Source organism: Lepisosteus platostomus, assembly GCF_059453375.1.
Source record: "Lepisosteus platostomus isolate fLepPlt1 chromosome 5 unlocalized genomic scaffold, fLepPlt1.hap1 SUPER_5_unloc_2, whole genome shotgun sequence".
Classification (NCBI taxonomy): domain Eukaryota; kingdom Metazoa; phylum Chordata; class Actinopteri; order Semionotiformes; family Lepisosteidae; genus Lepisosteus; species Lepisosteus platostomus.
Window position 1 is genome coordinate 575655 of NW_028291472.1, and position 70455 is coordinate 646109.

General features: G+C 47.8%; 16 non-coding genes across 16 annotated transcripts; 10 read left to right on the forward strand and 6 right to left on the reverse strand.

Annotated features, from left to right (window-relative positions):
• Positions 1 to 20854: 20854 nt before the first annotated feature.
• On the forward strand, positions 20855 to 20927 carry trnav-cac (transfer RNA valine (anticodon CAC)). Its single transcript has one exon. It is a non-coding gene; the product is annotated as a tRNA-Val (tRNA).
• Positions 20928 to 22125: 1198 nt separating this feature from the next.
• On the forward strand, positions 22126 to 22198 carry trnaf-gaa (transfer RNA phenylalanine (anticodon GAA)). Its single transcript has one exon. It is a non-coding gene; the product is annotated as a tRNA-Phe (tRNA).
• A 109-nt stretch (positions 22199 to 22307) lies between these two features.
• On the forward strand, positions 22308 to 22380 carry trnad-auc (transfer RNA aspartic acid (anticodon AUC)). The gene has a single exon. It is a non-coding gene; the product is annotated as a tRNA-Asp (tRNA).
• A 3387-nt stretch (positions 22381 to 25767) lies between these two features.
• LOC148638333 (U7 small nuclear RNA) lies at positions 25768 to 25823 on the forward strand. Its single transcript, XR_015931092.1, has one exon. It is a non-coding gene; the product is annotated as a U7 small nuclear RNA (small nuclear RNA).
• Positions 25824 to 27167: 1344 nt separating this feature from the next.
• trnay-gua (transfer RNA tyrosine (anticodon GUA)) lies at positions 27168 to 27255 on the forward strand. The gene is given in 2 exon segments: positions 27168 to 27204; positions 27220 to 27255. It is a non-coding gene; the product is annotated as a tRNA-Tyr (tRNA).
• A 5105-nt stretch (positions 27256 to 32360) lies between these two features.
• trnal-uag (transfer RNA leucine (anticodon UAG)) lies at positions 32361 to 32442 on the forward strand. Its single transcript has one exon. It is a non-coding gene; the product is annotated as a tRNA-Leu (tRNA).
• A 6150-nt stretch (positions 32443 to 38592) lies between these two features.
• On the forward strand, positions 38593 to 38666 carry trnan-guu (transfer RNA asparagine (anticodon GUU)). The gene has a single exon. It is a non-coding gene; the product is annotated as a tRNA-Asn (tRNA).
• Positions 38667 to 40656: 1990 nt separating this feature from the next.
• On the reverse strand, positions 40657 to 40729 carry trnav-aac (transfer RNA valine (anticodon AAC)). Its single transcript has one exon. It is a non-coding gene; the product is annotated as a tRNA-Val (tRNA).
• Positions 40730 to 40838: 109 nt separating this feature from the next.
• Positions 40839 to 40911, reverse strand: trnaf-gaa (transfer RNA phenylalanine (anticodon GAA)). Its single transcript has one exon. It is a non-coding gene; the product is annotated as a tRNA-Phe (tRNA).
• Positions 40912 to 41933: 1022 nt separating this feature from the next.
• Positions 41934 to 42005, forward strand: trnad-guc (transfer RNA aspartic acid (anticodon GUC)). Its single transcript has one exon. It is a non-coding gene; the product is annotated as a tRNA-Asp (tRNA).
• Positions 42006 to 42417: 412 nt separating this feature from the next.
• Positions 42418 to 42489, forward strand: trnad-guc (transfer RNA aspartic acid (anticodon GUC)). Its single transcript has one exon. It is a non-coding gene; the product is annotated as a tRNA-Asp (tRNA).
• A 619-nt stretch (positions 42490 to 43108) lies between these two features.
• trnav-cac (transfer RNA valine (anticodon CAC)) lies at positions 43109 to 43181 on the reverse strand. The gene has a single exon. It is a non-coding gene; the product is annotated as a tRNA-Val (tRNA).
• Positions 43182 to 44521: 1340 nt separating this feature from the next.
• On the reverse strand, positions 44522 to 44594 carry trnav-aac (transfer RNA valine (anticodon AAC)). The gene has a single exon. It is a non-coding gene; the product is annotated as a tRNA-Val (tRNA).
• Positions 44595 to 44703: 109 nt separating this feature from the next.
• trnaf-gaa (transfer RNA phenylalanine (anticodon GAA)) lies at positions 44704 to 44776 on the reverse strand. The gene has a single exon. It is a non-coding gene; the product is annotated as a tRNA-Phe (tRNA).
• Positions 44777 to 45802: 1026 nt separating this feature from the next.
• Positions 45803 to 45874, forward strand: trnad-guc (transfer RNA aspartic acid (anticodon GUC)). The gene has a single exon. It is a non-coding gene; the product is annotated as a tRNA-Asp (tRNA).
• Positions 45875 to 46495: 621 nt separating this feature from the next.
• On the reverse strand, positions 46496 to 46568 carry trnav-cac (transfer RNA valine (anticodon CAC)). The gene has a single exon. It is a non-coding gene; the product is annotated as a tRNA-Val (tRNA).
• Between the last annotated feature and the right edge of the window lie 23887 nt (positions 46569 to 70455).

Here is a 70455-nt window from a genome sequence, read left to right on the forward strand (position 1 = left end):
CCTTCAGAACTCCGGGTGCAACTAAGACCCACACCAGTCCTGAACTACGTGCATTTAATGCACCACTTGCTCTAGAACCCCGGGCGCAATTAAGGCCCACACCGATTCAGAGCCTCAGAACTCCGGGTGCAATTAAGACCCAAACCAGTTCTGACCTTCAGAACTCCGGGTGCAATTAAGACCCACACCAGTCCTGACTTCACGGTAAGGGTCCAAAACCCGTTCAAAACTCCACGCGCAATTAAGGCATACACCAGCTTCGAACGCCTGTACACAATACCGCGGAACCCCTGCCAGACCAAATTCTGGGCTTACAGCAAACAACCCATTACATACACCGGTGCCTTCCCCGGGCCAGAGGAATTCAGAAACTCACGTTTACTCCGTCATCTCGGGCGATTCTCGCAGGGAGCAGAGATTTCCCAATCGGTCAGAGAGAGTCGGGACTTTTAAATAAAAGAGGAGTCCTTACCTCTTAGTTATGTGCGCGCTGACCGTCTCTCCTGCCGATGGGAAGTTCTGCGCCTTCTGGAGCATCCTGCCGACTACGCCAAATTTGTTGTAACAGAAGAAATAAGGTTCTTGATCCCGAGATGAAGTGAAACAGATGAGTTTATTGCATGCAAGGAACAATAAAGCCGAAGTCTTGTTTCCCGCAAGAAACAACAAAACCGAAGTATTGTTCCACATACTGTTACAAACTTTTGGGTTATATAGTGTTTTCTTCTCCGTTTCTGACGTCACTCGGTCTGATGGTAAAGAGGGGGGTTCATGGTATTTGGCCAGTTTACGATGTTCTGGGCAAATGGTCAGTTTAACATTACACCCAGGGGGGTTCCTAGTTTAACATTACACCCAGGGGGGTTCCTAGCTTGCATCTGCAATCCTTATCAGTTAACCCCCTTTCCTGCCATAAACCCCAGCTTGTGACTTAGAAGTCTAAACCCCCTACAGAAAGGATTAAATTCAAACCCCCGTCTTCACATCTTTCTTCACCTCAGACTGATCATCTGTATGTAATCTGTCTGTAAGTGAAAGAAATGGGTTGTGAGCCATTGTGCTGGTGCAGGAGCATGGAGATAGGCATCGTCTGGTGGGTTATTATTATTCAGGACCCCTTGATGCGGTGGCCAAGGGGCCGTGTTTATGTGTTGTGCAGGCTACCTGCCTGGCTGTATAAACTGTGAATAATCTGGTGTAGAACTAGCAGACCGAATGAAAATATTTAATTGAAACTTGTAAATATGCTAAATGGAAAATTGTAGCAATTTATATAGACTGTATATATACATTTGGTGTATGCCACAATTTTGGATGGCAGTGAAGGAATAGGGATTTCCCCAACATGGAAGGGACTCCAGTCAAGAATGCTGGGTTTGTCTCTGAACTGTTAGAAGCTTTGCAGCTACTGACTGAAGTAGCTGTGGTAAAGTATAAATCACATAATAAAGAAATGTTTCCAGTAACTCGAGGGAACAACTTTGCAGATGTAGCTGTCAGGTGCACAGTCCTGGTAGAACAGGAGTCTGAGACCCCTGTGAGACCTCTGTTGGTGAAAAGGGGACAGCTACAGGATATTCAGGCTGAGGCCTCTAAAGCAGAGAAAAGGACATGGTTAGAAAAGAGTGTGGTGCTGCCAGCACACTGGACGCTCTGCATGCCCTCACAGCCTAATGCCCTTTGTAGCTCGACTAATGCACTCTGTCGGACACCTGGGTGTGAGTCAAATGGTGTGCCGGTTACCCAAACCTGGGTGGGGACCGTGTTTGAAGCAGTAGCCACTTATGTGGTATCTCAATGTGATGCTTATCAAAGGAACTCAACTACAGTTCAGGTGCAGGTGCTACAGCTCAAAAGGCCTGCTCCTGAGAAACCTTTCATGCAGTAGCAAATGTTTACAACATTGGCTCTTATAATCTGTTTTCCCAGTGGGTTGCTGTCACTGCCTCAGTGTCTACCAAACACTTGATGATGGAGATAAGCCCTTGGTGGGCACTGCCCTACCGCATGTATTATGATCAAGGGACAGGCTGTGGCTGGATTATTCGGGGTGAGATGGACTGAGATCACCCTCAGTCTGCTGGAACAGTGGAATGAAGGAACAGAAAAGATTGACTAGACATCAGACTGAAGGAACACCATGGGATGCGGGCTGGATCAAACAGAACTGTGTAATAGAGCCTGTTTGATATCATCACAGGCCAATCAACGAAACTTCCTGGAGGAATGAATTTGGCTAATGGATTGTTGAATTTGCTAATTCTTTATTGTAGTATTGTAGGTTGTTAATTGAAGTGGTGCACGGGGCTGGTGAACAGGTGCTGGACGCTTGGAGACCTCCAGTAGAGGGAAGACACGACCTGATACCTGGCGAGTGGGTTTGGGTGAGGAAGATATACCCTGCCAGATGTTGCAACCCTGCTGGGAAGGACCATATCAAGTGCAACTGACTACCGACTCTGCCATCTGAGTGACAGGATGAGATCGCTGGATCTACGCATTGCGCTGACACCGAACCACTGCACCAGAGACTGAGTGAACATTATTATATTGTTACTGTTTCTGTGTTTGTTGAGCTTCCTGAGGGGGGGTGACAGTGTACCTGTTAAGTGTAAGGAGTTTTACTTTTATAAATGCGGATATGGAATCAATACTTTATCAGTCAGCCACAAATAATAATCAGAGCTCCTGTTGGGATTGTATTGCTATAAAAGATGCTCATGGGAGTAATCCCCCTTGATAGAGGTGATTATTTAGGTTTATTGGCATGGGTAAATAGCCCTGCTTTTAGTCTGAGTGTAACTCAGATGTATTAGAATGGAAATAACTGTATGCTCCTCGCTATAATCACAGTTTTAGGCCATTCTCTATTAGGGTGATAGACAGCTGTTTAGGTGAGCAAAGACTAAACAGTACTTGTATTCTAGACAATTATTAGTAAATTAATGACTTAGCAAAGCACATCTATGATGAAGAAAAATATATATCATAATTAGAATCCAGATGATTGGGGCATTGGTGCGTGGCTACAGTCTGTGCTAGGAACCTGGAGAGGGTCTCTGGTTCAATACATATTTGTGTGTCTGGTATTATTCGTTATAATCATACTGTTAATATCCTGCTTGAAAAACATGTGGACTAAAGCTGCTGCTTCTGTGCTAATTGTACGCCCTGAAGGGATCATGAAGGTCAAAAAATGATTTCATGGGAAAGGTTCTCTTATCTAGTGGCAGAACCTGATGGGTAGAACAATATAGTTTTAAGGGGGGGTTACCCTTGGGACTGATTCCCCTAGATGCACATTATTATTATGATTTGTTTGTTCATAATAAGATGTTTTGCAGGAACGGACCAAAGAGAAATTTTACAACTTCAGCTAGAATTGTTCTGCAAAACGGCACAGCTGAGGCAGTGGAATAATGTGTAGATTTTTCTAATTACTCTTCTGGTGAAAGACTTCAGGAAAAAGAAGTGGTGTTCACTCAGGTGGAGGGGGCCGTACCAAGGCTGCTGACCACTGCGACTGCTGTGAAAGTCACGGAAAGGGTGCCCTGAATTCATGCTTCCCACTGTAAAAAGGTCATAAACGAACTGAGCAAAGCGCAGGAGTGATGTCTCCACAGGGATAGATGGGGATCACATGCTTGGGACTGATGTGCCCAGCCTTTTTCCTTTTTATGTGGAAGCCTGTCACCACCCAGAAAGAGGAAGAATCTAAATGCGAAGCCTCTTTGTATACAAACTGGCTGAATGAAACTGATAATGAGGGGGATATGAGTAATTTGTGGTATAAACTTATAAATCATACTGTAAAGTTAAAGAAATGTAATGCATCTTGTTATGTATGTGCTTTAATGCCTCATTCTACAGCCTCACCCATTTCTCTCCTGGTTAGAATCACTGTTTGGGCCAGGGGGAATGTTTTTCTTTAAGTTACTAACACCGATTATAGTAGCTGTGATACTTGTCTTCCTGTTTTTGTGTTGCTGTACGACATATATTATTCCAATGCTTTGAAATATGGTAATGAATATGTTTGCACATCAGTATGTTCTGATAACGCAAGAATCCGAAGTATGGGAGCCTCCTGGGAGTCCATATTGTAACACCCTCGCCTGGTGGTGAGGAGGAAGCGCCCCTAGGCGCTCGTAGTACCGCTGGGCATGCTGGGAGTGGTAGCCGGGGAGAGTCTGAGGGTCAGCAGGATGACCAGCGGCTGACCCTACCTGTGTAAATAATGTCCTAGTAATTCTTGTGCTCTGTGTAGTCCTGTAAAAGTATAGTGTGTTGTTAGGTAATTACCACCCTAAATATGTGTACGTGTTCCGTCAGTCTCCTCATGTGTGTGTAAATCTTGTGTTTGGTTTTGTGTGGTTGTAAACGAATAAAGCTAATGCTTGTTTGTTAATCGCGTCTCCACTTGTCCTTGTTCTGAAAAGAACCTGCAAACGCTACATTGGTGTCAGAAGTGGGCAGAATGGACAACTCGTGGCAGACACTACCTGATTCTGTTAAGTGCCGGCTGACGCTGGAAGAAACAGGACCCATCGGCAGCGCACATAGGGAGCCTGAGCAACTCCTGGGTGCGACAGGTGGCCACAGCCCTTACCAGGGCTATTCAATAGTGGTTCTGCCGGTAGAATTGGGGCGACTGGCCGCTACTCCTGGTCAGCGGGCACCCCAGATAGAGTCCTGGCACGCAGTGCGCCCTGCCGGCTGACCGAGACGGCGACAGAGGAATCCAGCGAAGGGGAAGAGGAGCCAGCCCGGGCAGCGACCCCCGCGGAACAGCCCCGCACGCTGATTTGCAACCGCTGCGGGAAGAGGGGACACCGAGCCCGGTTCTGCCGGGCACCCGAACCTCGCACTCCCCGATCGGCGTCGGGAAACGGGAATGGGGCGGCTCAGCGTGGGGAAGGCCGCCCCTCGAACACCTCAACCCCCGCTCCGAAGAGCGCTGTTAAGACGTCACTCGGTCTGATGGTAAAGAGGGGGGTTCATGGTATTTGGCCAGTTTACGATGTTCTGGGCAAATGGTCAGTTTAACATTACACCCAGGGGGGTTCCTAGTTTAACATTACACCCAGGGGGGTTCCTAGCTTGCATCTGCAATCCTTATCAGTTAACCCCCTTTCCTGCCATAAACCCCAGCTTGTGACTTAGAAGTCTAAACCCCCTACAGAAAGGATTAAATTCAAACCCCCGTCTTCACATCTTTCTTCACCTCAGACTGATCATCTGTATGTAATCTGTCTGTAAGTGAAAGAAATGGGTTGTGAGCCATTGTGCTGGTGCAGGAGCATGGAGATAGGCATCGTCTGGTGGGTTATTATTATTCAGGACCCCTTGATGCGGTGGCCAAGGGGCCGTGTTTATGTGTTGTGCAGGCTACCTGCCTGGCTGTATAAACTGTGAATAATCTGGTGTAGAACTAGCAGACCGAATGAAAATATTTAATTGAAACTTGTAAATATGCTAAATGGAAAATTGTAGCAATTTATATAGACTGTATATATACATTTGGTGTATGCCACAATTTTGGATGGCAGTGAAGGAATAGGGATTTCCCCAACATGGAAGGGACTCCAGTCAAGAATGCTGGGTTTGTCTCTGAACTGTTAGAAGCTTTGCAGCTACTGACTGAAGTAGCTGTGGTAAAGTATAAATCACATAATAAAGAAATGTTTCCAGTAACTCGAGGGAACAACTTTGCAGATGTAGCTGTCAGGTGCACAGTCCTGGTAGAACAGGAGTCTGAGACCCCTGTGAGACCTCTGTTGGTGAAAAGGGGACAGCTACAGGATATTCAGGCTGAGGCCTCTAAAGCAGAGAAAAGGACATGGTTAGAAAAGAGTGTGGTGCTGCCAGCACACTGGACGCTCTGCATGCCCTCACAGCCTAATGCCCTTTGTAGCTCGACTAATGCACTCTGTCGGACACCTGGGTGTGAGTCAAATGGTGTGCCGGTTACCCAAACCTGGGTGGGGACCGTGTTTGAAGCAGTAGCCACTTATGTGGTATCTCAATGTGATGCTTATCAAAGGAACTCAACTACAGTTCAGGTGCAGGTGCTACAGCTCAAAAGGCCTGCTCCTGAGAAACCTTTCATGCAGTAGCAAATGTTTACAACATTGGCTCTTATAATCTGTTTTCCCAGTGGGTTGCTGTCACTGCCTCAGTGTCTACCAAACACTTGATGATGGAGATAAGCCCTTGGTGGGCACTGCCCTACCGCATGTATTATGATCAAGGGACAGGCTGTGGCTGGATTATTCGGGGTGAGATGGACTGAGATCACCCTCAGTCTGCTGGAACAGTGGAATGAAGGAACAGAAAAGATTGACTAGACATCAGACTGAAGGAACACCATGGGATGCGGGCTGGATCAAACAGAACTGTGTAATAGAGCCTGTTTGATATCATCACAGGCCAATCAACGAAACTTCCTGGAGGAATGAATTTGGCTAATGGATTGTTGAATTTGCTAATTCTTTATTGTAGTATTGTAGGTTGTTAATTGAAGTGGTGCACGGGGCTGGTGAACAGGTGCTGGACGCTTGGAGACCTCCAGTAGAGGGAAGACACGACCTGATACCTGGCGAGTGGGTTTGGGTGAGGAAGATATACCCTGCCAGATGTTGCAACCCTGCTGGGAAGGACCATATCAAGTGCAACTGACTACCGACTCTGCCATCTGAGTGACAGGATGAGATCGCTGGATCTACGCATTGCGCTGACACCGAACCACTGCACCAGAGACTGAGTGAACATTATTATATTGTTACTGTTTCTGTGTTTGTTGAGCTTCCTGAGGGGGGGTGACAGTGTACCTGTTAAGTGTAAGGAGTTTTACTTTTATAAATGCGGATATGGAATCAATACTTTATCAGTCAGCCACAAATAATAATCAGAGCTCCTGTTGGGATTGTATTGCTATAAAAGATGCTCATGGGAGTAATCCCCCTTGATAGAGGTGATTATTTAGGTTTATTGGCATGGGTAAATAGCCCTGCTTTTAGTCTGAGTGTAACTCAGATGTATTAGAATGGAAATAACTGTATGCTCCTCGCTATAATCACAGTTTTAGGCCATTCTCTATTAGGGTGATAGACAGCTGTTTAGGTGAGCAAAGACTAAACAGTACTTGTATTCTAGACAATTATTAGTAAATTAATGACTTAGCAAAGCACATCTATGATGAAGAAAAATATATATCATAATTAGAATCCAGATGATTGGGGCATTGGTGCGTGGCTACAGTCTGTGCTAGGAACCTGGAGAGGGTCTCTGGTTCAATACATATTTGTGTGTCTGGTATTATTCGTTATAATCATACTGTTAATATCCTGCTTGAAAAACATGTGGACTAAAGCTGCTGCTTCTGTGCTAATTGTACGCCCTGAAGGGATCATGAAGGTCAAAAAATGATTTCATGGGAAAGGTTCTCTTATCTAGTGGCAGAACCTGATGGGTAGAACAATATAGTTTTAAGGGGGGGTTACCCTTGGGACTGATTCCCCTAGATGCACATTATTATTATGATTTGTTTGTTCATAATAAGATGTTTTGCAGGAACGGACCAAAGAGAAATTTTACAACTTCAGCTAGAATTGTTCTGCAAAACGGCACAGCTGAGGCAGTGGAATAATGTGTAGATTTTTCTAATTACTCTTCTGGTGAAAGACTTCAGGAAAAAGAAGTGGTGTTCACTCAGGTGGAGGGGGCCGTACCAAGGCTGCTGACCACTGCGACTGCTGTGAAAGTCACGGAAAGGGTGCCCTGAATTCATGCTTCCCACTGTAAAAAGGTCATAAACGAACTGAGCAAAGCGCAGGAGTGATGTCTCCACAGGGATAGATGGGGATCACATGCTTGGGACTGATGTGCCCAGCCTTTTTCCTTTTTATGTGGAAGCCTGTCACCACCCAGAAAGAGGAAGAATCTAAATGCGAAGCCTCTTTGTATACAAACTGGCTGAATGAAACTGATAATGAGGGGGATATGAGTAATTTGTGGTATAAACTTATAAATCATACTGTAAAGTTAAAGAAATGTAATGCATCTTGTTATGTATGTGCTTTAATGCCTCATTCTACAGCCTCACCCATTTCTCTCCTGGTTAGAATCACTGTTTGGGCCAGGGGGAATGTTTTTCTTTAAGTTACTAACACCGATTATAGTAGCTGTGATACTTGTCTTCCTGTTTTTGTGTTGCTGTACGACATATATTATTCCAATGCTTTGAAATATGGTAATGAATATGTTTGCACATCAGTATGTTCTGATAACGCAAGAATCCGAAGTATGGGAGCCTCCTGGGAGTCCATATTGTAACACCCTCGCCTGGTGGTGAGGAGGAAGCGCCCCTAGGCGCTCGTAGTACCGCTGGGCATGCTGGGAGTGGTAGCCGGGGAGAGTCTGAGGGTCAGCAGGATGACCAGCGGCTGACCCTACCTGTGTAAATAATGTCCTAGTAATTCTTGTGCTCTGTGTAGTCCTGTAAAAGTATAGTGTGTTGTTAGGTAATTACCACCCTAAATATGTGTACGTGTTCCGTCAGTCTCCTCATGTGTGTGTAAATCTTGTGTTTGGTTTTGTGTGGTTGTAAACGAATAAAGCTAATGCTTGTTTGTTAATCGCGTCTCCACTTGTCCTTGTTCTGAAAAGAACCTGCAAACGCTACATTGGTGTCAGAAGTGGGCAGAATGGACAACTCGTGGCAGACACTACCTGATTCTGTTAAGTGCCGGCTGACGCTGGAAGAAACAGGACCCATCGGCAGCGCACATAGGGAGCCTGAGCAACTCCTGGGTGCGACAGGTGGCCACAGCCCTTACCAGGGCTATTCAATAGTGGTTCTGCCGGTAGAATTGGGGCGACTGGCCGCTACTCCTGGTCAGCGGGCACCCCAGATAGAGTCCTGGCACGCAGTGCGCCCTGCCGGCTGACCGAGACGGCGACAGAGGAATCCAGCGAAGGGGAAGAGGAGCCAGCCCGGGCAGCGACCCCCGCGGAACAGCCCCGCACGCTGATTTGCAACCGCTGCGGGAAGAGGGGACACCGAGCCCGGTTCTGCCGGGCACCCGAACCTCGCACTCCCCGATCGGCGTCGGGAAACGGGAATGGGGCGGCTCAGCGTGGGGAAGGCCGCCCCTCGAACACCTCAACCCCCGCTCCGAAGAGCGCTGTTAAGACTGGCGCCCCTCACGCCACCGTGGGGCGAGTCGGCTGTAGCCGGGGCCTGTACCTCCACAGCAAAATCGAGGACCAACCCTGCCTGGCCCTACTCGACACCGGTTCATCGGTAACCCTACTCCGGCCGGGCGTCCTCCCCGACACTGAGGGCACCAACCCCTCAGGATGGGAGGCCTCCAGCCTGCGGCTAAGGACCGTAACGGGACAGCTCGCTGCAGTCAGGGGGAAACAGGTGCTTGCCTTCCGTCTAGGTGCAGCAATGGTGCGCCACCCCTGCTACCTCGCACCCATCCAGGAGGACTGCATTCTGGGGCTGGACCTGGAGTGGGGGCCAGTTTGGACTTGGGCCGGCAGGAGTTGGTGTGGCAGGGAGAGTGACTTCACCTGGTGGAGGGCAGGGCCGTCGAAGGCCGAGGGACGCAGGCTTGCCAGAGTCGGGGGAAAAAGAGGCAGTGGCAGCGGCGGAGGCAGTGTCCCGACCCAGCGTGCTGGAAGCCGACGCGTGCTGTGATTCCTTTACGGAGCAGAAATTACAACCGAGGAGCCGAGAGATCATTTACGCATTTTGCGTCTGAATGGAAAACACAAACGACCATGACTTGGTCGGAATGACTTGCCTTTGACGCTTTTCAAATCGTTCTTTGTGCATGACGGCTGTGCCGCCTAGCAGATACAAATGGGTTGTACAACTTTGAACTAGCAAATGGAAGAGGGCTAAGCCCCCTCTCTTTTAGCCCAGGTTCGATCTGTCTCCCAGAATCACCAGGGCGCGCGCACGCACGCACACACACACACACACACACACACACACACACACACACACACACACACACCCACCAGTACCGTTGAAGTGCTCTGCTTCATTTCTAAGGGCAACTCAACATTCACTCCTACCCCGAGAAAAGAAAAGACCCTGTCCGCACAGCTGAAATAGCTCAGTTGGGAGAATGTTAGACTGAAGATCTAAAGGTCCCTGGTTTAATCCTGGGTTTTGGCATTTTGTTTCATCGCACCCTTTGCTCCTCTCTCCAGCGCCCCCTGCCTAAAGTGACGCTTCCCTTTCTCAGCCCGAAACGCAAGCGAGACACCAGCAGCAGACCCTGGAGGTTTCCATAGTGTAGCGGTTCCGTTACACCCTGCTACACTACGATGCCTGGATGTTTGCGAATTTGCTCCCTTGTGTTGGCTTGTCCCGCACTGGACAAACATGTATCAGCTTGTTCCCTTCTCCCACCCCTCTCTGTGTACAGTACAGCCTCCTGTCCTAACTGGAGAACCTCATCCAGCAGTGTTTGTAGACTCCTGTCCTGAGTGGAGGAGCTCACCCAGCTGTGTCTGGAGAGACGCCAGGGTATCAACTTGTTCCCCTCCCCCACCCCCTTCTGTGTAAAGTAGCGCCTCCTGTCCTGACTGGAGGATCTCACCCAGCTGTGTTTGGAGAGACGCCAGGGTATCAACTTGTTCCCCTCCCCCACCACCCTCTGTGTACAGTAGAGCCTCCTGTCCTGACTGGAGGAGCTCATCCAGCTGTGTCTGGAGAGGAGCCAGAGTATCAGCTTGTTCCACACCCCCACCGCTCTCTGTGTATAATAGTGCCTCCTGCCCTGACTGGAGGAGCTCATCCAGCTGTGCCTGGAGAGAAGCCAGGGTATCAACTTGTTCTCCCCTCCCACCCCTCTCTGTGTACAGAAGAGCCTCCTGTCCTTACTGGAGGAGCTCACCCAGCTGTGTCTGGAGAGAAGCCAGGGTATTGGCTTAATCCACACCCCCACCTCCACCCTTCTCTGTGTACAGTAGAGCCACCTGTCCTAATTGGAGGAGCTTGTAGGCAGGGTATCGACTTTAACAACAAGGCTGGGCAGTTTGTTCCCTTGTCCCAACCCTCTCTGTGTACAGTAGTGCCTTCTGTCCTGACTGGAGGAGCTCATCCAACTGTGTCTGGAGAGAAGCCAGGGTATCGGCTTAATCCACACCCCCACCCCTCTCTGTGTACAGTAGAGCCTACTGTCCTTACTGGAGGAGCTTGTAGGCATCCTCTCACGAGGCACCAATAAATGTAGGTGTCTTGTGCATTTACCGGGACAATTATTAATTGTAGCAGTATGTCACAAAATGATTCTTTGATGGTTATTAGAAGACCGACCCAGCGGGATAACTCAGCAACGCACACACACATGGATACTAATACACAGAAATACATTTATTATTACATAAAATGTGCATATCAACATAACAGATCTTATAGTGAGGGTTAGCAGAATACAAAAGGTATATATTCAATCACGAAGACTTACAAACCAAGAGGGACATACTTTCTGTATATCATTCATTTAGATCATTTTGTAAATGAACTTTGTTACAACTTGTATAATAGATACTCAAAAGCAAGTACATGATTCATAGGAATTCAATTGATATCAACTCAGAGTGAGGTAACAATTGAATTCTTGAGCTGTAATGCAGAATGTTGAATACTAGTCCGCTCTGTGGGGATTCAGATGTCCTGCGGAGGCAAAGAAGCAGAGGCAGGCTGTTGCTGCGTCCAATCGGCGCTCTTTGGCCCAGTGCCAGGCAGTGCTGGTTCGACGTGAGAGAAGGAGAAGGAGGAGAGAGATTTCTGTTGCGGTGCGCTGCTGATGCTCTCTGAAGACTGGTTAGTTAGTGTTGGCTTAAACTAACGAGAGTTTGCACACAGAAAAGTGACTGCAGATCCGAGAAAGTCACAATCTTTAGACAGGAAGAAGACTGGTTCGTTCCCGATGTAGCGCGAGTCCTGAATATATTCAGCTGTCCACAGCTCTGACTGTAGTTCACTCGTTGATCAGGTGAGCGTTCGCGGTGGGTTCACGAGGCTTGCTGCTGGGCTAACCTCGGGTGGATCCTTTGGTTACGTGCGGGCAACATCCGTTCTCGACTCTTAGAACAAGGAAAAGTCCTGGCACTCAGACACATTGGCCGTTATGTGACTGTCTGAGCTGAGTCTGAGGATGTCCAGGAGGAGCTGGAGTTTTACCTGGAGGAACTACGGTCGCTCATTGGTTGAAAGTTCCATGGGCATTCGAGAATCATTTTGTGACTTACTGCTACAATTAACAATTGGCCCAGTAAATGCACAAACCCCTACATTTATTGGTGCCTCGTGAGAGGATGCCTACATTTATTGGTGCCCAGTGTGAGTACCCATGCACTCTGACCTTGGGGTTGTAAACCACTTGGGATGAGACTCTCCCTTGGAATCTCCCAGACAGTGAGATAACCGTGGTTCAACAACGACATTCGCAATAAAATAAAAGATAGATCCATCGCATTCAAATCGGGGGACAAAGAGCTGTACAAGAAATCACGGTATGCATTACAGGAAGCCATAAAACGCGCCAAACGGAGCTACAGAGTGCGGCTTGAAACGCAGTGCGCTGACACCCGGAGGCTGTGGCAGGGATTACAGTCAATCACAGGCTACAAGGGCTGCAGCCAGGAGATTGACACGAACAACGCATCCCTGCCTGACGAGCTGAACCACTTCTATGCCCGCTTTGACGCTCTGAACACGGGCAATGCTGAGAAGACCCCAAGTGTGCAGGGCGAGTTTGTTCTGAAACTCTCAGAGCAGGACATGCAGAAGACTCTGAGCAGGGTGAAAATCCGTAAGGCTGCAGGGCCTGATGGGATACCACCTCGAGTCCTAAGGACATGTGCAGCCCAGCTGACCACAGTGTTTACGGACATCTTTAACTCCTCCCTGTCACAGTCCATGGTCCCCACCTGCTTTAAAAAAAACACTATTGTTCCAACCCCCAAAAAGACAAAAGTGACATGCCTGAATGATTACCGCCCAGTAGCATTAACATCTGTGGTGATGAAATGCCTGGAGAAGCTGGTGTTGTCACACATCAACTCCTCCATCACAGAGTCCCTGGACCCCTTGCAGTTCGCCTACCAGAACAACAGATCAGTGGATGATGCTGTCTTCCTGGCTCTGCATACAGCCTTGGAACACCTGGACACTAAGAACTCATATGTGAGAATGCTCTTTGTGGACTACAGTTCAGCATTCAATTCCATCATACCCAGTCAACTGGTGACAAAGCTCAGGGGATTAGGTCTGTGCAACTCTGTCTGCAACTGGCTGCTGGACTTTCTTATCGAGAAACCACAGGTGGTGCGGATAGGCAATAAAACATCAACTCCACTCACCCTGAGCACTGGAACCCCACAAGGCTGCTGTCTGAGTCCAAGGTTGTACTCCCTATTTACTCATGACTGCGCAGCAAGACACAGCAACAACCGCATCATTAAGTTTGCCGATGACACCACTATAATAGGACTGATCAGTGATGATGACAAGTCCACTTACAGGGATGAAGTTGTACAGCTGCTTAGGTGGTGTCATAGCAATAACCTGGACTTGAACATAAAGAAAACGAAAGAGCTAATAGTGGACTTTCGGAGACACAGGCCATACACTCACAGCCCACTCAGTATTGATGGAACGGAAGTGGAAACAGTCACCAGCTTTAGGTTTTTGGGAATTCACATCTCTAAAGATCTAACCTGGACTGTGAACACTGACTCTATCATGAAGAAGGCTCAGCAGCGCCTTTATTTCTTGAGGTGCCTCAAGCGATGCGGGATGCCAATACATGTGTTGGTGAACTTCTACCGCTGCACCATCGAGAGCGTCCTCACCAACGGGATCACTGTGTGGTATGGTAACACCTCTTCGCAAGAAAGAAAGGCACTGCAGAGAATGGTCAATATGGCCCAGAAGATCATCGGCTGTGGTCTCACCGATATTAAACAGCTCTATGAGGACCGCTGCCGTGGTAGAATTCTGGCCATCACAGAGGACAGTCACCACCCCGGGCATGAGCTCTTCACCCCACTGCCCTCAGGCAAGAGATATAAGAGCATACGGACACTTACCACTAGATTCTTCAATAGCTTCTATCCACAAGCAGTGAGACTGGCGAACACATTTAGCCATCCCCCTCGGACCACACCTACACCATCACCATCTACCTCTTTATGATTTCTTATCTATTGCACATCTCCAGTCATTGTTTACATGTCTGTATTGTTTACATTCAAACTGTCTACATGTTTACTTGTACATTGTCTATTGTTTGTTTGTACATTGTCTTGATGCACTGTTTGCACTTTGTCTTGTTTTTTACACTTGTTTTACAATCAAGAGACTTTCTGTAAGTAAGAATTCCATTGTACCAGTACCGGTTACATATGGCAATAAAGTTCAAGTTCAAGTTCAAAACACACCAGCAAGTCCACCTCTGAATGGCTTAAGAAAAACAAAATGAAGACTTTGGAGTGGCCTAGTCAAAGTCCTGACCTGAATCCGATTGAGATGTTGTGGCATGACCTTAAAAAAGCGGTTAAGGCTCGAAAACCCTCCAATGTGGCTGAATTACAACAATTCTGCAAAGATGAGTGGGCCAAAATTCCTCCACAGCTTTGTAAAAGACTCATTGCCAGTTATCGCAAACGCTTGATTGCAGTTGTTGCTTCTAAGGGTGGCCCAACCAGTTATTAGGTTTAACTAAATGTTATCCACAACTTCAAACACCTGTGAGAAACGGGCAACTGCAGTGTTACGCCTGCTGGCTCCACAGATAATCCTTTTTTGAAGTTTAAGGAGAGGATTTCTTCAATTCAATTAAACGTTTCAGAAATGCTGAACTATTGATGTGTTTCACACGCAGCACTGGCTCTCCTTTGCTTACAAATATTTTTTTTACACCAATTTACTCAACTACGATTTTTGCTGAGCATTTTGTTTGCTTGCTTCCTATTGTATACTGTGCTGATTTCTGTATTGTTCAATTTCCCTGTTGATTTTAGTTTCTTGTTTTCTAAGACAATCAGACCAGCTGTTCTGACCTTACCCTGCACTGGAGCCACTCTTTTCTTTCCAAAGGCGTGGAGAGAGATACTACTGCAGGTAACACCCCATGAGAAACATCATGAGTTTCTGGAAAAGCTCTCTACCTGCCCGCTCCCCACACCGACGTGTGTGATCAGGGATTTAAAGGGACATTCTGAAGTGTAGAAACATTTTCTCGTTACATACTTTTTCTGTGCAGTTAGTTCTCCTTCAACTCCACCCGACAACAGAGGTCATTTTTAATACAGGAGTAAAGGCACACTGCACATCTGCAAAACATCACGTTAAGGTTTAGGGAGAGCGACATCAGTGATTGGAAGGTACAGATGCAGCCATTCAAAGTGCGCGGTACAGACACGTACCGGAGGTAATTGGCTAAGGCGTCGGACATTGTGACGCGCAATGACGCAAAATACCGTGGTACGTGATTGGTTGACCGACAGGGGCACTCGTGGTCCTTTGGTCGATCGTAGAAAGATTTACAGTAAATGTCTTTACTGTGCCCGTTTTAGCATTGTATATTCATATGGAATTTTACCACTGAAGGGAAATCTTAGTTCCTGAGCATAAGAAGAATAGGAGCATACTGGAACGCGTGTGAAGGCCATAAACGATATTAATTTTGGAACATAAACATACAGTAGATGGCTGGTCTCTGTACTTTAAATAAAAAATACACACCAGTATTCCATTTCTCCCTAAACATTTTAAGCTTCGAAGTCTTTAACTAATGTGATACTGGAGTCAACAAGCATACTTTTAGAATTTGATTAAAAGGGAATATAATATGGAATCGCGTATCTAAAGAAATTAATAACGATATAATTATATTCATGTACCGCAACACAAGAATAGTACACGCTGTACATTGTCTGTTGATAATGTTTCTGTAGTACTTTTTCAGCACTCCGCTGGTGGCACTGTGGGTTAGGCTCCTGACTCCTACCTCACATGCCGTGTGTTTGAATCCTGCTGGAGTCATTATTTTTTTTTCAACAAACATTTCTTTGAAAAAATAAAACATTTCCCTGGGTCAGAGATTAAATAAAACCTCACTCGCACCAAACAAATTTATATTTCTAAATATCACAACATGATCGAATTTAAGTCATTTTAATAACAATGAATAGTCACCTATGCGTTACAATATAAACATTTATATTGATTTAAATCGCGTTTTGATTTAAATCGCAAACGTGGGTTTAAATATATGTGTTTTTTGATTCACAATCAGACAAATGCAACATAAATTGATATATTTGTCGTCTAAGTATCTTAATAAACTTTCAGCATAGCTTTCTCCCCGTTTAGATGTATTTTTCTTGGGATCTTGGGATCAAACATGGAAAGATTAGATTGTAATCATTTTTATTTTTTAAATACATTTTAGAAAAGTGTAATCTATACTAAAAAGTTGTACACCACCTGCTATAAAGATATATATTGTAATACTTTCGGGTTCGGATAGGACAGACACAAGAACTCAGACTTGCGGAGTTAAAGCAAGTTAAAGCCTTGATTTTATATATCACCTTTAAAAGTGGCATCTCAAAGCAAAGTAAATACCCAACACTGATTGTACCGATCTGTCATGCTAATAAAGCACCTTGAATTGAATTGAGAGAGAGAGAGAAGGGGAGGGTGAGCAAGCGAGAGAGCACAGCCAGGACAGACAGGCAAATAAGATACACTCCACAGACATTCACAACAGCGACATATCATAAAACATTTGCACATATAGTTAAATTATTATTTGTTTTTCAGGAAGTTAAAAAAAAACACTTGAATTACTTATCCAGTCTCTCGAAATAAAATTATTTTTCAAGCAATGCAACTAACGTCGGGCAATGTGTTTTTTTTAATCCAACATTGACAGCCACATCTTAAATCTTGTCAGTCAGCTCTTTTTTCTCTATTTGAAAAGTGGCAATTCAAACAACCTGGGATAACAAGTGGTCTCAAAGTCACAGAGCTCACAGAGCTTTCACAACAGATGACAATTCCCTTAGTCCTTCCTTAGTCTTCCTGAAATTGTCAGATTATGAGTGAACAAAAGCATTTTATTAAAAATTTTATAAAAATTATTTTTGTAATCGCGTATCTAAGGAAATAGCAGTATAACCTTGTTCATGCAGTGGCATGTTACATTATTAATTTGGGTGTCTCCTCTTGCCAGAAAGCTCTAAATTGCATTTTGAGTGCGGTTTTTGACTTTTTTTAAATTGCAACCCATAAATAAAGCTGATACTGTTTAGACTTTTAATTATTTTAAACTGTATTACAGCAGCACAGTGCAACGTAAATTGCAAAAATGCACTTGGAATCTGTCCAAGCCCTGCTTTGTCAGGCATTTTCTTTTACTGTAACGGACATAAAAACTCCCTTGCTTTTAACAGAGCGTTTCATAATTTCTAACTACGAAAATTATTTAAACTGCTACACTTATCATTCAACCAGAGCTCGAAATATCACAAGGATCCTCAAGAGCACAGCAAAGACTGTATTAAAAGTATACTAGTGACAAACTAGTATACTTTAGATCTTTTTTTCTGATACGGGGAAAATCTGATCATGTTTCTCTATAACAATAAAAAAACATTATTTTACATATCACCTTTATGTGATATCACCTTAAGGACAGCACATACAAGTGTTAATTGCACAATGGACCGCGCAAATAAATTTAAAATAGTCTTCTTTAGGTGTGAGGGCAGGAGTGGATCGCAGAAGGCATAATCAGCAAATTAGGAAAAAAAAGAACAGGACAGGTGAGACGTGTATCCAGAGAGCGGGTGATCAGAAAAAGGAACAGCTGTTATGCCCAGGTTTTACGCTCTCTCTGCTGAATGAATAAAAGCATTTTATTAAAAACGCGTTTGCTTTTGTCTGGGTATTTACTTTGTAATCTGTGGTTTCCATCTACTGTATTGCTTTGAGATGCCACTTTTAAAGGTGATATGTAAAATAAAGTTTTTTATTATTGTTATAGATAAACATGATCAGATTTTCCCTGGTTCAGAAAAAAGACGATTAAAATCTGTAATCTTTCCACTTGTATGTCATCGTAAATTACAAGAAGTTTCTGCTTTGTGTAAGGATGGTATCAAAAAGTAATCTAACTGGTGAGAAAGCTGTGCTGCTCAAAGCGCTTTACAGGATAAAAACAATAACAACAATAGTGTTAGGCTGGGCAAACGATTTTTTTATAGAAATACAAAATGAGATATAATGATGTGTTCCGGCTAAGACATTAACAAGTACAACCCCCCTCTCTGAGGGAGTGCTGGCTGTGACAAATTAAACCGGTTTCACAGGTATTTTCAAAGTAGAAGGGGGCAAGTTTTCCAGCGAAAGACACCTCCCCCCTCCAAAAGTACATTACTTACTAGTTAAGAAAGCTAGGCTCCTCAATGAAATCGCTTTAACATGCTAATGCGTTGGTGTAACAGTCCGGGTGTGGCAAGCTTCTAATGTCAACCCGACTATGGCAAAAGGAACCCTTCTTTCATTGGAAGACAATGAACATATTCTAGCCCTAAATGAATTAATAGCAAACATGGTTTACATAAAATACATTTTTCCAAGAAAGTTTAGCCTTTGTCACTAATGAAACCACTAAATAAAGACATAAATATAGAAATCTTAAGATTTAAAAAATACATGACTTTGCTAAACTTTATTTAAAAATAAAAACGATTACAAACGCCAGCGGAGAGAGAGAACAGGGGAGGGATGTTGGTTATGCATAAGGGGTGGGGCTATGGAAATGAGGTCTATTTAGGAATGTGGAGTTACATGTTCTGGTTGTTTGTGAATTATCGTTGTTGAGTATAGAGTGTTGAGGTATTGATTTTGTTGAAAATTGAGGTGGATTTTGTTTATGATAAACAGGATAAACTGGGATGGGAGAAAGGTTTGGTTTTGCATAAGGGGCGGGATAATGATAATTGGAGGACTTTGCGAGAGTAAAATGGTTTGATTATTTGATTTTGTATTGTGGTTGTTATCTATGTTTTTGGTTGGTATTATGTTTATATGGTTGTTTTTGTTGGTTGGTTGTTATTATGGTTATTAATAATACGATCTATAGTTGAAATCAGAGCCTAAATAAAAAGAAAAAGCAAGTGATTAGGTTTATGAGCAATCTAATTACTTATTCGTTTAAAACGCTATATAAAATAAAGTTTATTATTAATTTGCTGGACAGAGCGGTGAACATTATTATGCATAAGACAAAGATAACGATCCTGATCAGTTTAGAAATCTGTGTACGCTGTAAGGTTTTTACTTCTTAAACTTTTAAAATACACGTTTTGAATAGAAAGAAATCCTCTTCCTGGTACAGTATGTATAGCAAACCAGCACGTCTTTTTTCTCCAATCAGAGGGGTGTCAGATGGTGTCAGCCAATCACCGTTCTGCGTTGGGTAGCAACGGGTGACTGTTCTCAGGCGGAAGATGTAAACAGCTTAATGTTCGTGTTTTAAATATTTTTTTTAAATTCAATTAAACGGGCACAGTTAAGACATTAAATATACATATACATACTGTATACAGTACAGTTTGCATACGGTAATATGTTTATGTTACGCGATTAAAAAATAAATAAATAAAAATGAAAAGTCCAGCACCAGCTGGATTTGAACACACAACCTGCTAGTTGGTAGTCACGCACCTAGACCAGTAGGCTACAAGACAGCTCGCATGAACAGGCAGGGGAAACAGCCCTACACAACCCTGCCGCAGAACACGGATATAATCATACCGTTATTAAATTTTTGAGATACGCGATTCCATATTATATTCCCTTTTAATCAAATTCTAAAAGTATGCTTGTTGACTCCGGTATCACGTTAGTTAAAGACTTCGAAGCTTACAATGTTTAGGGAGAAATGGAATACTGGTGTGTATTTTTTTTAAAGTACCGAGACCAGCTATATACTGTATGTTTACGTTCCAAAATTAATATCGTTTATGGCCTTCACACGCGTTACAATATGCTCCTATTCTTTTTATGCTCAGCTACTAAGATTTCCCTTCAGTGGTAAAATTCAATATCTACAATGGGCACAGTAAAGACGTTTACAGTAAGTCTTTCTACGACAGACCAACGGATCACGAGTGCCCCTGTCGGTCAACCAATCACGCACCGCGGTACCCCGTGTCATCTTACCTGCGGTATGTGTCTGTACCGCACACTTTGAATGGCTGCATCTGTATGTAGCTTGCTTGCATGATGCCGGGAACAGCATAGCTGCTCGTTGCCATATGGTCTAGCAGTTAGGGTTCCTGGTTTTCACCCAGGCGGCCCGGGTTTGACTCGGTTTTGCCTCCTGCTTTCCAAAAGATCAGCACCGTGTACGAAAGAGCCGCATTAAAACTACTCGAACGTGCAAAATGTGCGAGAAGAGGGGGCGCTTGTTTCCAACCGAAACTTCTCGCGTGTGAGACGAGCTGATCATCGCTGTGGGAGGGTTACTCTGGTAGACAGGGCTGACCTTCGGCAATAGGATTTATAGTCTCCAAGATGATATTTGCACTTTCTGGAGAGGCGATTTTCTCCACTTCAGTAGCCCGATTTCGTCGATTGCGTGGAGAGGGCTGTAGAATGTGGCGCCGCCTTTCCTGCTCCGTCCATGACAGGCGTGCTGGTCTCTGGAGAGAGAGCACGGTCCATCAGCGCACTCCAATAAAGGCACTGGAAGCAGCTGAATCGCATTGGCAAAGCTCAACGCTGGGCCGCTGGGTACATCTTACCACCGTTTCCGTAGTGTAGTGGTTATCACGTTCGCCTCACACGCGAAAGGTCCCCGGTTCGAAACCGGGCGGAAACAGACACCTTTTGTCGCCAGGCACAAAAGGGGATTGGGGATTCGCCTAGCGCTGTGTGGCGGGATCTGCACAGTGCATGTCACAGCGCATCCTGCTTTCACTTCAATGCGCGTCCTGATGTACCCCAGTCTTCCCCGTGACAGGTGGGGACAGGTGACAGGTCCTATACTAACGAGGAAGACATCGCTCTCTCCGACCTCCGGCATCGTGTCCCGACCCAGCGTGCTGGAAGCCGACGCGTGCTGTGATCCCTTTACAGAGCAGAAATGACAACCGAGGAGCCGAGAGATCATTTCAGCATTTCGCGTCTGAACGGAAAACACAAACGACCAACTCGGAATGACTTGCCTTTGACGCTTTTCAAAGCGTTCTTTGTGCACGACGACTGCGCCGCCTAGCAGATACAAATGGGTTGTACAACTTTGAACTAGCAAATGGAAGAGGGCTAAGCCCCCTCTCTTTTAGCCCAGGTTCGATCTGTCTCCCAGAATCACCAGGGCGCACACACACACACCCGTGCCGTTGAAGTGCTCTGCTTCATTTCTAAGGGCAACTCAACATTCACTCCTACCCCGAGTGCAGAAAAGACAGCATCCACAGCAACAACAGCTCAGGTCTCTGCACAGGAGCTAAGCTGCCCTCATCTCCTCTGCTCTGCAGCTCCTGCGGAGTGGAGTCCTGCCTGGAGCCGTGTTTGCAGGCGGCGGCTCCCCGCGCCCTGTCTGTGCGTCGTGTCCAAGAGCTCCTGGGAGGAAGAGAGAGCCCTCCCACTCGGGGGCTTTTCCACGGTCTGTGTGAGGAGGGGCGGGTGTGTCCAGTAGCTTATCGAGCAGAAGCCTGGGGCGGCGGAGAGCTGTGATCGTGCAGACCTTGAGGTGTCACCTCTTTGTCTGCTTTCCCGCCCCCCCTCCGCCCAAGCTCTGCTCCAAAGTAGCCCGGCAACCCCTCACACCTGCACGTGTCACAACCTAAGGTGCGGTCATGAGACACCCATGGGGTGTCGTTCTGTTCTTGCTAATTGTTTCCTGCCCGTCGCAGGCAGGAGTCCATGCGAGGAAGATGCGCTGGACAGAGCTCTGAGGGCGCAGCTGGGTGGCTTTCCTTCTGAGTGACGTTCCTGCAACACTCTCCCGCTACTCTTGGTGCGCTCATGCCACAACACAGGAAGGCTGGAGCAGGTGGCTGTGGGTTTTGCGCACAGCCGAAATAGCTCAGTTGGGAGAGCGTTAGACTGAAGATCTAAAGGTCCCTGGTTCAATCCCGGGTTTCGGCATTTTGTTTCATCGCGCCCTTTGTTCCTCTCTCCAGCGCCCCCTGCCTAAAGTGACGCGTCCCTTTCTCAGCCCGAAACGCAAGCGAGACACCAGCAGCGATCCCTGCAGGTTTCCGTAGTGAAGCGGCTATCACGTTCGCTTATCATGCGAAAGGTCCCCGGTTCGAGACCGGGCGGAAACAGCCTCGTTTTGCACACTCCTGTACTTCACAGAGGTCTTGAGCGACCGGTCATTTGTTCCCAATGTATTTCCGGTGCCTTCGTGCACTCTTGTACCAAACGCACGTTCCTTCTGTACGCGGAGCCGATCATTTGCAATTGGGCTGTGCCGACAGACCAGGACGAGCTCTGTCGGCTCAAAAGCAGCGCAGGACCTGCAAGAACAACAGAAAGATTAGCATCCAGCGGGGGCCTCTTAGTGAGCCCAAGATCTCATCAAGAATCGGCTCCAGCAACAGGGCTGGGCGCATTGTTCCATTCTCCGACCACTCTTGGTGTAAACAAGTCCCTCTTGGTCTCTGCTTGAATTGCACTTTCCTGCGTTTGCTTTGGTGTAAATGGCTTCCCCTGCATGGGCGAATGTGAAGAAGATGCTTAGTAAGTAATTGAAGAAAACCGAGAAGAGGTCGGAGTGGCCTCTGTCGTTCATCAACGATCCAGTCAGGCAGTACTCTTCTGTAAAGCGCCGTTCGTTCACATCGATTGACTTTTTTTTGCCTTCATTCGTGCAAGTAGTAAAAGCAGACGCCCCTTTAGGGAGCCTGTCAGCACCCGTTGTTTTCCCCTTCTGTAAGCTCTCCATAGCCTCTCAGCTCTTCTACTGTCAAATCCCCCTCAAGTACTTCCCTATCTTCTACACTCAAAACGTTTTCTAGCTTTGAGGTAAAAAAATGAATTTCTTCATCCTTTACCTCTGTAGAGCTTCTCTGTCCTGTCCCTAGTTTCTGGTCTGCTGTCCTTCCTGTCCCTCTCTTTCCCTCGGGCTATATATTTCCGGGTCTTGCACTCTGTCCTCGCTCAGCATTGACGTTCGGATGTCCTGAGACCCGCCTAGCACCAGGGCGCCCCACGTCCGCTCCCTGAGGGCATAGGTTTCTATACGGCATTCCTGAACTCTTTGCACTAATGAGCCCGGGCCTTTTTCCCGTCTCGCCGCTACGCATATGGGTCTTTTTCCGCACTCCTGCTCCCCACGGTTAGTCCCTTTGGACGTCCGTGACAAGAAGGCCTCGATGCAGGAGAGGATAGCACTCAGCTCTGTATTCTCTCTTCCCTCCTCATCAACTACACTTTCCATGACAGACTTGGAGCCTACCACTTTCCTGAAAAAGAAGCGAGTACACTTCTCATTTTCTTCCAAGAACTGACCTCTGCTTCTTAACAGCACTCCTCGACTGCTTTCTTCGACTATGCTCCGGATGTCCTTTTTTAAAAGGGTGATATCCTCAAGCACATTGAAGCCACTGTGCAGCATCGTGTAGAGACGCTGCAGCTGCCTCTGTTTCCTGGCTAGCACTCCTCTCCGTCTGGCAGCAGCCTTCCTTCCCTCAGCCATGAAAAAGGCCTTTGTCCTCACCTTCACCTCCTCCCACCACTCCCCTACTGACCCGTACAGACACTGCAAGGACAGCCACTGTGATAGTTTCTCCTTGTAGCGGGATACTAGAGCTCTCTCCTCTCCCCTCCCCCTTTCTCTTGCTCCACCTCCTTGGCCTCTTGGCTGGGAGTAGGTACTCTTGGCCTGCCCGCGGTGCTTGCTTTCTTCCTCGAGACTCGGAAGCGCTATCCGCTCCCTCTCTCTCTCTTTCTGCCTCCTTGGCCTCTTGGCTGGGAGTAGGTACTTGTGGCCTGCCCGCGGTGCTTACTTTCTTCCTCGAGACTCGGAAGCACTCTCTCTCTCTCCTCCTGCGCCTGCACCTAGCTGGGCTTTGCCCACAAGGACAAAGTCCAGGGCTCCCTCGCTGCTCCTTTAGCAGCTAAACCCTCCTCTCCACAGGACCTTGCTCTCTCTCTTTCTCTCCTTTTTTCTTTTTTCTCCTTTCCAGATGGCAGACAAGAAGACACTGATCCGGTTCCACTGGACCAAGAAAACAGAGACGATGCCAACTGCGAAATCCTTTTTCATTACCTTCCTGAGAGGGATCCTGCAGTTGGTGGCCGGAGATCTCTACTGCCTGCAAGACAACAAGGCAGAGAGATACATGGAGGCCTACATGGCCACGGTCACCTCATATAGGGGTGTAACCCCGGTGTCCTGGCCGAATTTCCAATTGGCCCTTACCAATCATGGCCTCCTAATAATCCCCTTCTATGAATTGGCTACATTACTCTGCTCTCCTCCCCACTGATAGCTGATGTGTGGTGAGCGTTCTGGCGCACTATGGCTGCCGTCGCATCATCCAGGTGGATGCTGCACATTGGTGGTGGTGGAGGGGAGTCCCCATTACCTGTAAAGCGCTTTGAGGGGAGTGTCCAGAAAAGCGCTATATAAGTGTAAGCAATTATTATTATTATTATTATATGAAAAGGCAACGAAAATGATCAGAGAAAAAGGTAAGCACCCCGGTTTCTCTGATTTCAGGCCGGAGCCTATGAGGAAGACAAACCAGAGGACCATCACAGTCCTCACATACAACCCCTACGTACCAATGGAACTGGTAACAGCGTTCCTAGGGAGGTATGTAACTGTGGTGGGCAAACCGATGGAGATCAGGGACAGTTGCGGCGTCTGGTACGGCAAACGCCAGTACCGAGTCCTCCTGAAAGAGGACCTAGAGGGCGTCGACGGTTTCCAGCACCCCCCGGCCCGCTTCAACATCGGAGCCGACAGGGGGTACCTTTACTACCCCAGGATGCCGGATTTCTGCAAGAAGTGCAGACAGTCCGGCCACAAGGAGAACACGTGTGACATCGTCAGATGTCACAACTGTAACAAAGAGGGGCACCTGGCAAAAACCTGCCGGGCAGCCAAAAAGTGCGACGGATGCGGTGCCGAGGGAAACCTCCTTCACCAATGCAATCAATCTCCGTTCCGCCGTTGTTATTTATTACATGGAGTGTTAATATGTGTGAGATGTTCCTTTTGAGATGTTTTTTTTGCAGAATAAAGTATATTTTGTAGAACAAAAAACATCTTATGACAAGGTTTACAATTTATCTGTTGAACTACATTCTCATAGGTGTGGTCACATTCCAGGTCATTTGTTTACGTTTTTGTTTCTGGAGCAACTGTTAGATGAAATGTGCTAATATGTAACCTAACTCCAGTGTGAATAACTAGAAGAGGGGAGCAGCTCCATTCCAGACCAAGGGAGCTTTGAGATTGGCTGGACCAGATCTCTCATTTGCATATCTGATTTGGAAATATAACACTAAACCCCCTTCTTGCATGGATTTAACTTGCACCCAAGAGTCCCCTACTGTGTATTGCTACTTATTTTTTATGATAAGTGGTGATTACCAGTTGACAGGTTTTATTTGTTGAATTATAAATGGTTTTGTATTATCATCCTGAATGGCCTGTCCTGCCTGTTTGGTAGGGTATTTGTTTTCATTTCATTTACCAAATTGAATTTTTGCTCTTTTAGTATTTGTCTAGAAGGCTTTCTGAAGTCAGGAAGCCCATTTATTTGGTGAAAAAAGATTCTGTATTAATATTAATATTTCTCATACAACATAAATAGGGTCTTTTATGAATAAAAAGATCTTGCACTTGGAAATCTTGAGCAGTTTTGATTCCTAATATTTGACCTTAGGTGTGGGAACGGGTCTTTTTTGCAATTTGATTTCCAATTGATCAGCACAGTATAGAAAATAGACCCATAAAGCAACCTCAGCAGTGACAAATGTCACTGGGTCACTTGGGTTTATACGTCGGGGTCCGGTAGCGAAGCTCCGCTCCTGTTTAGCCTCCGAAGCCGTACAGGGTGCGGCCCTGGCGCTTCAGCGCGTACACCACGTCCATGGCGGTGACGGTCTTCCTCTTGGCATGCTCGGTGTAGGTGACGGCGTCGCGGATGACGTTCTCCAGGAACACCTTCAGCACCCCGCGGGTCTCCTCGTAGATCAGCCCGGAGATCCGCTTCACTCCCCCACGGCGAGCCAGGCGGCGGATGGCGGGCTTGGTGATTCCCTGGATGTTGTCACAGAGAACCTTATGGTGACGCTTAGCGCCTCCTTTCCCGAGTCCCTTTCCGCCTTTGCCTCTTCCAGACATCTTCTAGTTATCAGCTGTGAACACGACACACACTGCTCATCTTTGATGTATAATAGACATCTTTCTTTGACGTCTATTAGACATCAAAGAAAGATTTTTATAGGTGTAGAAACTAGTAAATAAAGCCAATGATTTGTTTTAGAAATGTATTCTTAAAATATACAATTATTCACACCTTAACAATATGTAGTTCAAATTATACATTATATACAATATTGTATTCAAATGTCTAATCATATAAAAAACACAACTAGTAAACTTCAGTTAAAAATTCTAGTAACATGGCAATATATATATATATTAATGACAAACACAAACTAATTACATGAACACGCTAATATTTAACTCAAAACCACATTTCGATTCAGATATAAATTTTTAAAATTTACAACTTCTTTATTTTCACGAAAATATTATTAATGTAGCACAAACGCTACTTTCTAATAAAGACAGAAAGAAACTGTTTGTTTTGTGTCTCATGGTGATCCTCCTCTCGAGACTAATGAAATGTTTAATATGATCCCTCGAGAAAAAAAAGGAATCAATTTCCGCCTGTAATGATTGATGCCCCATCAAACATTTTGTAATATCCCTGGAAGTTTATACAGTAGAATTCTGGTTCGTGGCTTAAATTCAAGGTAAATGAGACTAAGGAAACGAGTTGGAAACTTGATGTCGAAGTGGGATTTAAATCACCCATTTCACATTTTACTTCATTGGGCAGTATGTGCCTGAAAGCAATGCCACAGCATCCCTTCGATAGCTCAGTTGGTAGAGCGGAGGACTGTAGTGGAGTCAACAAGGAATCCTTAGGTCGCTGGTTCGATTCCGGCTCGAAGGAAGGTGCTTTTTGTGTAATTTAATCAAAGAGTTAAAAACGTTTTATTCAGACATTGATCAAAAGCTCAATAATCGACTAAGCAAAGGCTCCTGTTCCGAATTCAGCCCACGTCTGATTGTCTTGTTTTGGCCAAGATCTGATCTTTGAATTAAGGGACTAGACTGTCTGCTTTGTAATTCAAAAATACATACAAATGTCAAGTTTTTTGTAGATATAAAGGTGTTCTCTGTTTTCAAAGGATAGTTACTTCATTGGCATAATGATTTGGTATTGATTTTGTATCGTTGTATTATAAAGTTTGTGCTTTCTGTGTTTTTATCGTATTGTGAACTTATTTTTTAAACAAATGCTTACAAAGGCAAACACGGCACACATCTGTTTATACCAGCGGTGAATTGTACATTTTTATTAAGTACAAGCTACTGTGCACTTCTGGGAGTATAACAGGTTCGATATAAAGTGGCAAAAATATAAAAGGGGAAGATACCCCAGACTGCATGTAAAGCCCTTGTTGTGACTGTTTTAGATAAGATGGCGTACTATGCACGAAATGTTGCAGAAACACAATCTGATATTTTGATACAGGTAGGCCAGCGCTTCCAAAGCATGCAGGTGTAGAACAGGACTTAATGCATTTTTAGAATGCAGATTGCAGATTAGAATGGCATATGTTTAGCAATAATATTATTTATGGTACCTGAAAGTTTCAGGTTGTTGCACAAAGCTAAGGTATGCGTATACGTGATCTGACAACTGGAATCAATTTCCTGTCGTTAAACTCTGTTTATTTTTAAGTTGATAATAATAATAATAATAATAAACTTTATTTTATATAGCGCCTTTAAAGGTGGCTTCTCAAAGCGCTTTACAGGATGACAATAACAATAAATAAGAAGACTACAACAATAAATAAGAAAATTTCACAAGACAGGACACAATTATAATTACAACAATACAACAATAAAAATAGAGGAGACCGTGGAAGATGGTATTAAGAAGAGCAGAGGGGTGAAGAATGGAACCAGTTAAGTAAAGGCTTTTCTGAAGAAGAAGGTTTTGAGTCTGGATTTGAAGGAGTTTAGAGAAGGTGTCTCTCTAATATCCTTGGGCAAAGAGTTCCAGAGCTTGGGGGCATAGCAGGAGAAGGCCCTGTCGCCCATACAATGTAGACGGGCTTGGGGGACAGTAAGGAGGGCAGAATTTGAAGAGCGGAGGTTGCGAGGTGGGGAGTAGGGCGATAAAAGTTCAGACAGGTATTGAGGTGCCAAGCCATGTAAAGCCTTGTAGGTGAGCATGAGGATTTTAAAGTCTACGCGGAATTTGACCGGAAGCCAGTGCAAGGACTCCAGGATAGGAGTAATGTGAACACTTGTACTAGACCTGGTCAGGATTCTGGCTGCTGAATTTTGGACATACTGCAGCTTGTTCAGAGTAGATTTAGATACACCAGGGAGCAGAGCATTGCAGTAGTCAATTCGGGAGAATACAAATATGTTGATCAGCTTTTCAGCCACAGTTAATGATAGCATAGGGCGTAGTCTTGCGATATTTCTAAGGTGAAAAAAAGATGTTTTGACAGTATGCTGTACATGTGGGTCGAATGTTAAGCCAGAATCGAATATAACCCCAAGGTTTTTCAATTTTGATTGAAGCTCTAGTACAGAGCCATCTACAGACAGGGTTACAGGACTGGCTTTACGAAGTTGATGGGGGGTACCAATAAGCATGACTTCAGTCTTGTCACAGTTAAGATGAAGGAAGTTTTGAGTCATCCAAATTTTTATGTCAGAGATGAATTTAGATAGAATAGAGACAGCCACGTCAGTGTCGGGTTTGGTATGGATGTATATTTGAGTATCGTCAGCGTAAAAATGAAAGCTGAGGCCATGTGATCTTAAAAGCTGACCAAGTGGGAACATGTAAATGCTGAAGAGCAAGGGGCCCAGTATTGAGCCCTGGGGGACACCAGACTTGACAAGACCGATTTCAGACCTGTACCCATTGAGAGAGACAAAGTGACAGCGATCAGTGAGGTAAGACTTAAACCATTTGAGGGCAGTGTCAGAGACTCCAAACACAGTCTCAAGACGAGAAAGCAAGGTGTTATGGTCAACAGTGTCAAAGGCAGCACTGAGATCAAGAAGGATGAGTATGGAAAGAGAACCAGAATCAGAAGCTATTAGGAGATCGTTGGTGACTTTGACTAGGGCGGTTTCTGTGCTGTGAAGTTGACGGAAGCCAGATTGGAGGGGTTCGAAGTTGAGGCCCAGGATCCAAATCTTCAGTTCTGATTTTTTAAAGTGATATCTTTCCTTCCTGTCGTGGAAGTCACACGATGTGAGCAATTGTTTTTTTTACGTTGCGATCCAAAGAGCCTCAGACGCACAGTCTAACAGTAACCAAACCAGAATGCATTCTGCTGGGAGCCGGGCTGAGCTCATTCTCACTCCATGTGCTGAAAACAGAATTATTTCTTCCCCGAACATCGTCTACAGATCACTTGTGCGCTTTTAACCTTCTCGCAGCTACGGGCGAGACTGACGCTCATGATATGAAGGCACCCACTGGAACACATTCTCTAACTCTCACAATCGCGACAGACTTCGCTTTTTAAAAAAAAAGTAGATATAGCCCTGAAAAAAGCATTAGCTTTATCAGTTTTTACATTAATCTATTTTGAATCAAAGTTTGATTTTTTTATTGCATTTTACATTATAATAATAATAATTATCATCATCATCATTATTGCTTACACTTATATAGCGCTGTTCTGGATACTCCACTCAATGCGCTTTACAGGTAATGGGGACTCCCCTCCACCACCACCATTCTCCTGAATGAGCACAGAGATTCAGGACCTCGGTTTTACGTCTCAGCTGAAGGACGGCACCTGATTACAGTTTAGTGTCCCCGTCATTGTACTGGGGTATCAGGACCCGCATGGACTGCAGGGTGAGCACCCAGCGACAGAAACCAGACGTGTGTCGGGCTCGGCTGTGAGCAGGACAGTGACGTCACGGGGACAAAGTAGAGGAAATCAAAACGGTTCTATAAAAGACCTGTGTCAGCTGTTGGTTTGCAGTCTGGACTCTAAATCCTCCGATCCGATTTTAAATCTCTCTAATACCTGAGCAGCTTCTTCCGAGTATTTATTCGTATACTTATCAGTAGTATGAAGGATGTGACAAATTTATGATTTCTTGGAACAAAATGGTTTTTATTTGCATTCGAAATGAAGCGGAATTTTAGCGCGACACACAAACCCTTTGTCTTTTTTAGATAGTAATTTTTAAACAGACATAAATGTAGAAAACGTGTTTTATTTTAGCACTACAATAGCAGGGTCAGTGGCGTAATGAATAACGTGTCAGGACTTCCATCAGAAAATTATACTGTAGGTTGGACTGCCGTCTGGCTTGTTTCGTTTATACCACTTACATTCTTTTATATAAATGAACTCCACCTGAAAGCTATAGAACACACTTTAGGTAAGTTGTCTGCAGCCTCATGCGAATTTCGACAACTTACCCAAAACACTGTACTGTCTGGAGTTCAGCTCCAGCTCTGAACTCAATTGCAATGAAAAACCATGCGTAACAAAACTGGAGAACAGCTGAACTTGTGCTCAGTTCGGTGATGAGGGTTCAGAACTGTCCTTGTTGTAATTAGCACGAAATGCACAGGCTCTGAATCAGACCATGTCAATTAGTCTGATCAGTGTAGGACACGTTAATGTAGAATTATTAATAGGTTTATTAGTTAGTTAGTTCAGGTTTACCCACCTGAACTAATGTAGAATTATTACTTGGTCTGTCTCTTGTTTGTATATAAATGAATGTCTCTGACAACTTAATGTTAGTTTTACGATGTAGGTCAGGTGTTGACATATGCACGAGTATACGAAATGTCTCACTCCTGATTCAACTTATGTTCTATAGGAGATTGGCGATTCCTCCTGTTTCTCGTACAACCATATCAGAACAGAAGACCGTGTCACCCAGCTGTGATTCAAGATCGACTCGCATCTTTATCCCTTTTTTGTTCGTGATCATTATTTTCTTTAGTTATGATCAATATTGAACTTTTTCGAAATGAAATGACAATAATCAAACATGCAGGCAGATTTTTTAAAAGTATTCAGAATTGACAGGGTGCCCCTTTGGAACAGTCGTCAGAAAATGTGAGAAAATGAGTTATGTAAGCTCTGACACAAAGCATTGAAGATTGGAATCTGAGTGTAAAAAAGCTACCCGTCTCCCAATGATAGGCAGGGATACACACCATGACTCGAATAGACTCAGCGAACTTTAACACCTATGATATTACAAGTGCTTTGCACGTGTCGAATTTCAAGAAGGAACTACTACAACAGTTGTGGACATAATTCATTACCACCGGCAAAGTCCAATACCGGCAGCTTCTGAGAAAATAATGTTCACTCATGGAATTTGGTCTTTGAACGGCTGGCGGGAAAATTCATTTATACTCCTGTTGCACCCTCAGCTGAAACATGTTAAAATAACAACGCAGATTTGTTGGAGAACCTGACAAGAATTATTGGGTTAGCACTGTATGTATTCTGGTATATTTACTTTAATTTTAATATAAATGTAAACATGCATGCTGTATAATCTATTGTAATTTTAAAATATGTTAGCTGAGGATGCGAGGGGGGCTATTATACCTTGTGAAACACGCAAGGAACTGTAAAAAAGGCTGGTATTTGAAAAAAATTGGCGATCACAAGAAAACCACAATTTATGTGGTATTATCAGCAATATCCTTCAAAATCTATGTTCAAATGAAGGATTTAAAGAAACTATGAAAAAAGCAACAGTAATAGCAGAGGATTTTGATTTTTGCTCTTCAAGTCAGTAGATCGATGTAGAGTTGCACCCCTACAAACAGCACAAAGGATGAAACCCACCTCTTTCGTTATTGCTATGTTTGTGCCGGTGAAAGTAGCATTTGTGCTATTGAAAGCATCTCGGAAGATGAAGGTGCAGTCACTTCCACATGTCATGATATCATTAGATCCAACGACAAGAGCTGAAGCCCCCGGCATTTTCCAAGCCAGGAATGTGAGGAAGATAGGCATGGAGGAAGGTAGCGTGGCCGAGCAGTCTAAGGCGCTGGATTTAGGCTCCAGTCTCTCTGGGGGCGTGGGTTCGAATCCCACCGCTGCCAAATGTTAGTGTTTTAAGACCTGCAATACGATCAGTAAAACCACTTTTTGTTAGGCTGCGGGAGGTGTTTAGAGATAGACTTTCTAAAAGACAGGCTTAACATCAAGGCAGAAAAAATATTTTGTTTTCTCAACAAAAATTATTTTTGGCACGTTCAGCTTTATGTAGGGAACAACATCTGCCGAGATCACTTTTGAGGCAGTGCACATGATAGTGTACCAGCAAGTAAATTTAATATTGGCTGTGGTGGTGAGCTGCTTTTGTCTGTGAAACTTTTAATTCTTCACGCCGAATCGTTGGCAGGGGTAATAGCTTATCTTTGAACAGAGCGCTCCATCAGAAATACTTTGTTCGTGCTCAAAAGAGATCAGAGGATTAACTTCATGAATTCACATAGCATACCTTACAGGAAAGATTTAAAAGGGGAATTGATTGTGCTACCTGATGTTGTTCCTGTGGTTTCTTTGGATACAAAGGTGAATGTTCTTTGACGTTCTGCTAGAGTATCCACTGGGTGGGTTTTATCGATAAGCTCGGATAGGTCATCAGTGCTCCGTCTCCGGAAAATAATCAGCACTGTTTTTTCCTGTGCTGTCTTTTAAAACATATAAGATCACGAGTTTACAGATTTCTCCAAATAACAACTATACATTTCAACCCAGCGGTTAGCATTCCTTCAATCCAATAGTTTTACTCTAGGTTAAAAGCAGCGCAATATACAGAGAGATGATATTCAAATATTTCAATGTTCTGTTGGATTACCTGTATGGAGATATCACTCAGAATTCCTAATATGATTTTGAGTTCAGTTTTGCTTTACTACTTTCAGAGTCTTATATTGACCTTGCTGAAGCAGAGAAGTGACATAATCACAAATAGTCTTATTAATATTTCAGTTAAATCTTTTTTTCTGTAGTAACATCAGTTGATATTAATATTAGTCCTGATTTATAATTTTTGTCATGGTTGATCTTAAATAATTTTGTAATTAGTTTCAGTTTTGAAAAATCATGCAGAGAAGCTACCAAAACGGGTATAGTTCATATAATGATTAATGCAATAGCAGCATTTTGGGTTGAAAACAAAAAGTATATCTTGGTATGAATCCTAACACTTCATAGACAGCGTTCTAGGACTTCTCGCTTCAGATAAAGTTGTCAATACATCATAGATTTCTACTCAATCAATATCAGCAGTGTTATCACTACCGAACGCTAAATATAGATCCTGGCAATACTTCGTGAGATCTTCGTAAGAAAATCCAAAATACTACGGAAGGAATCAAATTTATATGTTTCTTTGGATCGAGAAGATGATCATTATGAGACTCAAAACATGCCTGTCTTTTCTTTTTTCGAGGACAAATGGATTATTGAGGTGTAAAGATGGGTTCAAAACCAAAATCACCTGCTATCGCTGCTGTTTCTTCAAATCCTTCAACTGATCATTGATATCGAGGAATAATATATAGTTTCTTCAAATCCTTCAACTGATCATCGACATAGAGAAATAATATTATACAATTGTGGTTTTCTGTTAATTGCCAATTTGACTAATTACATCTTCGTTTACAGATGTCTTGCATGTATCACAAGGTATAATAGTCGTCGTGCGTCCTCAGTTAAAATGTACGACAAAAGTACAACATTTATGGTTACATCCATATTAAAATGAAGGTTAATATACCAAGATATTAAAATACAATTGTACAGTCCTAACTTAATAATGCCTGTGAAGTTTTCCAACAAACTGTAATTTTGAAATATTTATTATATGTAATTTTCCAAACAACTGTAATTTTGAAATATTATAGCTGAGAATGAAAAGAGAGTACAAAGATCAAATTCAATGAGTGAAAATGCACCAGTAGTTCTCTAAGCTGAGTTTCTTCCCTGAACATGACTTGCTTGCGAAGCACCAAGCAGCCTTGAACGGATCGCGGAAATCAAATATAGAGTACAGATGGATTCAGAGTGTCCTTTCCAACTTTTGTGCAACATTTTCCTTTGATAGGGTGGAGTTGTCTTCACAATCTGGGTTAAATAAAAAGGAGTGACGTCAGTGTTAAACAGCTTTCCTTCTTGGAGAACAATGGTTGTGTTCCATATTTCTAATTATTTTGGTTTCAAGATCGCAATTTAGTGTGAAACATAAAAGCCAGCTGGATAAGCTTTATTAATTTCCCTCATGGGATCAATAAAGTATCTACAGCAGTGGTTCTCAAACTTTTTGGACCAAGTACCATCCCTAATCCAACCAAAGCATCCAAGTACCACCTACAAGTCATCATCTCATAGGAACCCCAGAAATTCTCAATGACCAACATGAGTGTACGTGCACATACTCACACATACATATAATAAATATTATAATAATGAACTTTATTTGATATAGCGCCTTTAAAGGTGGCTTCTCAAAGTATTTTACAGAAAAAAAAACATTAACAACAACTAATAAAAAAGCACCATTTCAGTGAGAGGAGTGAGCCTATTTAGTTGAGCAAAGGAGATGTGAATTAATTTTTCGAGCCTTGATACAATTCACAACAGAGTCTAACAGATATTAAATCGTCAGGCATTTTCTTGACGGCAAAGGTCTCGCGGTGGATGTTGTAATGCGTACATTAATTTCTGGAGCAACCTCTCTAATTCGTGCAACTGCACCGTTATGTCGGCTTGTCATTGCTCTAGCACCGTCTGTACAAACTCAGACGCATTTTATCAAGTCGAGGTCATTCTCTTCGATAAATTCATTCAGAAGCTGAAATATGTGCTCTCCTGTAGTTCCTGTTGGTAGCGGTTTACAGAACAGAAAGTCTTCATGGGACATACCCTCAAACTCGTATCTAACGTAAACGAGCAAATTGGCCAAATCAACTACAGACTCATCTAATTGCAGTGAAAAACATCTGCTCATCTTAACGCGCTCTATCAGTGTACGTTTGATATAATCCTTCATTTCAATAATTCTATGAATGACTGTGTCTTTCAGGGGGAGGGGGGCAGCAGGTCGAGCTGTTTAGCAGCTTTTTTTCCACACATAATACGTGTCAGCTCTTTTGCCAATGGTAAATAAGGTTCTTCAAAAATAGTGTAGCTTACCTGCTTTAGCAATCCGCAAGCTTTTTCCGCGTTTCCGTTTTTATTTCCGTATTTATTTAAAGTTTTTATTTCATGCGCATGGGAGCGAAACACAGAGACGCTCGGTGTATTTTTCTCAAATTCGAACAGTTCTTAAATATTTTTCTATCACGCTTTCGTGTGCTCACAAGATTGCCTGCGTTCGTAGCACGTATTTCTATGCATTCCTGTGTTTACAATGTTGGCATTGTTCCAAAATCACGCACATTCTCCTTTCTCCCTATTTGCTGGAGATACAATAGCTTTTTTTAAATACAATTGGTCACTTGCATCCGTAGCACGCATTCCTATAGAGTGGTATAGAATTACAGAGTATCTCTTGTGTCCACTGAAGTATTAGCATGCACTGTATCGTAGTATGTAGGCTGCGTATTCGACACGTATTAAAATACAAAATATGAAAACCCATCCCGATTTTTCAGTGCACACTACACAGTTCCAGGGTCATTTGGCGTACCACCTGGTGGCACTCCACGTACCACTGCCGGTACGCATACCACAGTTTGAGAACCACTGATCTACAGTATCTATAAATCTCTTACACGTCATTTACAATGGCTTTTCAACTAATAGCCCGTGCAGGGATCAAACCCTAGCTGTTGGTACAGTACGAGTTGCGTAAGGCTCTGTAACGCGCAGATGAGAAACTAACCTCTGCTTCTTCATTATATACACAGTGAGCTATATATGCGAGCTTACTGCCTCCTACGGGCTCTGTATTTGATTGCGGTACAAGACCGGCCGTGGAGATAAAGTGAGACGGGTGTGTACATTAAAAGGCTCATAGTGTCCCTGGGAGGGCTCAAACCACCACCCTTTTGGTTAACAACCGAACCACAAAGACTCATGTACAGCTTAACACTTCTCGGTCTCAGTGAAAGTGATACACTCCGTAAAATTCCCAGAGATTCATTTATTTTTAAAGGAAAATCACCAACAGCGGCCGAGATCTACTGGAGTTTTTTCATTCTATACTGCGATTTCTGAAGGGTACTCTGTGAAAATACGAGTTTTGACGAGAAGGGATGGACATATAAGGTCAAAAGGCTTGAGGAATTGAACCTTAAGGTGAAGACTGGGGGTTCAGTAGCAGCAGAACCTGATCAATATCAGTTGACTCCGATATACTTTGAAAATGAACTTGGGGATTTAGAGTCAGACGTGCTACCGTTGCACCATGGGGTACTTAATTAAAAAAAAATAGAAAAAAAATCAGTGTTCCTGGAACTGTAATTGAGAACAACACCTGCACAAGAGCTGCGCAGGAAGAATAAAATGTGGTCTGGGAAGAAGAGACTCTCTTCGCAGAGCTGCGCTCTTCACAGATTTTTTTTTTGTGAAGCTGATTTGTCTCCTTTGGGAAATTCAACAGCACTGACAACCGTGACTTCATGGCGCAACGGTAGCGCGCCTGACTCCAGGTCAGAAGGCTGCGTGTTCAAATCATGTCGAGGTCAGCTGTTACTTTTTCAGGTTCTGCTGGTCCTGAACACGGAATTCACCCCATGCAGTTGAGTTCTATCTGTACACCACATAGATAATCAAAACAAAATAGAGCAGTACAGGACACGCAGTGTGGAGCTCACACAGGCTTACAGTCTCCAGCATTGGAGTGGAGGGGAAAAAAGAACTTTTTTTTTAAGAGAAAAGGCACAGTTCACATCTGCTTAACATCACGTCCAACTTTAGAGACAGCTACATCAGATAATGGAATCCCGGAAGTTTCAGATAACTTTTTTTAATACAGGTTCAAGCAAACCTGAAAGTTAATGAGTTTCCGGACACTTTTGTTTTATTAAAAAGTGTCTGAAGCCTGAAAATGTAATTTGAAAACAAAACCCGCTATTGGACATTAGCAGGTGCTTTTTGTAACGATTTGCTATTTCATGCTGGAAAACAAAGGAAACAGACCCAACGTTTGCTTTCAGGTGCGGTTCATTACATAATATACATCTATTACTGAGGAGCTTGAATAAAATTTACACGAGCCAGGTAGAAGTCGAACCTAGAATCTTATGATCCGAAATCAGACGCGTTGTTTATTAAACCGCTGGCATTTCACATGACCTGAATTCCCCCATAGTGTGCTCAGCGCCGCTACTAGTAATGCACCGCTCCGTCTAAAATTTCAAAGTGAGAAACATGTGTTTTCTGATTTTTTATGAGTTTTAAAATATAATCTCTTTAAATACAGACAAGGGGTTTATGTTTCGCACTGAAATTCCGATTGACTGAGAATTCAAAGAAAGACTGTTTTCTTCCACAACACCGTATAATTATCACATCCACCAGACTCTCCAACCTCTCCAGATCTTGCTGGTCGAGCAATTGCTCCGATAAATTAGGTCACGTATCATGTTAAATCATTTCTTCTCAACACAACATTTCCTGGTGCACGTTTTCTCTATGAAAAAAAGACATTTTTCCGTTGCACGATTTCTCCTTTTTTATCAAAGCGTACAGAAATAAAAAAGAAGAAGAAATAGTGTCGCAAAAGAACTCTGTCGCCCTTGGGAGATGTCAAACGCATTGGACATGAAAATGGCAGATAAAAGCCAGTTCTCTTCGTTTCTCAGTGTCGGGGCTGCTATGTAAAAGAGGCAATTTGCTCTGAGCGCAGGTTCAGCGCTTACTGAACGCAGATGTCTCAGAGCGGTGTGTCCAAGCGGCTGTAAAAGGTGAAGGCTGTCCTGTCACCGTAGCCTAGTTGGTTAAAGCGCTTCTCTATTAAACAAAAGAACCGAGATTCAAATCCCAGCCGTGTCTTTCTTCCTATCTTGTAGTACAGAACGTATCATTTCGGGCAATCACAAAGGGCTTGATTTCGTTAAATGCATGTGTTCATTTCCTTTCTGGAAAACTTGTTTTTGATGAAATTCACACAGCTTGCGAAAAATGAAATTCAATTCTTGGTTATCAGTGCAGAAGAAATATTACAGGAGGCAAAATAAACGGGAAGAGATTTTTTTTTAACCGAAAACTTGTGATTCGAGAAATGACCTTACCAGTCAGTCTCTGTGGCGCAATCGGTTAGCGCGTTCGGCTGTTAATCGAAAGGTTGGTGGTTCGAGTCCACCCAGGGACGGGGTTCTTTTGCGATATAAACATTGTCTTCAGTCGATTGGATTTCTCAGCGAAACCTTAACCATTTTAATATTTGCAGGAAATGCGAGTGTTTAACACGTGTCAGGGTCACCGGGAAATGTCCAATAATGCCCAACATTGCAACTCCCCAGAAAACCATATTCACTCAAAAAAAATTATCGTCGAATCTTCATTTATACTCCAGTTGAATCCTCTGCTGAAATATTTTAAAAATACAATGCAGGTTTGTTTGAGAACTTGACAAGCATTCTTACAATAGCACTGTGCAGTTGGATTTTGATATTTTGACATATTTACCTTAATTTTAAACATAAATACTATACAGTCTATTGTAATTTTAAAATATGTTAGCTGAGGATGCAAAGGGGTGAAAGGGAAAGGTCAGAGGGTATAGTAAAAACAAGGTTAGGATTGGTGGAGGTGGTAGGGGTGTTGTTGGTTTTTCTCTTGTCATGGAAATATAACTATTAATTTTAAAGGATCACTTACTGACGTCAGACAGCTGCCAATTCTCCAGACGCGTCTCTGGAAGGATAAACAGTTTATCCTCCGAGGTTCGTCCAATTTGCTAAAATTGTCCGGGTCCGGATGGAGTTTCAGCAGCCGTTCGTGCTCAGGTTTGTGATCCCGGACGAGCCCTCAAATTGTCATGGAAATATAACTATCAAGGAAGCCACAAGAGAGAGTTCTCACCTGAGTAAGGTCTTTATTTCAATATTGCAATATTGGGAGCCCTGCAAAGTGCAACCAGAGACTCAATTTGTTACAAGCAGTACAGGGTTTTTATAAGACGTTGCGCTGTAAAAAAGTTCAGCACTTGGTCCCTTCTAAAACTTCCCCTTTCTCTAAGAGAAAACAGATTACATCATAGAGCGAAAGAAGAAAAACTAGATTTGTTATTCAAAGCTTATCAGTTACTTTCAGCTAATTCTAATGACCCAGACAGCATATATTGTTTTGGTACATTGTCTTCTAAACTAACCTAAACAGTGTACTTTGTTGACGAACTGTTTTCTAAAATTCTGCACGCACTGTAGCACAGCAGTTACATCCTTGAAATATATTATCTAAAAGCACCAATATATTTTTTCAAAGCTCTCTACATTTTTAAGAATCAATTTACTTATTAGATTTCCACTTCACCGGCATCATGCAAGCAAACTACATAAATATGAGAAAACACGCAAGAGAGTTGTCACTCAGAGTGTCGAAGGGTCGATGTATACTGGGGCTCAGTTGAAATGCAACGTCAGGACTTTTCCGAATTATGTCACACGAAGAGAGCACAGCCCTTTCCGCCCTGCCGCATGTGTCTCGGTAACTCGCTGTGATCGTATAGTGGTCAGTACTTTGCGTTGTGGCCGCAACAACCCTGGTTCGAATCCGGGTCACGGCAGAATAGGGGCGTCTGCTTTTACCACTCGAACGAATGAAGGCAAAAAAAAGCCAATCGACGTGAACGAACGGCGCTTTACAGAGGAGTACTGCCTGACTGGATCGTTGATGAACGACAGAGGCCACTCCGACCTCTTCTCGGTTTTCTTCAATGACTTACTAAGGATCTTCTTCACATTCGCCCATGCAGGGGAAGCCAGTTACACCAAAGCAAACGCAGGAAAGTGCATTTCAAGCAGAGACCAGGAGGGACTTGTTTACACCGAGAGTGGGCGGGGAATGGAACAATGCGCCCAGCCCTGTTGCTGGAGCCGATTCTTGATGAGCTCTTGGGCTCACTAAGAGGCCCCCGCTGGATGCTAATCTTTCTGTTGTTCTTGCAGGTCCTGCGCTGCTTTTGAGCCGACAGAGCTCGTCCTGGTCTGTCGGCACAGCCCAATTGCAAATGATCGGCTCCGCGTACAGAAGGAACGTGCGTTTGGTACAAGAGTGCACGAAGGCACCGGAAATACATTGGGAACAAATGACCGGTCGCTCAAGACCTCTGTGAAGTACAGGAGCGTGCAAAACGAGGCTGTTTCCGCCCGGTCTCGAACCGGGGACCTTTCGCGTGTTAGGCGAACGTGATAGCCGCTACACTACGGAAACCTGTAGGGACTGCTGCTGGTGTCTCGCTTGCGTTTCGGGCTGAGAAAGGGACGCGTCACTTTAGGCAGGTGGCGCTGGAGAGAGGAACAAAGGTCGCGATGAAACGAAATGCCGAAACCCGGGATCGAACCAGGGACCTTTAGATCTTCAGTCTAACGCTCTCCCAACTGAGCTATTTCGGCAGTGCGCAAAGCCCACAGCCACCTGCTCCAGCCTTCCTGTGTTGTGGCATGAGCGCACCAAGAGTAGCGGGAGAGTGTTGCAGGAACGTCACTCAGAAGGAAAGCCACCCAGCTGCGCCCTCTGAGCTCTGTCCAGCGCATCTTCCTCGCATGGACTCCTGCCTGCGACGGGCAGGAAACAATTAGCAAGAACAGAACGACACCCCATGGGTGTCTCATGACCGCACCTTAGGTTGTGACACGTGCAGGTGTGAGGGGTTGCCGGGCTACTTTGGAGCAGAGCTTGGGCGGAGGGGGGGCGGGAAAGCAGACAAAGAGGTGACACCTCAAGGTCTGCACGATCACAGCTCTCCGCCGCCCCAGGCTTCCGCTCGATAAGCTACTGGACACACCCGCCCCTCCTCACACAGACCGTGGAAAAGCCCCCGAGTGGGAGGGCTCTCTCTTCCTCCCAGGAGCTCTTGGACACGACGCCCAGACAGGGCGCGGGGAGCCGCCGCCTGCAAACACGGCTCCAGGCAGGACTCCACTCCGCAGGAGCCGCAGAGCAGAGGAGATGAGGGCAGCTTAGCTCCTGTGCAGAGACCTGAGCTGTTGTTGCTGTGGATGCTGTCTTTTCTGCACTCGGGGTAGGAGTGAATGTTGAGTTGCCCTTAGAAATGAAGCAGAGCACTTCAACGGCACGGGTGTGTGTGTGTGCGCCCTGGTGATTCTGGGAGACAGATCGAACCTGGGCTAAAAGAGAGGGGGCTTAGCCCTCTTCCATTTGCTAGTTCAAAGTTGTACAACCCCTTTGTATCTGCTAGGCGGCGCAGTCGTCGTGCACAAAGAACACTTTGAAAAGCGTCAAAGGCAAGTCATTCCGAGTTGGTCGTTTGTGTTTTCCGTTCAGACGCGAAATGCTGACATGATCTCTCGGCTCCTCGGTTGTCATTTCTGCTCCGTAAAGGGATCACAGCACGCGTCGGCTTCCAGCATGCTGGGTCGGGACACGATGCCGGGGGTTGGAGAGAGCGATGTCTTCCTCGTTAGTATAGTGGCAAGTATCCCCGCCTGTCACGCGGGAGACCGGGGTTCGATTCCCCGACGGGGAGTAGCTTTTCTTTCACCTCCTTAGAGAAATGACTGCCTTTCACTTCTCTGTTTTCTTTCACAGCGTCGTGCACCTTTTCATTGCTCTCGCTTTCAGAGCCTCCGCACGGCAGTCGACTCGACATCAGGAAGCACATTGAAGTGAAAGCAGGAAGCGCTGCGACATGCACTGTGCAGATCCCGCCACACTAAGAGGTGAGTGGGTCTGTTCGATGCACAAAGAACGCTTTGAGAAGCGTCAAAGGCAAGTCATTCCGAGTTGGTCGTTTGTGTTTTCCGTTCAGACGCGAAATGCTGACATGATCTCTCGGCTCCTCGGTTGTCATTTCTGCTCCGTAAAGGGATCACAGCACGCGTCGGCTTCCAGCATGCTGGGTCGGGACACGATGCCGGGGGTTGGAGAGAGCGATGTCTTCCTCGTTAGTATAGTGGCAAGTATCCCCGCCTGTCACGCGGGAGACCGGGGTTCGATTCCCCGACGGGGAGTAGCTTTTCTTTCACCTCCTTAGAGAAATGACTGCCTTTCACTTCTCTGTTTTCTTTCACAGCGTCGTGCACCTTTTCATTGCTCTCGCTTTCAGAGCCTCCGCACGGCAGTCGACTCGACATCAGGAAGCACATTGAAGTGAAAGCAGGAAGCGCTGCGACATGCACTGTGCAGATCCCGCCACACTAAGAGGTGAGTGGGTCTGTTCGATGCACAAAGAACGCTTTGAGAAGCGTCAAAGGCAAGTCATTCCGAGTTGGTCGTTTGTGTTTTCCGTTCAGACGCGAAATGCTGAAATGATCTCTCGGCTCCTCGGTTGTCATTTCTGCTCCGTAAAGGAATCACAGCACGCGTCGGCTTCCAGCACGGTGGGTCGGGACACGATGCCGGGGGTCGGAGAGAGCGATGTCTTCCTCGTTAGTATAGGACCTGTCACCTGTCCCCACCTGTCACGCGGGAGACTGGGGTGCATCAGGACGCGCCTTGAAGTGAAAGCAGGATGCGGTGACATGCACTGTGCAGATCCCGCCACACTAAGAGGTGGGTCCAGTGGGTCTGTTCGATCACAGCGCTAGGCGAATCCCCAATCCCCTTTTGTGTCTGGCGACAAAAGATGTCTGTTTCCGCCCGGTTTCGAACCGGGGACCTTTCGCGTGTGAGGCGAACGTGATAACCACTACACTACGGAAACGGTGGTAAGACGTGCCCAGCGGCCCAGTGCTGAGCTTCGCCAATGCGATTTAGCTGCTTCCAGTGCCTTTATTGGAGTGCGCTGATGGACCGTGCTCTCTCTCCAGAGACCTGCACGCCTGTCATGGACGGAGCAGGAAAGGCGGCGCCACATTCTACAGCCCTCTCCACGCAATCGACGAAATCGGGTTACTGAAGTGGAGAAAATCGCCTCTCCAGAAAGTGCAAATATCATCTTGGAGACTATAAATCCTATTGCCGAAGGTCAGCCCTGCCAACCAGAGTAACCCTCCCACAGCGATGATCAGCTCGTCTCACACGCGAGAAGTTTCGGTTGGAAACAAGCGCCCCCTCTTCTCGCACGTTTTGCACGTTCGAGTAGTTTTAATGCGGCTCTTTCGTACACGGTGCTGATCTTTTGGAAAGCAGGAGGCAAAACCGAGTCGAACCGCCTGGGTGAAAACCAGGAACCCTAACCGCTAGACTATATGGCAGCGAACAACCATGCTGTTCCCGGCATCATGCAAGCAAACTACATAAATATGAGAAAACACGCAAGAGAGTTGTCACTCAGAGTGTCGAAGGGTCGATGTATACTGGGGCTCAGTTGAAATGCAACGTCAGGACTTTTCCGAATTATGTCACACGAAGAGAGCACAGCCCTTTCCGCCCTGCCGCGTGTGTCTCGGTAACTCGCTGTGATCGTATAGTGGTCAGTACTTTGAGTTGTGGCCGCAACAACCCCGGTTCGAATCCGGGTCACGGCAGAATAGGGGCGTCTGCTTTTACTACTCGCACGAATGAAGGCAAAAAAAAGCCAATCGACGTGAACGAACGGCGCTTTACAGAGGAGTACTGCCTGACTGGATCGTTGATGAACGACAGAGGCCACTCCGACCTCTTCTCGGTTTTCTTCAATGACTTACTAAGGATCTTCTTCACATTCGCCCATGCAGGGGAAGCCAGTTACACCAAAGCAAACGCAGGAAAGTGCATTTCAAGCAGAGACCAGGAGGGACTTGTTTACACCGAGAGTGGGCGGAGAATGGAACAATGCGCCCAGCCCTGTTGCTGGAGCCGATTCTTGATGAGCTCTTGGGCTCACTAAGAGGCCCCCGCTGGATGCTAATCTTTCTGTTGTTCTTGCAGGTCCTGCGCTGCTTTTGAGCCGACAGAGCTCGACCTGGTCTGTCGGCACAGCCCAATTGCAAATGATCGGCTCCGCGTACAGAAGGAACGTGCGTTTGGTACAAGAGTGCACGAAGGCACCGGAAATACATTGGGAACAAATGACCGGTCGCTCAAGACCTCTGTGAAGTACAGGAGCGTGCAAAACGAGGCTGTTTCCGCCCGGTCTCGAACCGGGGACCTTTCGCGTGTTAGGCGAACGTGATAGCCGCTACACTACGGAAACCTGTAGGCACTGCTGCTGGTGTCTCGCTTGCGTTTCGGGCTGAGAAAGGGACGCGTCACTTTAGGCAAGTGGCGCTGGAGAGAGGAACAAAGGTCGCGATGAAACGAAATGCCGAAACCCGGGATCGAACCAGGGACCTTTAGATCTTCAGTCTAACGCTCTCCCAACTGAGCTATTTCGGCAGTGCGCAAAGCCCGCAGCCACCTGCTCCAGCCTTCCTGTGTTGTGGCATGAGCGCACCAAGAGTAGCGGGAGAGTGTTGCAGGAACGTCACTCAGAAGGAAAGCCACCCAGCTGCGCCCTCTGAGCTCTGTCCAGCGCATCTTCCTCGCATGGACTCCTGCCTGCGACGGGCAGGAAACAATTAGCAAGAACAGAACGACACCCCATGGGTGTCTCATGACCGCACCTTAGGTTGTGACACGTGCAGGTGTGAGGGGTTGCCGGGCTACTTTGGAGCAGAGCTTGGGCGGAGGGGGGGCGGGAAAGCAGACAAAGAGGTGACACCTCAAGGTCTGCACGATCACAGCTCTCCGCCGGCCCAGGCTTCCGCTCGATAAGCTACTGGACACACCCGCCCCTCCTCACACAGACCGTGGAAAAGCCCCCGAGTGGGAGGGCTCTCTCTTCCTCCCAGGAGCTCTTGGACACGACGCCCAGACAGGGTGCGGGGAGCCGCCGCCTGCAAACACGGCTCCAGGCAGGACTCCACTCCGCAGGAGCCGCAGAGCAGAGGAGATGAGGGCAGCTTAGCTCCTGTGCAGAGACCTGAGCTGTTGTTGCTGTGGATGCTGTCTTTTCTGCACTCGGGGTAGGAGTGAATGTTGAGTTGCCCTTAGAAATGAAGCAGAGCACTTCAACGGCACGGGTGTGTGTGTGTGTGTGCGCCCTGGTGATTCTGGGAGACAGATCGAACCTGGGCTAAAAGAGAGGGGGCTTAGCCCTCTTCCATTTGCTAGTTCAAAGTTGTACAACCCCTTTGTATCTGCTAGGCGGCGCAGTCGTCGTGCACAAAGAACACTTTGAAAAGCGTCAAAGGCAAGTCATTCCGAGTTGGTCGTTTGTGTTTTCCGTTCAGACGCGAAATGCTGACATGATCTCTCGGCTCCTCGGTTGTCATTTCTGCTCCGTAAAGGGATCACAGCACGCGTCGGCTTCCAGCATGCTGGGTCGGGACACGATGCCGGGGGTTGGAGAGAGCGATGTCTTCCTCGTTAGTATAGTGGCAAGTATCCCCGCCTGTCACGCGGGAGACCGGGGTTCGATTCCCCGACGGGGAGTAGCTTTTCTTTCACCTCCTTAGAGAAATGACTGCCTTTCACTTCTCTGTTTTCTTTCACAGCGTCGTGCACCTTTTCATTGCTCTCGCTTTCAGAGCCTCCGCACGGCAGTCGACTCGACATCAGGAAGCACATTGAAGTGAAAGCAGGAAGCGCTGCGACATGCACTGTGCAGATCCCGCCACACTAAGAGGTGAGTGGGTCTGTTCGATGCACAAAGAACGCTTTGAGAAGCGTCAAAGGCAAGTCATTCCGAGTTGGTCGTTTGTGTTTTCCGTTCAGACGCGAAATGCTGAAATGATCTCTCGGCTCCTCGGTTGTCATTTCTGCTCCGTAAAGGAATCACAGCACGCGTCGGCTTCCAGCACGGTGGGTCGGGACACGATGCCGGGGGTCGGAGAGAGCGATGTCTTCCTCGTTAGTATAGGACCTGTCACCTGTCCCCACCTGTCACGCGGGAGACTGGGGTGCATCAGGACGCGCCTTGAAGTGAAAGCAGGATGCGCTGTGACATGCACTGTGCAGATCCCGCCACACTAAGAGGTGGGTCCAGTGGGTCTGTTCGATCACAGCGCTAGGCGAATCCCCAATCCCCTTTTGTGCCTGGCGACAAAAGATGTCTGTTTCCGCCCGGTTTCGAACCGGGGACCTTTCGCGTGTGAGGCGAACGTGATAACCACTACACTACGGAAACGATGGTAAAACGTGCCCAGCGGCCCAGCGCTGAGCTTCGCCAATGCGATTTAGCTGCTTCCAGTGCCTTTATTGGAGTGCGCTGATGGACCGTGCTCTCTCTCCAGAGACCAGCACGCCTGTCATGGACGGAGCAGGAAAGGCGGCGCCACATTCTACAGCCCTCTCCACGCAATCGACGAAATCGGGCTACTGAAGTGGAGAAAATCGCCTCTCCAGAAAGTGCAAATATCATCTTGGAGACTATAAATCCTATTGCCGAAGGTCAGCCCTGTCTACCAGAGTAACCCTCCCACAGCGATGATCAGCTCGTCTCACACGCGAGAAGTTTCGGTTGGAAACAAGCGCCCCCTCTTCTCGCACGTTTTGCACGTTCGAGTAGTTTTAATGCGGCTCTTTCGTACACGGTGCTGATCTTTTGGAAAGCAGGAGGCAAAACCGAGTCGAACCGCCTGGGTGAAAACCAGGAACCCTAACCGCTAGACTATATGGCAGCGAACAACCATGCTGTTCACGGCATCAAGCAAGCAAACTACATAAATATGAGAAAACACGCAAGAGAGTTGTCACTCAGAGTGTCGAAGGGTCGATGTATACTGGGGCTCAGTTGAAATGCAACGTCAGGACTTTTCCGAATTATGTCACACGAAGAGAGCACAGCCCTTTCCGCCCTGCCGCGTGTGTCTCGGTAACTCGCTGTGATCGTATAGTGGTCAGTACTTTGCGTTGTGGCCGCAACAACCCCGGTTCGAATCCGGTTCACGGCAGAATAGGGGCGTCTGCTTTTACTACTCGCACGAATGAAGGCAAAAAAAAGCCAATCGACGTGAACGAACGGCGCTTTACAGAGGAGTACTGCCTGACTGGATCGTTGATGAACGACAGAGGCCACTCCGACCTCTTCTCGGTTTTCTTCAATGACTTACTAAGGATCTTCTTCACATTCGCCCATGCAGGGGAAGCCAGTTACACCAAAGCAAACGCAGGAAAGTGCATTTCAAGCAGAGACCAGGAGGGACTTGTTTACACCGAGAGTGGGCGGAGAATGGAACAATGCGCCCAGCCCTGTTGCTGGAGCCGATTCTTGATGAGCTCTTGGGCTCACTAAGAGGCCCCCGCTGGATGCTAATCTTTCTGTTGTTCTTGCAGGTCCTGCGCTGCTTTTGAGCCGACAGAGCTCGACCTGGTCTGTCGGCACAGCCCAATTGCAAATGATCGGCTCCGCGTACAGAAGGAACGTGCGTTTGGTACAAGAGTGCACGAAGGCACCGGAAATACATTGGGAACAAATGACCGGTCGCTCAAGACCTCTGTGAAGTACAGGAGCGTACAAAAAGAGGCTGTTCCCGTCCGGTTTCAAACCGGGGATTTTTCGTGTGTGAGGCAAACGTGATAACCGCTGCACTACGGAAACGGTGAGAAAAGGGACCCACTGGCAGTGAGTATTCAACCTTATTACATTACTGCTCCCAACCAGTTGATATCAATTTAATTCCTAAGGGTTATGTACTTGTTTTGAGTATTTCATGTAGAAGTTGTAAACAAGTTCAATTACGAAACAGTCTAAATGAATGATATACCGAACTTACGTCCTCTTGATATGTGTAACTCTTTGTAACTGAATGAATTTATATCTTTTGTATTCTGATAACCCTTACAATAAGATCTGTTAGGTTTGCATGCATATTCTATATATTAACAAATGTATCCTCGTGTATTAGAACCTGTGTGTGCGTTGTTTGAGTTATGTCGCATGGTTGGATTCTAAGACCATTAAAAGAATCATTTTTGTGATTTACTGCCACAAAAATAATTGTCCCAGTAAATGCCCAAACCCCTACAGAACTGGTGCCTCGTGAGAGAACACTACAACAGTGAGTGATATCCTGTCCCAGCCTGAGGAGCAGACAGTGAGCCCGTCTCTCAATAATAATAATACAGTGTGTGATCTCCTTTCCCAAACTGAGGAAGAGACAGGAGAGAGCCAGTCTCTCAATAATAATAAAGCAGATTATGATCTGCTGTCCCAGCCTAAGGAGCAGTCAGGAAAGAGCAGGTCTCTCAATAATAATAATACAGTGTGTCATTTCCTGTCCCAGCCTGAGGAACAGTGAGCTTGTCTCTCAATAATAATAATAATACAGTTTGAACTCCTGTCCCAGCCTGAGGAACAGTGAGCCTGTCTCTCAATAATAAAAATACAATGTGTGATCTCCTCTCCCGGCCTGGGGAACACTGAGCCTTTCTCTCAATACTAATAATCCAGTGTGTGATCTCCTGTTCAAGCCCAAGCGAAGACACAGTGAGCCTATCTGTCAATAATAGTAATACAGTGTGTGATCTCCTGTCCCATTCTGAGGAACAGACAGTGAGCCTGTCTCTCAATAATAAAAATACAGTGTGTTATCTCCTGTCCCAGCCTGAGGAACAGTGAGCCTGTCAATCAATAATAATACAGTATGTGATGTCCTGTCTCAGCTTGAGGAACAGAGAGTAAGCCTGTCTCTCAATAATAATAATACAGTGTGGGATCTCCTGTCCCAGCCTGGGGAATATACAGTGAGCCTGACTCTCAATAATATTAATAATAATAATACAGTGTGATCTACTGTCCCAGCCTGAGGTACAGACAGTGAGCCTGTCTCTCAATAATAATATAGTGTGTGACCACCTTCTGTGGTCTGTTCCAAATCCGCCCGCGATGAGACACCGAGGAGAAATGAAGAGCCCCAGTCGCGCTAGAAAATCACCCAGGAAAGAGACTTTCAATGTAGGAAAAAAAGTCGTTAGTAACAGACATAATATGTTTGTTTTGTTATTTTAATCGCTGCGATGTGTGACTAAGCTCATACGACTAAGAGTTGCCCCCTTTGTCTAGATCTGGTAACCTGCTCGTCGCTGGTGGGCCAGATCGTGTCCCCCGTCACTACACTGGGGCATTAAGACCCACACAGAGCGCAGGGTGAGTGCCCCCTGCTGGCCCCACTGAGAGGTCGTATCCCACCTCCTCCGCTCTCTGCGAAAAGCAGTATCTTCAGGCCCTGACATCCCACCCCCGCCACTCCCTGCGTAAAGAAGTGTCGTTTGGCCCTGACATCACACCCCCACCACTCTCTGCGGAAAGCACTGTCGTATAGCCCTGACACCCAACCCTCCACTCTCTGCATTAAGCACTGTCGTATAGCCCTGACACCCACCCCTCCACTCTTTGAATAAAGCAGTGTCATCCCACCCCCGCCACTGTCTACGTAAAGTAGTATCATCAGGGCCTGACATCCCACTCCCGCCACTCTCTGTGTAAAGTAGTGTCATATGGCCCTGACACCAATCCCTCCACTCTCTGCATAAAACAGTGTCTTATGGCCCTGAAACCCTCCCCTCCACTCTCTACATAAAGCAGTTTTGTCAAGCCCTGACATCCCTCCCCCGCCACTCTCTGTGTAAAGCAGTGTCATGCCGCGGGCCTCACCTGGAGGCAACACACCGGCTTCTTTTAACAGATCACCTCGGGAATCGGGAACAACGGAGCTGTGTGCGGCCGTCTGTACGGAGGGGTTCAGCGCGGGGGGGGGGACTGTCTGTGTGGAGTCTGCATGGTCTCCCTGTGTTCTCCGGGTCCAAAGACAGGCTTTTGGGCTAATTGGCTTCTGGGAAAACTGACCCTGGTGTGTGTGTCCTGTGATGGACTGCTGTCCTGTCCAGGGTGTGTGAGTAAGTGTGTGTGTGTCATGTGATGGACTGGTGTCCTGTCCAGGGTGCGTGAGTGTGTGTGTCTGTGTGTCCTGTGAGGGACTGGTGTCCTATCCAGGTTGTGTGTGTGTGTCCTGTGAGGGACTGGTGTCCTGTCCAGGGTGTGTGTGTGTGTGTCCTGTGAGTGACTGGTGTCCTGTCCAGGGTGTGTGAGTGTGTGTGTCTGTGTGTCCTGTGATGGACAGATGGTACCCAGCCTCGACACCCATGAGACACTGGTTTCCTCAGAAGACTCTGTCCCTAACCCGGGTCCAGAAGAAACTACAGTGATCTATAATTCCTGCGCCTCGGAAGGGGTTATGACGTCTATGTCCGGCGCCCGCGGACCGCCGGTTCGGCGTCGCGCTCCGCAGCTCGAGCTTCGGTGCGAGGCAGGGCGGGAGGGAGTCGATGTGGCCTCGGCGCCATCTTTGCTGGTGAGTCAATTGTGACCGTTGCGGTACAATAAACCATCAATAAACCTTTTCCTACTCCGACCAGTATTTCTGTCGCGGCCCACGTCCCCTACAATCGACAAACTATAAAAAAACAGTAGCCCTTCGCAACATTACACGCCATTTTATTTTAAACGTCCGTTAGATACGCAGGTGGCTCGATACCTGTCTTAACCTCGCCGGCGTCTTTATACCGGCAAGTGAATTTTATTTGGGGTCCCTCAGAATTGTGACAGAAATGTCAGTGAAACACAATAAAAAACGAAACTTTTTTTTAAAGGCGATGAATGGATTTTAAGAGTAACCGTGTAGCGACTGACGTAAGGAAAAAAAAAATTGTCTTTCCCTACGAAGACCTTTTGGTACAGGACTTTCTTTAAATATCAGTTGTGCATAGCGTTTTACAAAAAGTTGATGATGATCTTGGAGAGAATTGCAAAGGAAAATTGAGATAACTACCAAAACATTCCGTGTAAAACGACAGGACAGAACTTTGAACCCACAAAGAAACAAAGGTATGAAATATTGCCTCGTCATGGGGGGTTGATAATTGTAATAAGTGTTCCTAATTTTCGTAAAGAAATGTATTTTATGGGAGTCACACGTGAGATTTAGTGTATATACGTTTCATATTGTGCATATATACGGGGTTAAAAAGTGGAATGAGTATGATTATAAACTTGTGTGTCCTATAATCAGATAATTTTTGAACAAGCTTTGATTAGACAGGTGAAAAACAACATCAGATCCTTGTTTTTAATATATTCTCACGTCTGAATATCAGCTTCTGCCCTCTGGCCAACATTTCAGGGCTCCCAGATGTAGATCCCAAATTGAAACAAATATTCATTTGTTACCCTTATTAAAACAGTTAATAGAAGTGAGTGACCAGGGTAAATAAAGGTGGGTCAGTGTAAACTGTTTTTTCTGGACCAGACTTCGTCATGTGTGATATGTCATGACTTCTTATATTAAGTTTTATCTTTATATTTAGTTATACATGTGTAATAGATGCGATATGTGTCCATAAAAAGGTTTCCCCAGGGGAAAATCAAGTTGGTTTTAAAACCGTGTTTCCTTTTTAGGGTACGTTTGCATTCCAAGTGTGGGGTTTTTGCCTTTTTATCATATTTCGGATGTGAATCCGTGGTATTTTTGCCGAGACAAGTTGCCTTTCTTATACGCGGAGGGATCTGCTCGTGAGATGTCCGTTCGGTCCATTTCTGAGCTCAGTATAAGGTGTAGAAAGCATGACTGTCATCATAACCCGCCTCTCACCCTGGCCTGAGCCTGAAGCACGCCCCCTAGTGCAGGGTTAGAGGTGTGGAATAATGTTGTGACTATTGCTTCATCAATAACATGCTGATTGCATGTTTCTAGATGGATATAACAGAGATCTCAACTACTGAGGGGCTGTATTAATAATTGCTTACACTTATATAGCGCTTTTCTGGACACTCCACTCAAAGCGCTGCACAGGGAATGGGGAATCCCACTACCGCCACCAATGTACAGCCCCCACCTGGATGATGCGACGGCAGCCATAGTGCGCCAGAACGCTCCCCACACAGCAGCTCTCAGTGGGGAGAAGAGCAGAGGGATGAAGCCAGTTCAGAGAGGGGGGTTATTAGGAGGCCATGATTGGTAAGGGCCAATGGGAAATTTGTCCAGGACGCCTGGGTTACACCCCTACTCTTTTCGAGAGACGCCCTGGGATTTTTAATGACCACAGAGAGTCAGGACCTCGGTTTTACGTCTCATCCGAAGGATGGCGCCTGTTTACAGTATGGTGTCCCCCGTCACTATACTGGGGTATCAGACCGCAGGGTGAGCGCCCCCCTGCTGTCCCACTAACACCTCTTCCACCTCTTATTAGCCAATGAAAAATGGTAGCTTCCTCAGAGACACCGCAGGAAGACAGGAGTTTGTGATGAAAGTTCGAGAGGGATGGCCACACCCTAGTTCGGTCAGACTCGGCTGTCGATATTTTAGCAATCACTCCTGACTCCTCTCCTGAAACACTGTCAATACTGCACGTGATCCCCCTCTCTCCCACGCGTCCCTCTCCCACCCCGTCTCCACCTGTGTAGCTGCCCCCCCGGGTCACTCCTCCTCGCTGTGCAGGGGGGGTCCCAGCCTCCTCGTCCTCTGGCCAGGAGCCCTCAGCCAAGCGGGTTCAGCCAGATCATCACTCCATGATCCTTTCAGTATGCTAAATTCCTGGTGTTGTTTTTTTTCTCCCCAGAAAACTGACTGTCCGCCCCACCTCTGCGCTAAGTGGACGATGAAGTCAGGTTCCAGTGTGCCTGGTGTTTACAGGTAATACTTCAGACTGGTCGGCCTCACCTCGGGGTGTCTGGGCGTTTGATATTATACAGTTGCAATGCTGAGGCCTGTGACTGTGATGCTGTAAGGCTACAGGAGTCTCTCTGGAGATCCTGAGTGATTTCCGGCGTTCGTGTGGAAACACAGCCCCACCCTCCCGCAGTGTCCAGTCCGCAGAATTTCCTGGAGACGTGGTCTCGCCGATGGGCGACCCCGCCAGCGAGAGACTAGCTGAGGCACGATGTTCTGTACGGTTCAGTTAATTAGACGCGCACAGATGTTGAGCTCATCGTCCTTTTAATTGTGCCATCTATGCTAACTGTAGCAGAGATCGAACTATCAAGGTGACAGATCAATAATTTTAAATTAAATAGATGCATGATATTGCTAGCGCTGATGCAAGAGGCAAGTCAGAGGAACTGAACACAGAATGGATAGGAGTCGCAGTGAGTGAGAGAGGAATGAGCTAAATTATTTAAGAGGATTAAAACACTGAAGAACAGGAGACACAGTGAGAGAGAGGAGATCACAGGAAATACCTCAGTAACAAACATACTTACACACAGGACAGGAGACACAGCGAGAGAGAGGAGATCACAGAGAATCCCTCAGTAACAAACACACAGGACAGGAGACACAGCGAGAGAGAGGAGATCACAGGAAATACCTCAGTTTTAAGTGCAGACAACCGGACAGGAGACAGAGTGAGGAAGAGTAAATGAAACACAGTAGGATTGATAGGAGAGGGGTTATGAAGAGATGGGACACACAGAGATGGAGAGAAGGGAGGCAACAGTTGAACTCGCTGGCTGAGTTAATTGACGCTGCTGTTTCTTTGGCAGATGAAGTCGGGGTCCAGAGTTTCGCTGACGTGGCAGAACCGTCCCAGCTCGGTCTCCTCCCATTCCTGCAGGTCAGTGCCCCTTCAGTCAGACCCTGTGTTCGGGGAGACACACAGGGAAGTCGCACACTGTGACAAGAGGCTCCAGAGACATCGCTGAACCACAGAATAGCTCCGGAGCATTTGTGCACCTTTTGGAATTCTTCACGTATAGTGAAAGGTGAAAATAAAACCAAGAATGGGTGACGCGTCTTTACACAGAGGCGGGTGGGGAACAAGCTGCCCAGCCTTGTTGTTGATGCCGATACCCTGGCTTCCCTCCAGATACAGGTGGATTAAATCATGGGTCCAATTAATCACTAACTACCAGACAGGCTTGAAAAACCGAATGGCGTTCTCTCGTTTTTAACCTCTCTTCAGTTCTTAGAAAACCTGCATGCAGAAAAAAAAAAATTGCATTTTTTTACAACTTCCAACGGTCAGGTCTGTGGGTATTTAAATCTGACTAGAATGTGTATTGTTCAAAATCTCTTGTTCACTATCAGTGTTGTTGTTTTTAGTGTCCTTCTCATTACTCCTGTGGGTTTTATACTGTGGTAAAGAGTTAAAAAAGTCCTCACTTTGTGCTGCTCTCAGTTTGTTGACGGTGGCGTACTCCACATCCCTGTTGGGTAGTGTGATGTCTGTAGAGAACAGGATACAGGTCAATACTTATGTTTACTTATACTATACAGGATAAGACTTACATTAACACCATACTAAACAACAGGGCTCACTGTTCACACTCGTATTGACACTGTACAGACAACAGGACTCACTGTTCACACGCGTATTGACACTGTACTGAACAACAGGACTCACTGTTCACACACGTATTGACACTGTACAGACGACAGGACTCACTGTTCACGCTTGTATTCACGCTGTACACAACAGCAGGACTCACTATTATTACAAATGTTCACACTTGTGTTAAAACTGGACAGAGCAGCAAGAAGTTATCATGATGTTTTATTTCTGCTAGTTTAATAGATAGAAGTAAAAGATCCTCACTTTGTGCGGCTCGGGGTTTGTTGACTGTGGAGTATTCAACAGCAGTATCTGTCTGTGTTAATTCTGCAAAGAATAAAACACGTGTTCTCACCCGTTAACACTGTGCAGAGCAAGAAGGAATTCAATGAGTTAACACTGTACAGAACCGGACTCACTGTTCACACTCGCATTGACACTGTACTGACCAACAGGACTCGTGTCGACACCGTTCACACTCGAATCGACGCTGCTCACACTCGTGTTGACACTTGACACTCGTATCCAGTAATGATTGCCCAACCCACCACTTAGCAGAGCTCCCGGTGGTGGGGCTGTGGTCCAGGGGCTCTGCCCCGACTTCACCTCGCACTGACCTAGCAAGCCCACGCACCACAGGCGTCTCGCCCCCCCCCGCCGCTGCCGTTTGAGCCCTGCGAGCCCTTACACGCGAGAAGGCAAAACCTACTTCCGCCCGCGGGCCCGGGATCCTGGATCACGGAGTAGTGGAATTCCTGCGTTGCCGCGGTTCCTGAAAGAGAGATAACGGTCAGGGAAGCGTCGCTGAAGACGCGCGGCAGGTAGGGATAACGGTCAGGGAGGGGGCCGTGTCGGCCACCCGCAGGCCGCAGAGGCAGCAGGTTCGGGATCGTTCCACGCGGCCGAGAGAGAGGGGAAAGAGACGCGACATTTCGACTGTGGTCTTTTCCGGCTTCACGCGCCCGAAGGAGGCTCCGCGGCCGAAACGCCGCGTCTCTTTTCCTGTCCTTTCAGCGCAGGGATAAACCTTGACCTGCTCCACTGCGGGTGAAGACAAAGTCGGTGTCGCTGGGTTTTTAAAAAAAACCCGCAGAGCCACTTCATACTTCTGACGACGATGGAAGGGGAATATTTACAAGTCCTGTTCTAAAAGGTCTTCGGATCTCACCGTTACCAGCTGGGAGTGGGGTTTGCGCCAGGCAGTAGTCGGAGTCCGTTTTCTCCAGGCGTTCTGAAACAACCCAAAACACAGGATGAGAGACCGCAGTTGTGAAATGAGTTGAAAGCCGATCGTGGGCCGCCCGTTTGCTAACTGAACCAGGCTTGCTCAGGCCGGATCCATTAAAACCCACAAACTTCATGAATTGATACTTGAGCTTGCGTTGTCCTGTTCTGGGAGCGACCAGCTTTGACTTTGCTGGACCTTTTATTGACCATCATATCGGACTGCTCCAGTGAGAACTCAGCATTACAGATCTCTCAAGGTCAAACTCACAGAAGAGCCACAGACAGACAGAGACAGGATCAGAGACACAGGAGAGAGTCAGGACAGTGAAGGCGTCCTCATCGAGGAGATCAGATACACTGAGAGAAGAGCCACAGACAGAGACAGGATCAGAGACACAGTGGAGAGTCAGGACAGTGAAGGCGTCCTCATGGAGGAGATCAGATACACTGAGAGAAGAGCCACAGACAGAGACAGGATCAGAGACACAGCGGAGAGTCAGGACAGTGAAGGAGTCCTCATGGAGGAGATCAGATACACTGAGAGAAGAGCCACAGACAGAGACAGGATCAGAGACACAGGGGAGAGTCAGGACAGTGAAGGAGTCCTCATGGAGGAGATCAGATACACTGAGAGAAGAACCACAGACAGAGACAGGATCAGAGACACAGGGGAGAGTCAGGACAGTGAAGGCGTCCTCATGGAGGAGATCAGATACACAGAGAGAAGAGCCACAGACAGAGACAGGATCAGAGACACAGCGGAGAGTCAGGACAGTGAAGGCGTCCTCTACTTAAATTATTACATTATACACAATTTGAGTTCATTTTAAAAAGTAAAAGGTAATGATAGGAATGCATTTTCATAAGAAAGATAATACCGATATGCATGTGATAATCTTCCTTATATCATGTAGTGTGTCATTTGGACACTTTGTGGGCTTGAAATACAAAGAAAATCATGTTCTATGGTACAAGATAAATACAAAACTTAAGCTTTTATTTTAATTAGATTTGTTTATTAAGCATAAACAATCATTTATTACATTAATATATGTGGAAATAACATTTTAGCATCATACGTTTAGTATATTTAGTCCCTAATGCTGAAAGAAATAATCATTTGTTTAACATGCACGGGTCTGTCTCAAAGGATGCAGTGCTCCTGGAGGGGCTCTCAAACCCTGCATTTCAGATGCCTAGCTGTATCCCTCACATGTGGCACCTCAGAATGACTTCTAACCTTACCTGTGGTGTCTTCAGTCCCTATTGCTCAATGCATGGTGTACGTACTGCATACATGTGTCTTGAGAATGAGGAATGGGCCCCTGAGACAGTCATTTGCCTATTTCACAAATGATCGTATTTTACTAGAGATTCTGTTTGGGATTCAGATGTGCATGCGGACAGCAATCCCTTTCAAGAAATGATACGTTCTGGATGCACAGGCTGCCAACGTGAGTACGTGTTGGGTTCTTGGTTTGAATGCTCGAGTTGTCAGGCTGGTGTTTTTTGTTCCTGTTGGAGCCCATAAATATGAACAAGGCACTTGAGAACGTCTCTGTGCGGGTGTGCGTTTGTAATGACGTGTGTGTGCTCCTCTGTTTCAGTATAAAAAAATGCATTTAAGACATTCAGCCTTTTCATGTTCCTAATATTCTTTCCTTCTTGACAATAAGAACTAAGGTTGCTGCTGGGAGAGGTGTTAGTGGGGCCGGCAGCGGGTTCTCTCACCCTGCGGTCTGTGTGGGTCCTGATGCCCCAGTATAGTGACGGAGGACACTGGACTGTAAACAGGCGCCGTCCTTCGGATGAGACGTCAAACCGAGGTCCTGACTCTCTCTGCTCATTAACAATCCCTGGGTGTTTCTGGAGAAAAGTAGGGGTGTTACCCCAGTGTCCTGGCCTGATTCCCCCCCTGGTCTTGACCCATCATGGCCTCCTAATCACCCCCCTCTCTGAACTGGCTCCATCCCTCTGCTCTCCTCCCCACTGAGAGCTGCTGTGTGCTGAGCGGACTGGAGCATCATCCAGGTGGGGGCTGCACACTGGGGGGGCTGGAGGGGATCCCCCTGACCTGGGAAGAGCTCTGAGGGGAGGGTCCAGACTTATTAATTATTATTATTATTCGTGCTGCACTGGGCTTCAGTCCTGGCAGTGAGAGGGGGACTCTGTGATCAGGACAGATACTTATGACTGTATAATAACACACGATAGAAATGGAACACAGGGTAGCGCTGTAGTCCCTTCGAAACGTTTTGAACTGCCAGAAGAAGTTTTCACAACCCGGACTCGTGAAGGTACAGGTGTTCTCCCATCGTCCGGAGCAAGGTGTATCATGTCCTGGTGATTTCTCCCGTTTCGAATGGAGTTTCCCCCTGACCTGGGAAGAGCCATGAGTGGAGAGTCCAGACTTATTAATTATTATTATTATTCGTGCTGCACTGGGCTCCTGTCCTGGCAGTGAGAGGGGGACTCTGTGATCAGTACAGATACTTATGACTGTATAATAATTCACGATAAAATTTAAAACAGGGTAGTGCTGTAGTCTCTTCGACACGTTTTGAACTGCCAGAAGAAGTTTTCACAACCCGGACTCGTGAAGGTACAGGTGTTCTCCCATCGTCCCGAGCAATGTCGCGTTTAATGTCGCGTTTCTACTTTATTAGAGAGAGGCACTGAACATCCCGTGATGGACTGGTGTCCTGTCCAGGTTGTGAGTGTGTGTGTGTCCTGTGATGGACTGCTGTCCTGTCCAGGGTGTGTGAGTGTGTGTGTGTCCTGTGATGGACTGCTGGTGGTCCTCTTGGCCACACGGGGGCGCTGTGGCTCCACGGGGGGGGTTATGTTCAAGTCCCGCTGGGAATCGCACCGACGCGGTGGAGTTCGTGAACGTCCCAGACACCAAGAAAACGAGAGAGAGAAAAAAGGTCGTTTTCGGGGTTCAAGAAGCAACCCCGAGATTCAGGGAGTTTCCCCGCTGAGCTTACTCTGCCGAAAACACGCAGGTTTTATTTTTTTCCCGAGCCCCCCCTCACACAGGCCGTTTCTGTAGCGTGAAGTTGTGTTTTTTTGCGCGGCGGTCGGTGAGGGGCGAAATTGTATTTATTTTTTTCCCACGGTTTGAAACAGAAACAGCCGGGTGGTGTTGTAGAGAGGTCGACGTGCCTGGTTTTTCTCGTCTGCGAAGCCCTTTTTTTTTGGGGGGGGGGGGGGGGGTCGTGAGGTCCCACGTAGCGCTCGGAAAAGAAAATGCCGTCTCTTTTCCCTGCAGGACAGGGGGGGGGGGACCCGTGTTTTTTGGACGTGGCGTGGCCCCAAATTTCCGCCCATGGCCGCTAGAGGGGGGTGGAGGTTGGTCTTTCTTTGACTTGGGGGTAGGGGGGGGTTGCTAATTTCACTGAACCCCACCCCACGGAAACCCGTGTTGGACGTGGGGGTGCTGAATGCGCCCTCGACGTGAATTTGTCTTTAAATTCAAGTGCAGCTTTTGTAACCCTTGGGCCGGAAACAGCTGGACCCGTTTCCCCTGCCTGTCCGAGGTGGCGACTAACGGGGTCGTACAGGGACACCCGGCTGGCCGCCGAGAGTTGGAAAGATAAAATGTCCACCTAAAAAAAAATACAACCGCGAAAAATGGCGGCCATTTTTGTTTCGCGGCCGAGCCGTGATCGCGTCGGGGGCGACGTCACGGTGGCGTCACAATGAGCCGCCTGACGTCACAGAGCGGCCGAATCTAGCGGGGGGCAGCGCCGGAGCCCCGTGAGCTCAGAGGTGTGAAGAGAGAGGAGGAGGAAAGGACTATATAGCGCTTTCTAAACACGTGTTTCTTCCAAAAAAGATTCGCGGGTTACTTCGACTTCAATCAAATAATAGTTTCAGCTTCAGATTCACTCTGAAGTATCCCCGTGAAATCGGTAAGTCAGTCAAAAGTGAGAAAAAACAAAATAAGTTGAGAAATAAGTTGTTTTTTTTCCCGTTACTCCACTCTTATGGGTGTGATCATGCTGTAAAACGATATTGAGAGGAGGTGCACCTCTACACAAAGAGTGGTGGGGGTGGGGAACAAGCTGCCCAGCCCTGTGGTTGAAGCCGATACCCTGGCTTCTCTCCAGACACAGCTGGGTGAGCTCCTCCAGTCAGGACAGGAGGGTCTACTGTACACAGAGAGTGGCGGGGTTGTGGAACAAAGCTGATACCCTGGCTTCTCTCCAGACACAGCTGGGTGAGCTCCTCCAGTCAGGACAGGAGGCTCTTCTGTACGCCGAGGGTGGTGGGGGTGTGGAACAAAGCTGATACCCTGGCTCCTCTCCAGACACAGCTGGGTGAGCTCCTCCAGTCAGGACAGTAGGCTCTTCTATACACAGAGGGGGGCGGGGGTGGGGAACAAGCCGCCCAGCTGTGTGGCTCCGCCCCCTCCCCTCCCCTCTGTGACTCTGCTTGTCTCGGCAGGACAATGGACCGACAGAGATGCCGCACGGCCATGCGCGGTCACAGCAGGACCCGGGCCCGGCGAGGCGTCATAAGTCCACGAGACACTTCCAGTGGTGATCTTGACTGAGGACGCGCCTCGGCTCAAGAGACAGGGTCGCGGGTCCGAGGAAAACCAAGCTGCAGGTCCATTATGGCCTTCTGAGAGCACAGATTGCCTCTGGACGTCCCACACTCTTCCTGGACACACTGTAGAGACTCACCTGTCCGGACTCTCACTGGACACACTGTAGAGACTCACCTGTCCAGACTCTTACTGGACACACTGTACACACTCACCTGTCCAGATTCTCACTGGACACAGTGTAGAGACTCACTTGTCCAGACTCTTACTGGACACACTGTACACACTCACCTGTCCAGACTCTCACTGGACACACTGTAGAGACTCACCTGTCCAGACTCTTACTGGACACACTGTAGAGACTCACCTGTCCAGACTCTTAGTGGGCCCGGTGCCCCACATCTACCCTACAGCTCCCCCCACTGACCCCTAAACTCCCGATACCCTACAGGTCCCCAGACTGACCCATAAACTCCCGATACCCTACAGCTCCCCACACTGACCCCTAAACTCCCGATACCCTACAGCTCCCCACACTGACCCCTAAACTCCCGACACCCTACAGCTCCCCACACTGACCCCTAAACTCCCGATACCCTACAGCTCCCCACTCTGACCCCTAAACTCCCGATACCCTACAGCTCCCCACACTGACCCCTAAACTCCCGATACCCTACAGCTCCCCACTCTGACCCCTAAACTCCCGATACCCTACAGCTCCCCACTCTGACCCCCACAGTCCTGATGGCCGAGAGGTCTCTGCTTGCTGTAGTGATTGAGTGAGCTCTGTGGACCTGACCTCTGTCTTGTGTCCTCGTTTCCAGCGTCTCCTTGTGGTCCGTCACTTCACCAGACCTGAAGGTGAGATCTGGGGAGGAGACAGAGCACCCCCTAACACTCCTGAGCTGGGTTACAGGGTAAGACAGCTTCTTACTCTTGGACACACCTGTCCACACTCTTTCTGGACACACTGGACACACTCACCTGTCCACACTCTTACTGGACACACTGTACAGACTCACCTGTCCACACTCTCACTGGACACACTGTACACACTCACCTGTCCAGACTCTTACTGGACACACTGTACACACTCACCTGTCCAGACTCTCACTGGACACACTGTAGAGACTCACCTGTCCAGACTCTCACTGGACACACTGTACACACTCACCTGTCCAGACTCTCACTGGACACACTGTACACACTCACCTGTCCACACTCTCACTGGACACACTGTCCACACTCACCTGTCCCGGCTCTTATTGGACACACTGTACACACTCACCTGTCCAGACTCTTACTGGACACACTGTCCACACTCACCTGTCCAGACTCACACTGTCCACACTCACCTGTCCACACTTTCACTGGACACACTGTCCACACTCACCTGTCCAGATTCTCACTGGACACACTGTCCACACTCACCTGTCCCGGCTCTTATTGGACACACTGTACACACTGACCTGTCCAGACTCTTACTGGACACACTGTCCACACTCACCTGTCCAGACTCACACTGTCCACACTCACCTGTCCACACTCTCACTGGACACACTGTCCACACTCACCTGTCCAGACTCTCACTGGACACACTGTCCACACTCACCTGTCCACACTCTCACTGGACACACTGTCCACACTCACCTGTCCAGGCGTAGTCTCTGCTCCTCATCCCCCCTGCGTTGTGTCTCCCCCTCTCCCCGCTGGACAGAATCCTGTGGTGTCTTCTTGTCTCCCCGAGCTCGTCCAGAAGCTGGAGAGGGCGGCCGAGCTGCAGCTGGAGCTCCCGGGGTCGCCCGGCTCGTCCCGCTCGGGCTCGCCCGACTCGTTCCGCTCAGTGTCCCCCCCCCTCCTCGCCCGAGAGCCCACTCCGCTACCCGCCTCCGGCCCCCCCTCCGGCCCCCTCAGGCCCCTGCCCGCCCCGCCCCGCCGCCCCCTCTTCATCCCCGCCATGCCCCTCGAGCCCCCCCTGCTGCCTTGGGCGGTGCCCCTGCCCCTGCCCCCACCCGTCCTGCCCCCCATCGCCCGCCCGGCCCCGCCAGGTCCCGCCTGGGGCTCCCCAGTGCGGAGGGCAAGGAGAGAGGCTGAGATGTCTGACGAGGCAAGTGGGGCAGAGTCTGTCCGTCTGTCTGTCTGTCCGTCTGTCCGTCTGTCTGTCCTTTTCTCTGTCCATCTTTCCTTCTGTCCATCTGTCCCTTTCACTGTCCTTCTGTCTTTCTGTTCTTTTCTCTGTCCATGTGTCCTTCTGTCCTTCTGACTTTCTGTTCTTTTCTCTGTCCTTCTGTCCATCTGTCTTTCTGTCCTTTTCTCTCTTTCTGTCCATCAGTCCATCTGTCCTTTTCTCTGTCTTTTTGTCCGTCTGTACTTCTCTCTTTCTGTCTTTCTGTCTGAGTCTCTCTTTTTCTCTGTGTCTGTCCCTCTCTCCCTGTGTCTTTCCATGTCTCCCTGTCTGTCCTCCGTTGTCCCAGCTGGGTCTCTCTCCCTGTGTCTCCCTGTCTGTCTCTCTGTCTGTCCTGCGTTGTCCCAGCTGGGTCTGTCTCCTCTGCTCTCTGCCTTCAGCTCTGTTCGCCGATGTACCGCCAGCCCGTCTCTCTCTCAGCCTGTCTCTTGACTTGCAGGAGGAAGAGGAGGTGGAGACAGCTCCTCCGGCAGGAGAGAGGAAGGAGGTCAGTGCTGGTCCCACCCTGGGTCTGTCCCTGGGTCTCAGTGTCTCTCTCTCTTTCAGCCCTGTCTGTCAGTGTCTCTCTCGGCCTGCTGTCTGTCTGTCCCTGCCTCTCTGTCTCTCTCTTTCAGCCCCGTCTGTCAGTCTGTCTGTCCCTCGATCTCAGTGTCTCTCTCTCGGCCTGCTGTCTGCCTGTCCCTGCCTCTCTGTCTCTCTCTCTTTCAGCCCTGTCTCTCAGTCTGTCTGTCCCTCGATCTCAGTGTCTCTCTCTCGGCCTGCTGTCTGCCTGTCCCTGCCTCTCTGTCTCTCTCTCTTTCAGCCCTGTCTGTCAGTGTCTCTCTCCTCCTCCTCTCTGTCCTGTGGTGTCCAGGCAGTGTGTCTCTCTCCTCCTCTCTGTCCTGTGGTGTCCAGTGGGTCAGTATTAGTGGGCTACACCCAGGCTCACTCACTGCGAGTGTGATCTCAGCAGAGTCTCGGTGCTCTTGGGACACTTGACTCACCTGTCTTTCTCTTTCTCTCCCTGTGCTGTCCCTCTCCTGCCCCCTCTCTCCCTCCTCGGACTCCAGCTAGAGGAGGTCCAATCACCATCTCTTGTGAGACAGAAGAAAAAGAAGGTGGGTAATGCTCTGATCCTCTCTTTACTCCTGTCCAGTGTCCAGTCAGTGTCCAGTCAGGGTGTCGGTATGAACCCCTCTCTCTCTCTCAGTGCAGTGTTCATGTACTGGAGTGTCCAGTCAGTGTGTCTGTATGAACCCCTCTCTCTCTCAGTGCAGTGTTCATGTACTGGAGTGTCCAGTCAGTGTGTCTGTATGAACCCCTCTCTCTCTCAGTGCAGTGTTCATGTACTGGAGTGTCCAGTCATGTGTCTGTATGAACCCCTTTCTCTCTCTCAGTGCAGTGTTCATGTCCTGGAGTGTCCAGTCCGACTCTAAACGTGACTCTCCTGTCTCTGCTTCAGAAGCGCTGGTGGGTCTTTTTAAACTCCCTGAGCTGCGTGTCGGTGGAGACAGATGATAAGGACGAGCCGATGGAGGCGGCGGAGACTGTAGGTCAGGAGAGGAAGAGCGAGGGAGAGGAGGAGCAGGCTGCCGGGAAGGACAAGAAGAGGAAGAGGAGGGGCAGGTGAGCAGACAGGGGGGCGCCGCCCGGTCGTGTCTGTGATTCAACGAGGAGTCTCCTCTTGCTGTTTGATGTCATGGTGACGTCTGTGTCTGTGTCCCTCACACCTGCATTAAAAATATTCTTTCCAGGTTCCTTTCCTGGTTCTGTGCCTGCTAAGATCTGGACTGGACTGTGCTGGACCGGAGCTGAGGAGCCCCAGACTGTGCTGGACCGAAGCTGAGGGGCCGTAGACTGGACTGGACCTAAGCTGAGGGTCCCCAGACTGGACTTAATCTGTATTGTAATTTTTGTTCTTTTGTTAAGCATCATTAAAATGGTTTAAAAAAAAATCTGTTTAGCTTTTGTTTTTTTCCCTCCCCCACCCTGAAACGAACGAACAGAGTCTGTCCTTCTCTTTCATCCCGGAGAGTTTCTGGTTGACGGATTGAGGCCGAGAGCCCTCATCGTCGGCGTACCACCAGTTAGCGGGGATATAGCAAGGGGGGGCACCGTGTCCAATACTCCTTGAAACGAGACAGATTTCAAGCCACCTCCTTCTGAAGAGCAGGAAGTCGACCACGAAGTCCAGGGTGTCCTAGGAAGCTCTTTAGCCCTCGTTTGCCCAGCAGCCATCTCACCCTGCAGCTCCCAGCTGGCAGCCCCCTCCCCACTGGAGCCCAGCAGGTGGGAGCCTGGTCAGTACCTGGAGGGGAGACTCCTGGGAAAAACTGAGGTTGCTGCTGGGAGAGGTGTTAGTAGGGTCAGCAGGGGGCGCTCACCCTGCGGTCTGTGTGGGTCCTGATGCCCCAGTATAGTGACGGGGGACACTGGACTGTAAACAGGCGCCGTCCTTCGGATGAGACGTCAAACCGAGGTCCTGACTCTCTGTGCTCGTTAACAATCCCGGGGTGTTTCTGGAGAAGAGTAGGGGTGTTACCCCAGTGTCCTGGCCTGATTCCCCCCCTGGTCTTGACCCATCATGGCCTCCTAATCACCCCTGTCTCTGAACTGGCTCCATCCCTCTGCTCTCCTCCCCACTGAGAGCTGCTGTGTGCTGAGCGGACTGGAGCATCATCCAGGTGGGGGCTGCACACTGGGGGGACTGGAGGGGATCCCCCTGACCTGGGAAGAGCTCTGAGGGGAGGGTCCAGACTTATTAATTATTATTATTATTCGTGCTGCACTGGGCTTCAGTCCTGGCAGTGAGAGGGGGACTCTGTGATCAGGACAGATACTTATGACTGTATAATAATACACGATAGAAATGGAAACAGGGTAGCGCTGTAGTCTCTTCGAAACGTATTGAACTGCCAGAAGAAGTTTTCACAACCCGGACTCGTGAAGGTACAGGTCTTCTCCCATCGTCCGGAGCAAGGTGTATCGTGTCCTGGTGATTGCTCCCGTTTTGAACGGAGTTTAATGTTGCGTTTCTACTTTATTAGAGAGAGGCACTGAACATCCTGTGATGGACTGGTGTCCTGTCCAGGGTGTGTGAGTGTGTGTGTGTCCTGTGATGGACTGCTGTCCTGTCCAGGGTGTATGAGTCTGTGTGTGTCCTGTGATGGGCTGGTGTCCTGTCCAGGGTGTGTGTGTGTACTGTAATGGACTGGTATCCTGTGAAGGACTGGTGTCCTGTCCAGGGTGTGTGTGTGTCCTGTGATGGACTGGTGGATCACAATATTAATTCTCCTCCTTGATTTCCTCCTTCATCGCCAGAGTGAAAGCGGGACACGGCAGTAAAAGCTCAGCCCTGCGGGTGGTGGTCCTCTCGGCCACACGGGGGCGCTGTGGCTCCACGGGGGGGGTTATGTTCAAGTCCCGCTGGGAATCGCACCGACGCGGCGGAGTTCGTGAACGTCCCCGACAACAAAAAAACGAGAGAGAGAAAAAAGGTCGTTTTCGGGGTTCAAGAAGCAACCCCGAGATTCAGGGAGTTTCCCCGCTGAGCTTACTCTGCCGAAAACACGCAGGTTTTATTTTTTTCCCGTGCCCCCCCCCCCCCCCCCACACACAGGCCGTTTCTGTAGCGTGAAGTTGTGTTTTTTTGCGCGGCGGTCGGTGAGGGGCGAAATTTTATTTATTTATTTTTTTCCCACGGTCTGAAACAGAAACGGCCGGGTGGTGTTGTAGAGAGGTCGACGTGCCTGGGTTTCCTCGTCTGCGAAGCCCGTTTTTTTTTGGGGGGGGGGGTCGTGAGGTCCCACGCAGCGCTCGGAAAAGAAAATGGCGTCTCTTTTCCCCGCAGGACGGGGGGGACCCGTGTTTTTTGGACGTGGCGTGGCCCGAAATGTCCGCCCTTGGGCGCTAAAGGGGGGTGGAGGTTGGTCTTTCTTTGACTTGGGGGTCGGGGGGGGTGCTACTTTCACTGAACCCCACCCCACGGAAACCCGTGTTGGACGTGGGGGTGCTGAATGCGCCCTCGACGTGATTTTGTCTTTAAATTCAAGTGCAGCTTTTGTCACCCTTGGGCCGGAAACAGCTGGACCCGTTTCCCCTGCCTGTCCGAGGTGGCGACTACCGGGGTCGTACAGGGACACCCGGCTGGCCGCTGAGAGTTGGAAAAATAAAATGTCCGCCCCCCCAAAAAAAACCAACCGCGAAAAATGGCGGCCATTATTGTTTCGCGGCCGAGCCGTGAGCGCGTCGGGGGCGACGTCACGGGGGCGTCACAATGAGCCGCATTACGTCACAGAGCGGCGGATTCTAGCGGGGGGCGGCGCCGGAGCCCCGTGAGCTCAGAGGAGTGAAGAGAGAGGAGGAGGAAAGACCTATATAGCGCTTAATAAACAGAATCGCTCTTCAGTATCCCCGTGAAATCGGTAAGTCAGTCAAAAGCGCCGCTGGCAAGAAATAACAAAATAAGTGGAGAAATAAGTTGTTTTTTTTTTACCGTTACTCCACTCTTATGGGTGTGATCGTGCTGTAAAAAGATATTGAGAGGAGCTGCACCTCTACACAGAGGGTGGTGGGGGTGGGGAACAGGCCGCCCAGTCCGTGTGGTTGAAGCCGATACCCTGGCTTCTCTCCAGACACAGCTGGGTGAGCTCCTCCAGTCAGGACAGGGGGCTCTTCTGTACACAGAGGGGGGCGGGGGTGGGGAACAAGCCGCCCAGCGGTGTGGCTCCGCCCCCTCCCCTCCCCTCTGTGACTCTGCTTGTCTCGGCAGGACGATGGACCGACAGAGATGCCGCACGGCCGTGCGCGGTCGCAGCAGGACCCGGGCCCGGCGAGGCGTCGTAAGTCCTCCCCTCCAGCGTCCAGCGTCCAGCCCTCCTCCGACTGGCCTCTCCGCCTCCAGCAGCGCTCGCTGTATTATAATAATAATAATAATAAACTTCACTGATAGAGCACCTTTCACACACATAGCAGCGCAAAGCGCTTGACAGACCAGGTCTCACGGTAGCACCTCCAGACGAGGAGAGACACTTCCAGTGGTGATCTTGACTGAGGACACGCCTCGGCTCAAGAGACAGGGTCGCGGGTCCGAGGAACACCAAGCTGCAGGTCCATTATGGCCTTCTGAGAGCACAGATTGCCTCTGGACGTCCCAGACTCTTCCTGGACACACTGGACACACTCACCTGTCCAGACTCTTCCTGGACACACTGTAGAGACTCACCTGTCCAGACTTTCACTGGACACACTGTACACACTCACCTGTCATGACTCTCACTGGACACACTGTACACACTCACCTGTCCAGACTCTCACTGGACACACTGGACACACTCGCCTGTCCAGACTCTTACTGGACACACTGTACACACTCACCTGTCCAGACTCTCACTGGACACACTGGACACACTCACCTGTCCAGACTCTCACTGGACACACTGGACACACTCGCCTGTCCAGACTCTTACTGGACACACTGTACACACTCACCTGTCCAGACTCTCACTGGACACACTGTAGAGACTCACCTGTCCAGACTCTTACTGGACACACTGGACACACTCGCCTGTCCAGACTTTTACTGGACACACTGGACACACTCGCCTGTCCAGACTCTCACTGGACACACTGGACACACTCACCTGTCCAGACTCTCACTGGACACACTGTAGAGACTCACCTGTCCAGACTCTCACTGGACACACTGTACACACTCACCTGTCCAGACTCTTACTGGACACACTGTAGAGACACACTCATCTGTCCAGACTCTCACTGGACACACTGTACACACTCACCTGTCCACACTCTCACTGGACACACTGTACACACTCACCTGTCCACACTCTCACTGGACACACTGTAGAGACTGCCCAAGGCCCCTAGTCTCGACACGACTGGGCTGGGCTGTGTGGTTAGAGCTGTCTCAGAGATGGGCTGTCTGGCGTCTTCACAGGTCACACCGGTCAGGCCGAACCCGGACTGGCAGCGGGAGAGGTCCCGGCCCAAGTCCCGGTGCTTTTCCGTAAGTCTGACCCGGTCGCCTTCCGCGAGACTGGACCGGCCGCCCTGTGGTGGGCCCGGTGCCCCACATCTACCCTACAGCTCCCCACACTGACCCCTAAACTCCCGATACCCCACAGCTCCCCACACTGACCCCTAAACTCCCAATACCCTACAGCTCCCCACACTGACCCCTAAACTCCCGATACCCTACAGCTCCCCACACTGACCCCTAAACTCCCGATACCCTACAGCTCCCCACTCTGACCCCTAAACTCCCGATACCCTACAGCTCCCCACACTGACCCCTAAACTCCCGATACCCTACAGCTCCCCACTCTGACCCCTAAACTCCCGATACCCTACAGCTCCCCACACTGACCCCTAAACTCCCGATACCCTACAGCTCCACACTGACCCCTAAACTCCCGATACCCTACAGCTCCCCACACTGACCCCCACAGTCCTGATGGCCGAGAGGTCTCTGCTTGCTGTAGTGATTGAGTGAGCTCTGTGGACCTGACCTCTGTCTTGTGTCCTCGTTTCCAGCGTCTCCTAGTGGTCCGGCATTTCAGCAGGCCTGAAGGTGAGATCTGGGGAGGAGACAGAGCACCCCCTAACACCCCTGAGCTGGGTTACAGGGTAAGACAGCTTCTTACTGTTGGACACACCTGTCCACACTCTTACTGGACACACTGGACACACTCGCCTGTCCAGACTCTTAATGGACACACTGTAGAGACACACCCACCTGTCCAGACTCTTACTGGACACACTGTACACACTCACCTGTCCAGACTCTCACTGGACACACTGGACACACTCACCTGTCCAGACTCTCACTGGACACACTGTCCACACTCACCTGTCCACACTCTCACTGTCCACACTCACCTGTCCAGGCGTAGTCTCATCCCCCCTGCGTTGTGTCTCCCCCTCTCCCCGCTGGACAGAATCCCGAGATGTCTTCGTGTCTCCCTGAGCTCGTCCAGAAGCTGGAGAGGGCGGCCGAGCTGCATCTGGAGCTCCCAGAGTCGTGCTCGCCCGGCTCGTTCCGCTCGGTGTCCCCCCCGTCCTCGCCCGAGAGCCCCCTCCGCCCCCCGCCCCCGGCCCCCCCCTCCGGCCCCCTCCGGCCCCTGACCGCCCCGCCCCGCCGCCACCCCTTCCTCGCCGCCATGCCCCTCGAGCCCCCCCTGCTGCCCGGGGCGGTGCCCCTGCCCCTGCCCCCGCCCGTCCTGCCCCCCATCGCCCGCCCGGCCCCGCCAGGCCCCGCCTGGGGCTCCCCGGTGCGGAGGGCAAGGAGAGAGGCGGAGATGTCTGACGAGGCAAGTGGGGCAGAGTCTGTCCGTCTGTCCGTCTGTCTGTCCGTCCATCTGTCCGTCCATCTGTCTGTCTGTCTGTCTGTCTGTCTGTCTGTCCATCCGTCTGTCTGTCTGTCTGTCTGTCCTTCTGTCCATCTGTCCTGCTGTCCTTTTCTCTGTCCATCTTTCCTTCTGTCCATCTGTCCCTTTCACTGTCCTTCTGTCTTTCTGTTCTTTTCTCTGTCCATCTGTCCTTCTGACTTTCTGTTCTTTTCTCTGTCCATCTGTCCGTCTGTCTTTCTGTCTGTCTGTCCTTCTATCCTTCTATCTTTCTATCCATCTGTCCTTCTGTCCTTTTCTCTGTCCATCTTTCCTTCTGTCCATCTGTCCCTTTCACTGTCCTTCTGTCTTTCTGTTCTTTTCTCTTTCCATCTGTCCTTCTGACTTTCTGTTCTTTTCTCTGTCCATCTGTCTGTCCGTCCATCTGTCTGTCTGTCCATCT